The sequence below is a fragment of the Phascolarctos cinereus genome, unplaced genomic scaffold (genome assembly GCF_003287225.1).
Source record: "Phascolarctos cinereus isolate Bilbo 61053 unplaced genomic scaffold, phaCin_HiC Scaffold_4;HRSCAF=312, whole genome shotgun sequence".
NCBI lineage: Eukaryota > Metazoa > Chordata > Mammalia > Diprotodontia > Phascolarctidae > Phascolarctos > Phascolarctos cinereus.
Genome location: NW_027555847.1, coordinates 324330682 through 324402770, shown reverse-complemented (window position 1 = coordinate 324402770; position 72089 = coordinate 324330682). Strand labels below are relative to the sequence as shown.

At 38.8% G+C, this 72089-nt stretch overlaps 1 pseudogene; it reads right to left on the bottom strand.

Moving 5' to 3' along the window:
* Positions 1-25380: 25380 nt before the first annotated feature.
* On the bottom strand, positions 25381-50666 carry LOC110216560 (serine/threonine-protein kinase Sgk2 pseudogene; annotated as a pseudogene).
* Between the last annotated feature and the right edge of the window lie 21423 nt (positions 50667-72089).

Sequence of the window (72089 nt, the reverse complement as noted above, 5' to 3'; positions counted from 1 at the left end):
CGCCAAGAAAATCCCCAAATGGGGTCATGAAGGGTCAATCATGACTGAGCAGCAACAGCAACACCTACCACTTGAAATTGTTATGATGATCAAATGATAAAAAAAATACATAGTGCACTTTATATAAGTAACATGCTCTTTAACTGTTGGCTGCTACTATTTTTCTATATACTATGGATCTATTTCTCTTAATTAAACTTGTTCATTGGAAACAATATGTTGTTCATTGGAAACCCAGATATTACCATTCATTTAGTAGTAGCTTAAAATCATTATAGAATGAGTTCTTAAAAGGAAATATTATTCATTAATTATCATGAGTACAGCTAATATTTATGTAGCATTTACTATGTGGCAAGCACTGTGCTAAATGCTTTACAATTATCCCATGTGATCCTCACAACAATCCTGGGAGGTATGTACTATTATTTTCCTCATTTTACAGATGAAGAAACTGAGATAAATAGAGATTAAGTTACTTGCTCAGGGTCACAGAGCTAGTAGGTATCTGAGGCTGGATTTCAACTCAGGTTTCCTGACTGCAGGCTCAAAACTCAATTGTTCAACTCAATAGCAGCACGACTTTTAAAACGAGGAGTGATGCGACGGGAGGGAGAACATTCCAAATGAGGGGAAGGGAGGCAAGAAAGAGCACGCCATGTGCCGTGTGCCACGTTCTGTGAGTAGCGCTCAGTGAGGAGATCCACTTAACTTGGATAAAGATTTTACTTTTACATTTTTTCATTTGTAAATAGCAAGATATTAGGTAAGTAAATTGGGGTGTTTTTGGTAGTTCCTGAATGCCAGAATGAGAAATTTGCACTTTATCTTTATCTTCTGCTGCTGTTTTTGTTATTCAGTTATTTTAGTTATATCCATCTTTTTGTGACACCATTTGGGATTTTGTTGGCAAAGATAGTGGAGTGATTTGCCACTTCATCCTCCAGCTCCTTTTACAGATGATGAAACAGAATGAAGTGACTTGCCCAGGGTCACACAGCTAATAAGTGTCTAAGGCCATATTTAAACTCATGAAGATGAGTTTTCCTGACTTCAAGTCTGGAACTCTATCCACTGTGACACCTAGTTGCCACCCCCCCCCACTTTATCTTATAGGCAAGAGGAAAATAAAACTATATAATGTTGGAGAATCATGTCTCTCCCCACATTGGTAGAATGGGAGCTTGTTCACATTTTAGGTATTTTTTAAATGTCTTAGAGTTATTTCAGTTAGCAAATATTTATGAAGCATTTACTAAAGCCAGACACTGTGCTAAGGCAAAAAAAAAAAAAGAAAAGGCAAAAACACTATTTCTGCATTCTAATGGGAAAGAAAACAAAAAACTATGCAGGTACAAGATTAATACAGTGCAAGCAGAAGGTAAACTCAGAGCAAAAGTATTAACAATATGGTTGAGGCTGGACTGGGAAAAGTCTCTTGGAAAAGGAAGGATTTGACTTGAGTCTTGAAGAAAGCCAGGAAAATCAGATGAAGAAGAACATCCTAAGCATAGGGACCAGTCAATGGAAAGGCACAAAATCCTGAGAGAGAGTACTGTGTGTCAAAAACAACAAAGAGGCCAGTGTGACTGGACCTCAGAATGTGGGAAGGCAAGCAAAGTGTAAAAAGACAGAAAGATAGGAAGGATCCAGATTATAAAAGGCTTTAACTACAGGGAATTTATATGTGATCTTGGAAGTAATAAGTATTACTTGGAAGTAATATATGTGATCTTGGAGCTACTAAAGTTTACTGAGTTCTCAGGTGACATTGTCAGACCTCAAAGTCACTTTACAAAAGAGGAAACTGAGGCCCAAAGAGCTGTCCACAGCTAGTAAGTGGCAGACTGAGGATTTATGCTTTTTTCTCTTCCATGATATTCATTGAGATGTCTGGCAGAAATTATTAAAAGGACATCTATGTTAGGACAAAGGAAAATGTTTGAGGGAGTTTTCAGAGTAATTATGGTTAAACATATTTCAACTTATGAAGAATGAAAGTGTATTGCCATCTTCTCATTTGGGAGCCAGTAATTAGAGAAATTATTTTCTTTCCCTAAAACAAGAAACATCTCAGAAAGAGCCCTTTATAAAAGTAGATAAAATATTTATAAGGAAACCAAAAAAGTAAAAAAGAAAATATGTGTGCACAAATTGTATGCACTGACTTTGGGTTTAGGAACCAACCAATGAATGACAGTAACCAAGGAAGCATAAACTAGCCCTTTGTTTTCTGAGGTCTAAATAAAAGAATATATAGGAAGCTAGAGGCCTTGGAATTAACAATTTGGCCAAAGCGTTTTTTTTCCAAAAAAGCAGTAGAGCACTTAGTAGCTCTTAATTGACTGCACAAAGCTGGGTTATATATATTTTTTTCAAGTGATTTTATTGTAAAGGAATGCAAACCATGTGGCTCATTCTGTGGAGTACAGTGTTTGGAATGGAGAGAATCAATTTAAAGTCAATTAGAAGCACTTTATTGGAAGTTGGAAATCTAGAGTTTCCCAACACGTTTCAGCCAAAGAGGGCAACAAAAATGGTGGGCAATCAGGAAGGTTAACACTGTAGAGGTTCTTAACCTGTGAACTTTTTAAAGAAAAATATTTTGATAACTGTATTTTAATATAATTGGCTTCCTTTGTAATGCTGTGCATTTTATTTTATGCATTGAAAAATATTATTCCAAAAAAACTTAATCAGACTGCCAAGCAAAGGGAGCAGTCAATGGAAAGGCATTGAGAGAAAACTGTGGTATACAGGAAAGATTCAAAAGGCCTAGGTTCTAATCCCAGATCTGTCACTAACTCACTTCATGACCTTAAGCAAGTCTCTTCACTGGGCCTTGTGGGATCATAGCTCTAGAACTGGAAGATCATCTCAGTTTCATCATCCGTAAAATGAGCTGGGTGGATATGACTCACTCCTTGGTCTCTTTCAGCTCTAACATTCTATAAACACTGAGGACAGAATAGCAGGCTTTTGTTGTTGTTGTCCTTGATAAGGGCAAGGGGAAAATGAAAGCAGAGAAAAAAAAATATTCCCTGAGCTAGATGGCATGATGATAGTGGACCATAGAGAGAACTTAGAATGACATAGCTTCTATTTCCTCTACCAAGAAGAATGATTGAGAGGGGAAAACAAACAAACAAACAAACAAACAATGATGAGGCAGCTGGGTGACAAGTTGGATAGAGTGCCGAATCTGGAGTCAGGAAGACCTGAGTTCAAATCCTGCCTCATACATTTAATAACTGTGTGAACCTGCACAAGTTGCTTAGTTTCTCCTTGCCTCAATCTCTTCATCTGTAAAGTTGGGGTAATAGTAGCCCCTCTCTCACAGAGCTGTGAGGATCAAAGGAGATGATATATCTGAAGGTCTTTGAAAACTTTGAAGTGCTGTATTAATTATAGCTCTTTAAAAAAATAAAGCAACAATGACTAACAACGAATTAAAACCTAAGCTAAGGGAGGAAATACTGTGAGAGTTGCCACTGATGAGTTCCAGTCGGCAAACCCAAACAAATTCCAAGGCACTTCTGTAATTCATTGGATTATCATCCAATCGTACAGATCACTCATTGTCTATCCTCACTCTCATTCTGCTCAGCTCTTGCCCACAGATTACCATAAATCCTCTCCCAGGGTCTGTTCAGTCAGCTTCCTAGATTTCTTGCCATTGTGTGAGCACCAATGGATCATATATGTGTGACATCAATGGATCATCTGTTACTCCTCTGTCTTGCTGTATGACTGGCCCATTCTTCTCTTCAAATCATACATCTCTCTACTGACCTCCATTACACTCCTTTTCTTATGTAAGAATAGATGGGTATGATCATTGTCAGTGATCTTTGAAGATACCTGAAGAAGTATAGAGATACTACATAGCATCGGAGAAAGGCAAGTGTCCTAATATCCAAATTGCAGAATAAATCATTCTTTCAACTATAGACTAGGCTCATGGCTTTGATTCTTGAAAAAACTCTAGACCATGTTATAACAAGAATGGTTTATAAGGAATCAGTGAGCACTAAGATACAGCAAGGTCTGACCATGAATATGTCATCCTAGACCAATCTCACCATTTTTATCACAAGTTTTCTAAAGTGATAAATCAGGGAATGGCATAGACACTGTACACCTATATTTCAGCAAGGCATTTGGCAAAATCGTTCATGGATATCCTTGTGGACAAGATGGAGAGACGTGGAAAAGATGACAGTATAGTTAGGTGAATTCAAAATTAATTGAACTACCAGACCCAAAGAGTAAAGATGAACAGATTAAGGTAATATAATTCAACAAACATTTAATAAACACACACTAGGTTCAAGGCACTGTACTAGGTGCTAGGGAGACAAGGACAAAAATTATGTAGTCAGTTAACAAACATTTTTTTAACAGCTTACTATGTGCCAGGCACTATACTAAGCTAAGCACTGGAGATACAAAGAAATGCAAAAACAGTCCCTGCTCTCAAGGAGCTCACATTCTAGTAGAGTAGAGAATAAGTATATATAAAATATTCCAGAGTAGGGAAGAAAGAGAAGGAACTAAGCATTTATGAATACCTTCTATGTGCAAAATGTCAGGCTGGACAAAATAAAAGCCAGGAGAAATATCAACAGTCTCAGATATGCAGGTGATACCACTCTGATGACAGAAAGTGAAGAGGAATTAAGAAATCTCTGGATGGGGGAGAAAGAGGAAAGTGTAAAAGATTTTAGTAAGTGGTCCCATCACTTCCTGGCAAACAGAGAGAGAGGAAATGGAAGCAGTGTCAGATTTTATATTCTTGGGCTCAAAGACAGTCCAGACAGTGACTTCAGCCATAAAATTAAAAGATGCTTGCTCCTTGGAAGGAAAGCTATGGCAAATCTGGACAGTATACCAAAAAGCAGAGACATCACCTTGACGACAGGGGTCCATACAGTCAAAGCTGTTTTTCCTAGTTGTAATGTATGGCTGTGAGAGTTGGATCGTAAGGAAAACTGAGCACCACAGAATTGATGCTTTTGAATTGTGATGCTGGAGAAGACTTGAGGAGACCTTGGATATATATACATATTATATATATATATATATATATATATATATATATATATATATATATATATATATATATATATATATATATATATATATATATATATATATATACACATACACACACATATCTTTGGATGCCTCTTTCTCAATTTGTGAAGCCTTTAGTCTCCAGAGATCTTCAGAATTTTTCTCTTCAGAGTTCCACTATTCCCTTTCATGAAATGTGACAAAATCCAAAAGAAAAGCAAAGTTACAGACATGCTATTAGTTGACAATTTATCCATAGACTGAATATCAGTAATTGTCTTTTTTCAATAAAAAAAATGAGTCTATCTCTCTTTCTAGGGATCACTTATCTAGCAGCTAGATGCATATTGATTAATTTGAAAACAAAGATACAATTTACACATTAAACACTTATCCATTACTCCCTTAGCAATTGCTCTAACAGGCTTCTAATTCCCTTGCAAATGTGTTTTCACTTACAAACCCGGCTCACAAAATTAGAACAAGCCACAAAGTAGTTTTCTCATATCTTCTTTCTCCACCTAACCAAATCCTCCTACTAGACGTCAAGGCTCACATAAAAATCCTGTTTCTGTGTAAAACTTTCTGGTATAATTTGGGCCCACATTACTCTTTCAATTTTCTGAACTCCTAGAGTGTTTTTGGTTGGCTGTTTTGCTTCCATTTTGCTTTTTCGGTTTTGTACTGTTTGGAACAAACCTTTGACACTGATTGGTTTTGTCTTGAAATGTTCCCTAATGCACAGGATTTCCAAGGTGAAAGAGACCATCTGTTACACCCCTTCATTTTTACATATGAAAGAAATAAAGCCCACAGAGGATAGGGAAATCCCTCAACACAACATGGCATGGGCACAGAGTGAACACTTGATAAATAATTGAATTGCACTTGGAATTGAATATTGTGGTCATTAATGAGAATATGCTTTCTCATTCTGCCTCCTTTAACCCTCTGTCCCAGTCCCCAACTTAAGAAAAGAAATTTGAATTCATTTGATACTATGTGTGCAACTTTGGGCAAGTCACTTAATTTCCCCACTTTGAAAAATAAAGGGGGTAGGGGCAGAGAGTAGGTAGTGTTTGGCTATCTTCTAGTTCCACCTCTATGATCTTGTGTTCTAATTATTTCAATTTAGAAAATGATCCCAGAGGGTCCATTAGGGTCAGTATGTACAAGTGAAGTGAACCATTTTAAGGCAGTGTCAGTGGGCAAAAATTTGAAAAGTGATTTCTAACGGGTTTTTTTAATTATTATTTATGGAATAAAACAGGTGTTTCCATAACATAGTACAATTAAAAAATGATTACATGAGAAACTGCAAATCTACTATGCACAACTTACTTTTTTCCTTTTGAATAAGCAACAAAATTATCATGTAAATTTTTTTTCTTCCATCCCTCCTCCCACCCTGTCCTAAAGATGGTTACCATTAGACACAAATAGGCACATATATGTATGTGTTTACATATATACATACATAAATATAATTATTCTATACATATGTCTATTTAGTAGATAGAGTCTTTCTTCTTTATAGTTAATTGGGTATTTATAACAGTCAAAATCACTTATTTGTCATTCTTAAAACAATATTGCTGTTACTGTATATAGTGTTCTCTTGGTTCCACTCATTTCGCTCTTCATTATTTCATGCAAGTCTATCTATGTTTTTCCAAGATCATTGAGCTCATCATTTCTTATAGCAGAGTGGTATTCCATCACAATCATATACCACAACTTGTTCAGCCATTACCCAATTGATGTGGATCCCTGCAATTTCCAGTTCTTTACTGCCACAAACAGAGCTGTGTGAACTCTATTTTTTTGTGTGTGAAAACACTGATTCAGTGAAACCTTTTTAAATTTAAATGAACCAAATTTAGCTGTCTTCTGTGAATTTCACACACTTCCTTAAGATAATGAGAGATATCCTGGCACGGGACAAAACCATCAATAGGAATCACTGCACGGACTAAGAGACTACTTCCACACTGCTTTTCAGTATTCCCTGGGAAATCCATCTTCCTCTTTTCCCACAATGGCCCTGCTGTCCCCCTGAAAATCTGTTCTAGGCCAAGTGATGAATTGGCAACCTCACAAGTAGTTTTCTTTTTTAAATCTGGATTTACCAACTTCCCTGGTGCCGTGGCTCCCAACTCCCATACTCCTCATATCTGCTTCCCTTCATTCTCCAGACCCCCAGTAAAGTTGGAAAAAGGAACAAGATAAGAAAGCAAAGAAGCAAAAGGGACAAGATAGGAGGAGAGGAAAAGAGGACAGGAGACCTTAATCACCTGGCCAAAAAAAAAAATTTACAATCATTTGCACTGATGTGCAGAAAAATACATTATATGTGTATGTATGTTATATTTATAAGTATGTGTATATGCATGCATATGTATATATCATATGTATGTCTTTAAAAGTCAAAATTTCAAACAATGTAGGTCACATTATTATAACTCACATTGAAGTAAAAACTCAATTCAAACTTGCAAATCACAAATTTTCAAAAATCATGACAGTAACTAGGAAAAAATTTTTAAAAAATTAAAAATAAAATCATAACAGTACTATAATATGTTTTAAATGAACTCAGAATGTAAATATTTTTGGTTTTGACAAGAATGTAAAATTTTTGAATTTTTACAATTTTGATATAAGAATGTGTTTATCAGCAAACTAAAAAATAATGCATTTAGAAATATCTTAAAGTAAACTGTTTTTGGCGAAATGGCAGAAGTTGTCATCAGGCCAGAAAGTGTGAGCAATGCTTCAGCTCAGGGCCAAGAAAAATGAGACAAATGACCAGTGCCCAGAAGTCTGGAATGGTTATCGTGTTGCATGTTTTTTTGTCTTTCTTGGTGGTTTCATTACTTGCGGATTAATTTAAATAATAATTGTGCTTAATTTAAATAATAAAAATTAAATAATAACAATGATAATGATATATAATATATCCAATATAAACTCTAATCAATAAATCTAATTACTAATATTTAGAACAGGGTATAATTATATTTTAATGTAATTCTTAACTATATATGTCATGTCCAATTCACATATGATATTGAATAACAGCTTATTCAAAAATATGCAAATTATTTCTAAATATTTCCAACTCAAAATGAACATATGCTTCTGTACTTTGATAGTATGACAGTGAAATGACATTTTATTGTGTACTATCACAACTTTTCAGAATTTATTGTTCAAAATTCACTTTTTTAAATGAATAAGGTTATAATTTGGGGATTTGAGGCATAAATTTATTTCAATATGAAGTATAAATTTATATTTTTTATTTATTCTGTAATTACCAAAGGTTAAATGATGCACACATACATTTCGCCACCACCTCTAATTAACACAAAATATTTTTGTGTGGAACTTTTGTTTACATGAATAATACTTTTCATGTTTTTAAAGTCCTCGTACTCTTCTAGGGCAATCAAAATTTGCACTGGAAAATAGGGAGAGGGGTTGGATCTGTGAGTTGATTAATACAAAGGAACTTCTGAGCAGGAAACTCTGTCTCTCAACGCAGGTAGGCAGGCACCTTCTCTGCATCCTAGTGCTTAGAGAGTTGCCTATTAAACCCAAATCTTCCACATTCCAATGTCAGCTCTTGAGCTGCAACTTTATGGCTACCTCTCATGAGGGGAAATATACTTTTAAAAAGAACTGAAACAAGGTGCTGCTAGATGGTGCAGTAGATAGAGCACTGGGCCTGGAGTCAGGAGGACTTCAGGAGAACTCTAGAAGTTCAAATCCGACCTCAGACACATACTATCTGTGTGATTCTGGTCAAGTCCCTTAACCCCGATTGCCCCAAGAAGTAGAAAAAGAAAAAAAAAGGACTGAGACAAATCTAGAAGGCCCTCATATACTACCAGATGATCATGGATCAGAACTTAAGACTCAGAAAGCCAACAAACCATAGTCTACTACCTTTAGCAAATCAACTCGAGTTTTATCTTATACCCCAAATATGCTTGTTTTTGCTTTGTTTTGTTTTCCCGTGAAAAATAGACCCAAAAGGAATTGGCAGAGAGGCCGAGGGAATTACATTTATTTTGTGATGTTTCCTGATCTCTGTGAAGCTTGATTGGTAAATAGTCAAAGGTGATTCTAGTCAGAAATGATTCATTGTAAGGTAGACTGTTGCTTGTAGTAGGACACCTTTTCTCTTGCTCTTTATGATTTGGTATCGTTGGCAGAAGAAAAAAAAGGTAAGAGGGGAGGGATTAAGAAAATTTCCAAATAAAAGATTTTGGGGATAATTCAAAAGTGGTAGCAGTAAGGCAGGAGGACTGTGCTTCTTCTAAGGAGACAGGTGAAAGGAAGGAAAAGTGTTCCAAGTTGCGATTTCAGTTTCAGATAGGCAGGCAGCCTTTCTATAGTCTCGCATTCTACCCAAGGCAAATGATGTGCAAACCATAAGAGTTAACTAATGAAAAACAGAATTTCGGTGCTGCTGGAAGACTTTTTTTTTATTTTTATTTTTTAAAAGGTGGAGTCCAGAAAAAATATTTCTACTGCCAAGACAAAATTGAGGAAACTCATTATATCCCATCTGCTTTATATTTTTATGCCCAGTATGATGTTGAAGCATGGGGTTTTTCAACTTTTTGTTTCAGCAGTGAGGAGAATGCATTCAGAATGGACCAATCTGGAGAACTGGACAATTAAGGAAGAGCTGGCTGTGGGGATTGGGACCCAACCTCTATTTAAAGCACCCATTCCATGACTATGCATGAGGAGCCAAAGCAAGGGAATCGGGCTGTTCAGATCACACAGCATGCTCAGCCTCCTGACATTTTCATAAATAAAAAGAGTGACTGAGCGGCCATAGAACATCCTTTGTAGTTAAGAACACAAGGAACATTTATGTGGATGAAAGCGGATGTTAAATGGCTAGGCAAAGCAAGCCCAGAGCAGTGAGTGAGCTTTGAGGGAGATGGGACCTTGGGGAAACCCACAAAAATGGAAAGACCCTTACTGGAGATTTCAAAGGTTTGCTATTTCTTACAACCTCCCCAGGCTCAGAGTACAAAGACATCTGGACTCATTTGCAGGCAAACTGTAATGTGGGCACCAGCATCAAATACGCTGGCAACTTAAACAATGGAATTTTTAGAAAAAAAAAACCTCATCAAGTTAATTCATTTGGGTAAGGTAGCTTTTATTTAGAAAAGACATTGCATTGATTATTACATTACATTTACATGCAAATAGTCTGTTGACAAGATCTGAACGTTGGCTAAATTGAGAAAATATTTATTGGGTAACCACTTACTATCTGCCTGGGAGTGTACTCAGAGTTGTGGGGAATATAAAAAAATCAATGTTTGTGAAGGACAAGGTCAATCCTTCCACTCCAGGAGTGTCCAGTCATGTCAGAGGGCTATACCTTCTGCATCTGAATGGCAAAGATAGTAATAAAAGACAATTTCTAATTAAGAATGAAAATGAATATATTCAAGTGCTGAAAACATATCTGGTGCAGATCAATATAGTACAGAACAATGCCTGGCATACTATAGGTACTTAATAAGTGCTTATACAGTTAAGTACTATGTGTATGCAGGGTAGAGAGTAAATTCACATAGACTAAAGTTATCAGAGTTTGAGAAATTGGAGTAATTAGAAAAGCAGAGGGGAAGGTGGGAAGAGGATATTCCATAGTAGGAAAGGTCATAAAAAGTCCTAGTTTTAGAGAGGAAGATTCTTTAGAAGTCATGGAATCCAGCCTTCTAACTTCAGAGATGGAGAAAATGAAGTCTGGAGTGGTGAAGTAACCTACCCAGTGTAACCATACCACGATTTGGACCCAAATGTTCTGGTACCAAATCCAACATTTCTTTTCTGAGTCATTCTGCTTTTTTTATGTTTTGTTAGTTTGAAAGAACAGTGACTTCATCAGGGTGAATATTTCCTCCACCAAACTCTACCACAACATTTAAGCTTCTCAAAACTCAAAATATATCTCCTGGTACTCATTTGGGGTTTTCTTGGCAGAAATACTGGAGTGGTTTGCCATTTCCTTCTCCAGCTCATTTGACAGATGAGGAAACTGAGGCAAACAGAGTTAGGTGACTTGCCCAGGGTCACACAGCTAGTAAGTGTCTGAGGCCAGATTTGAACTCATGATGATGAGTTTTTCTTACTTCAGGCAAGTCACTCATTTGTGTTTATATATATATATATATGTATAATATATATATATATATGTATAATATATATATATATATATATATATATATATGTCTGTATATCTATATACACACACTGACATATGCATACACACACGTATATATATGTATTGGGTATGGCAGCTAGGTGACTAGGTGGATAGAGCACTGGGCCTGAGTTCAAGTCCAGCCTCAGGCACTTTTTAGCTGTGTGATCCTGGGCAAGTCACTTACTCCTATTTGTCTCAGTTTCCTCATCTATAAAATGATCTGGAGAAGGAAATGGTAAACCACTCCAATATCTTTGCCAAGAAAATCCCAAATGGAGTCATGAAGAGTCAGACATGACTAATATGATTGAATAACAATAATACTTACATGTATATGTGTGTCTATATATGTAAATATATGTGTGTATGTATATATGCATACGAGCCTTTTTATACTTAGTCTTGTCCTTAAACAATATACATGTAGTCCATTGTCGGGCCCGTCTTTTGAGCCTTTCTAGCTTGTTAGACCAGAGCTGGTTGCCTTCAGAAATAATCAAAGTTACCTCCATTCCATGGTGAACAATAGAGTAGGCCTTTAAAGGATGAGTAGGGACAAAGTATCAACAAATTATCAAGTTGTATTTTTGTTTTACTTTCTTTATCAAAATTGATTCATATATATATATATATATATAATGTGTGTGTGTATGTATGTATAGGTATGGGTATAGGTATGTATATGTGTGTATGTGTGTATATATATGTATGTATGTATATGTATGTATGTATGCATATATACACACATACATATATACATATATGCACACATATATACACATATACATATATACATATATACACACACATATGTATATATACATACACACACACACACACATATATATATATATACATATATATATACATACATACACACATATATATGCCCATATCATGTACCCTCCCTTAAATTCCTATTGTGGTACTTTAGTATTGCATGGATCTGAAAAGAAGGTAGCCTAGAAGTCTATAGCTGGGGGGTTGGGGAGGGAGGTGGAAGGGATAAAGACTGAATTGTGGCCAGATCATGATATACAATTGACTTACCCCGTCAATAAATATATAGGCACTGCAGCTGGACAGCAAGATAGGCCCAGAATTGAATAAGCAGATGATTGCAGGATTAATCATTACTGAATAATTATACAATGGCTTCAATGATATCAAGGCATTCCCTGATACCAAAGACCATCTTTTAAATACATCATTATTTTCCCAGTGATACTGTAATAAGTACAAATAGAAAAAATTTTCTGAGACAGTAGTATTATAGATATATATCTTTATGCTTATGTACGTATATTTATATGTATATGTTATATCATACATACATATATATATATGTGTGTGTATATGAAATATCACATTTGTACTGCACATCCAATTTCATTAGTGTAGAGAATTTCCAAGAAGGAAACTTCCTCTACCAATGTATCATCTACTCTGCAGCTCAATATTGGAGAGTTTCTTGGGGGTGACTTGCCTAAGATCACAGACCTAGTAAGTGTCTGAGGTAAAAATCAATTCTTTCTGACTCCATGTCCAGTGCTTTACCTGGAAAGGCTATGTATTGAGGTGGAAAAGGAAAATAGCTTAGAATCGAGTCCTGGCTTTGTTACTTACTACTTTCATATGTTGAGTAAGCCAGGTAACCATTGGATAAACACATATATACATATACATATATCTGCAAATGAATACACACATATACATCTGCAATGTCTTATTACATATACATGTATAACATATAATATATTGTAATATATGTAATGCCACCATTGCTGAGGAATCATAATTGTAGATGAGCGAAAGGGCAATAGAAAGCTATATAGGGAAAGGGGGAAGAGAAAGATGTAGAAGGAGTATAAGTAAACCATATTATCAATGATGCTATAAATGAGAATAAGAAGTGGCATCAATATATGACACATGTTCTAGAAAATGGACTAGTCATGACTGATTGAGCCAATCATGCAGCAAGAGGCAGGAATAACATGACAGTGTAATTGTTGCATTGGTCTCCATAAAATAAAATTAGATGACCCAGAGAAAGCTTCCAGTACATTGGATAGAAAGCCTATGGGAGATTCATGGGGGGCATAGATAAAAATTACACAGAAGGAAGAAAGATATGGATGGGTCATGATCTGTTCCAGCAGATGGACAATGAGATGGTGGACACACTGAAGCATCAGTGGGAGTTTTTATGTCCTAAGAACGCGTAATTATAACAACAATGATCCATTAAAGTAAGCAAACCACAATCTGTGGATAATTAATGAATAAATAGGTAGTTCATGGACTTCAGTCATTTTATACACACACACACACACACACATACAAATATGCAGAAAATATATATACTTGTGAGGGTTTCATATTGGAAAAGTTTAAATGTAAACTAATGTATGTTCCATTTAATTCAGTAATCTTCATCAGAGCAAGTTTTTCTTCAACTTTTCCAGTAGTTTTTGTACCTTAGAATGACAGAATTTAGAGCTGGAAGGGACTTCATCTAAGTGTCTATCCAATAATAATAACAATAATACCAATTGTATATTTGCGTACATATGTGTGTGCATGCATGTACATATATCACGTTGAGGTTCACAAAGCACTTTACACATATTATCTCTTTTGATCTTCACAACAACTCTGTAAGGTAGGTGCTATTATTATCTCCATTTTACAAACAAGGAAGCTGAGGCTGATAAGGGTTAATTGACATGGCATTCCAGAGACTCACAAATAATAAGTAGCCAATGTGGGATTTGAATTTAGGACTTCTTATCTCCAGTTCTTCTGCAGTATCTACTTTGCCACCTACTTTTTAAGGTATATACTAGAGTTTCCATGTTTTTGTTGCCTCTACCCAAAGACTTTTGGTGACACAGCCTCAGTAGAAAAGCCTATAGTGTGGCATCAGCTGAAACTGAATGGTCCTGGGTCTCTCTTTCCCTTGAGTCTCTGAGTCCCATATTTGATCCTCTCTTCTCTCTTCTGACTCATCCTATTGTTTCGTTGACTTTTCCTGCCTTTTGTCTCTTTCTTTTTCTCTTGGAACTCAATGATCTCCCCTGTTCTCCCCACCCCCAAACCATATCTTCATTTTAATAGGAGAGAGAAAGAGTCTGGACCCCTTCATTGTGGTCAGGAACTCCTGGTGAAGAAATTCCCTCCACTAAAGAGTGTTGAACCTTCCCTGATACTTACAGTCTTAGAGAGCTATCTAGATCCTGGAGAGACTTTGTGACTTATCTAGGGTCTCATGGTAGAATGTGCAGAAGGAGGAACTCAGGTATGCATAGCTTTAAGGCCAACTCTATCCATTTTACCACACTGAGTCTCATTTTATTAGCAAAGATAACAGTTACATCTCACGTTAATTCTTTAAAATGTGTACAGTGTTTTCCTCACAAACATGTTTCCTCACAACTGCCATTTGATGTTGGAATTGACAAGGGACAAGAAATAGTTTTGTAATGGAGTTTCAGACTGAGTTAGAGCAGAACAAGGTTCATAAAGTACAAGCTTTATTAGCCCCTCTTTAGAATAAGGAAACTGAGTCTCAGAAAATTAAATTATTTTTTCCAGTCACATAGCAGAACTAGGCCTCCCCACACCTTTGGTATTTTTGAATCTAGGCCAACATTCTTCCATCATAGCATGAGGCCCCGAAGAATGATATATAACTTTGATGTAAGAGTAAAGCTTTTTTTTTTTTCCTCCCAAGAGAATTTCAGTTAAATGCATTGGAATGCAAAACATCTCAAATGGTGTCTTTTAAGTAAGAGTGTGTTCCATTCAAAGCTGGTGAATTAGCAGATTTGAATAGCACAATGTACAATGTACTTCTTCCCTGGCTGGACTCTATTTGAGGTGTATGTATATAAGAAGGCTGACTGTTATGTGAGACTTGTAGACTCCACCTGGTTCAGGTATGGTCACATTGCTCCTTCAGGTAAACTACAACAATTATATACAGAAAGCATATCAAATTCCACAGGGACCACCTAAATACTCATTTTTCTTCGACTGACACTAAGTGTTGTTGTTGTTCAGTAGTTTCATTTGTATCCGACTCTTTGTAACTCCATTTGGGATTTTCTTGGCAAAAATACTGGAATGCTTTGCCATTTCCTTCCCCAGCTCATTTTACACATAAAGAAACTGAGGCAAACAGGGTGAAGTGACTTGCTCAGGGCTACCCAGCGAACAAATATCTGAGGCCAGATTTGAACTCAAGTCTTCCTGACTCTCGGCCTGGCACTCTAGTCACTGAGTCACCTAGTTGTCCTATACTAAGTGTACTGAAGTGCTAAGATTGATGATAAGAGTGTTGACAGTTGTTGGTAAAATAAAATGGTTCTCTGTATCGCTTAAAAATATGGTTGGACAGGAAATTTGAAGGCCAAAGCTAGTAGAGCTACAGGTAACTTAGTAGGTGAACATGCTCAAAATATCTCTAGGCCTTTTCCCGCCCTGAGCAAAATTATTCCACCCAGTGCTCCATTATTTGTTTGTTTTTCATTGCTGCTATTAGCTCTTGTATGAGGTAGGGCAGAGGGAGCAAAACCAAAGAGGAATCATGGAATCATCTGTTTGATACAACAATTCCGGCCACTCCTCTCCATTGCCACAACTACCTTCTCCATTTGCCCAGACGATTTTCTTGAATTCTGACTTATTTTGCTCAGTTTGGGATTTTGATTTTGTTTGCTTTTATTCTCATAACCTCTGGACTTTTTTGAGGACCAGAAGCATGAGTATCAAAGTACAAGAAGGACAACTATTCTTGTCAGTGTTTTGAACTGAAGGAAACCAGGAAGCCCTGGAAATGTACCGAGGACCTGCCCTTGAGAGAATTCCTGCCCAGAGAGATTGGTCGAGCTCACGATTCACCCAGGAGGACCACCCCTCTACCACAGTTTGCTGGGAAACAGAATATTTGTGCTGATGCTATAGTTAGGGGAGGAGTAATTGTCACTATCCAGGCAACACACAATTTCAATGCATATCAACAGCATCTGCCTGACAAGAAATCAGTTTTCCCTGTTCTCCACCCTGCCCAAGAATTTTCTAGTATGGTTTGGCCCTTCGCTGCCACATTCCATCTCTGAAGCTTGGCCTTGAAGTGAGAAGGATCACAAGAGCCAAGGAGAGAGCCCTCCTCCCTTCTTCAGGCTGGTACAGCTTGACCGCCAGTTGACATCAAGGTCGACAAGAGACCAAGAACAGTTATGTAATAGAGTTTCAAATTGAGTTAGAGCAGGACTAGGGCCTAGATCAAATAATTAGGACTATCCAGTCCCAGACAGTGACAGTGGTGCATCATCATAAGACTGAAGAAGAGACCCAGCTTACTGGTGGGATGGGAATGATGCATTATCAGGGGAAATTCCCATCTATTTCCAGGGTTCCCAGAGACCACTGAGCCTGTTGTTCTTTTTGCCATGTGGAAAAGAATAAGGAGGAGAAGCAGTTGTGCTCAGTGGGAGGCAGGATCAACTTGGCAAGAAGGCTTTGATGAAACAACAGTAATCCTAGCACACACAAACAGAATGGGTAGAAACATGAAAAAGGAAAAAAAAGTAATCAAAATATGTGCCACTAATAGAGAACTGAGAAGCCTTGCTTCTTAGTACATGGGGAGAAACCTAGATGGGAGACAGAAAAAAGGTGGTGGAGGTGGAGGGTGGGGGGTAGGGGAGATCCTGAGGTGGGGAGAGTAAAGATCAAAACACGTACCATTCTTGAAAAAGAGCAGGGAAGCCTCCCATGAAATGCATGGAGAAGGGACTAGGAAGGAAAAGAAAGAGATGAGAAGAGGTTTAACAAGTTCTACCTTTTTTTTCCCCCAGGATTCTCCTCTATAGAAAGGAGATAAAGCATGGCCACAGGCATAAGCATGCATAAGGCATTGGCTAGCAATCAATTTATTAATTGACACTTATTAAACTCCCACTATGTGTCAGGCACTGTGGTAAGTGCTGAGGATACAAAAAGAAGCAAAAGATAGTACCTATTGTCAAAGAGCTTACAATCCAATGGGAAGACAACATGCTAACAAATCTATACAAGTCTAAGTGGACACAGGTGTGCATTACTTGTCTCTTTTTTTTAGGGCACAGGTTCTTAGCCTTTCATGGACCCCTTTGGCAGTCTGGCACCAAAGTCAAAGGATCCCTTCTCAGAGTATCTTTTTTTTTAATGCATTAAAAATACATAAGATTATAGAGGGAAAAATTATAATGAAATGTATAATCTTTCTATTGAAGTTGTGGATCCATTGAAATTGATGGGTTCAATGGACCTCTGTCTAAGAACTCCTGTCTTAGAGAGATATACAATGGTAAAACTTTTCCTAGGGTGTGCCAGGATGTCTGATTCTCTGGTCACAGTTCTCAACAATAATAGAAATAAAGCCCATTAGTGTCTTCATTGATTCAAGGTACAGTTTCTAGGACATTGTCTACTATGTATATGTGGTTCTTGTGGTATTCTCCCATTTGGTAGTGAGATATCATACTAGTAGGAAAGAAGAATCATGAGTGGGAAGGCATACTGTGGCTTTGCCAGGCAAAGGCAGGCAGAATGCTCTCCTAGATTTGAAAGGGAAATGGAAGCTGTGGGAAACTCTCCTGATCCTGGCCCCAGCTAAGATGGCACTATTTGTACATAGAAGGGAGGCCAAAATTGATCAACACACTGACAGAGAAGGTGTTTCCTCCCATATCCAGGGAGGATGGAAGGTTGATGAAGGCAGACCCCCAAAGTGAGGCAATGTGTTATGCTCAGCCTTGTAGGAGGTCAGTAGGGTGCAAATGTTTCCAGTCTGGTTCTTTGGAGTACCTAAATTGAACATTTTGAGGGGGGAGACTTCTACTTGGTAGTCAGTGTACATTTGTGTGCATATGTTTGGAAGGAGGCAGGGACTTGTCTTCATTCTTACACTTTAAACTCAAAGCTTCTGTTCCTATGCCTCTCCAGACTTCCAGTTTTTCATATGTGCTTTACTAGTACGGCAAGTATGTTGAAGAACTGCATGACTCTCCTTTGCCAACATGGCAATGAATGTATATATACACAGACACTGGACTGGGGTCCCCACAGCTTCCTCCCTAGCAGTGGTCACAAATGTATAAGGGAAATTCAGATACTAGTGGGGCAGAGGGGAGCAGAGAGTGTCCTTGGAAACACAGAAAACAAGAGTCCAGTATCTGAAAAACTGGAAATGGGGAAACTTTATCAAACCTTGCAGCTTCCACCCCCCCCCCAAGAGAAACAATTATTTCCTAGGGTTTTGTTTGGTGAATTTCTTATTAGGTTGCCTGGGTTGTGAAAATGAGATGAGATAGGAAGCACCTAAAAAACAAAACAAAACAAAACAAACAAACAAAAATGGATAAAACAGAAGCCATCATCCCTGGTGTTACCTGGATTGGCCAGCAATGGTGAGAATAACAGTCAATTGTTTCTACTACAAACATAACAGTGTTCCACAAGTAGCCACCTCGCTCCAGCCAGCACTGGGTTTGTGTGCTCATACACTTGGCAGGCTGTTGTTACAGATGCCTCAGGCTCTTTAGAATGGATGTCAATAGATATCCTGTTCAACAGAATCCAATCATTATACCTACTTCAACAAGCCTTTATAAAATGCCTACTATGTAGCAGGCACTATGCTAAGTAGACGCTGGAGATACTAAGACAGGAATGAAATTCTTTTGAGGACAATGTGCACACATAAATTTTATCATGTGTGTATATATACACACATATGTATAATATATGCATACCTGTATGATGTGTGTATACATGCGTGATATATACATGTGTGATGGTATATAATACCTATATGCTTGTGTGAATTTAATGCATATGTCAGTAAATATTTGTGGCAGAATTTGAACTCAGGTCTTCCTGATTCCACAGCAGATATAGCACTCCATCCACTCTATTACCTCTCTCTCTCTCTCTCTCTCTCTCTCTCTCTCTCTCTCTCTCTCTCTCTCTCTCTCTCTCTCTCTCTCTCTCTCTTTCTCTCTCTCCTCTCTCATTCTCTCATATTACTTGTATATGTATAAATTTCTGAATAAAAGGATAAAGGATCAAATTTCAACTTATCTTCTATATATATGCATATATACACATTGTGTACATATACACATATATCTCAAGAAAGAGGGAGAGAGAGATGTATGTATGTAATAATATAGATCAAGTTAAGACTTGATTTCAAATCCTTCCTCAGACATTTACTAGTTGTATGACTCTTGGCAAGTCATTTAACCTTTGTCTGCCTCATAATATAATAATAACATCTACATCTGAAGATTGTTGTGAGGATAAAATGAGGATACTTGCAGTGTTTTGCAAACCTTAAAGGGCTATGCAAATGTTAACTATTATTACTAATTATTATGAAAGAGCAAGTTAAAAGAAATTCTGCCCAGGGAGAGTATTAACAAAAGGCCTTGTGAATGAGGTGTTGATTGAGTTGTGCTTAGATGGAAACTAGGGATTCTAGGAGGCAGAAGTGAGGAATCTTTGGATGTTACAACTGGAAGGGTCCTTAGAGATCATCTGGCCCAAGGAATTAGGAGTCAAGTCCCAGAAAAGATATGTGACTTGGCCATGGCCACATAGCTTGCAGATGTAGCCCTATAGAAGCAGAGAATTTGTTTCATACAACATATTTTCACCTGGAATCCAGACCCACAAAGCTAATGAACTCTATAATTCATCCCAGAATAGTATGGCCGTTTTCTCAGCAAAAACTACTTAAAACACATTTGGATCTCATTTTTTCCTCATCTCCCTTCTCTCTCTGACACACTCCTTCATGAAACAAGAATACTGTACAAATCAGATTCTCAGACTTGTACAAGACCTCAAAGATCATCTAATCCAACTGCATAGCTTCCTGAGAATTCCCTCTATAGTAACCTGAAGTTTTCTCTTTCAGCTCCTGTTTGAAAGCATCCAGTGAGGGAGAGCACAGTTCTTCAGGGGCATCCCACATGCTACTTTGGGATAGCTCTAATGGTTAGGAAGTTTTTCCTGACGTCTACTGAAATCTTTGCAATTTCCATCCATTGCTCCTAATTCAACCCTCTGTGTTCAAGCTACTTAATGATCAAAAGCAGTAATGCACCTTAAACAGGACCCCAGAACTGAATTAGTAATAAGGAGAAAATTCTTTCTCTGAGGGTTATTGTTGCTATTGTTTTGTTCTTTTCACCTTAGCTAGATGGAGTTCAGACAGAAATCATCCTGGGACGGATAAACATTGTTTTATGTGCACTGTTTTACAGATTATTGCTTAGGTAGATATAGTATCTACTTTTTTGTCATTGAATAAAAGTATCTGAATTTCAGCTCATCTTCTGTAGATTCACTGAAATTATCTTTGGAACAGCTCCAGTAGCAGATAGAATGACAGAGATAACAAGAACTCTATCCTGTTCTCATATGATTTTGATTTCTTCTACTATATAAATACTAGCTGCTGCTGCTGCTTCTCCTTCACTGCCTCCCCCTCCTCCTTCTTTTTCTCCTCCTTCTCCTTTCTCCTCCTTCTCCTTTCTCCTCCTTCTCCTTCTTCATCTTCATCTTCCTACTCCTACTCCTATTACTTACTATTCCTACTCCTGCTCTTACGACTATTGCCTAAATCTGACATTTATGAGTATTCAGTGTGGAAACATGTATTTAAAATATTGTCCTTAATTGTTTATGAATCAATTGACTGGACAGTTGGGAACAAAAATTTTGTCTGGGTTAATATTCCAGTTCTAATACTCTAAATACTCAGGAATGTTTTGAGACAGGTATTTGTAGCATGAGATTTGTTATCTGGTGGTTTGTGAAAAAGAGAAGCTAGGTGGCTCAGTGGATACTGGCCATGGAGTTAGGAGGCCCTGAATTCAAATCCGGTTTCAGACACTTACTAGCTGTGTGACCGTGGGCAAGTCACTTTACCCTGTTTGCCTCAGTTTCCTCATCTATGAAATGAGATGGAGAAGGAAATGGAAAGCCACTCTAGTACTAATCTTTGCTAAAACCAAACCCAAATGGGGTAACAAAGAGTTGGACACTGAAACAACTGAAAAACAAGAATCCTTTTTGTAGACAAACTGGATAATCAGGATAACAGAATTAATCTTATTAATGAAAAGTCTTACTCAATTTTTATACAAGTGAATGCTATGGACTTGAGATGAGTTCCTAGTATATATAACAGATTGTGATCTCTAATACCAAGACATACAGAAGGCTCACACAGAAGCACCACAAACAAAGAGACTGAGCTTCTCCACAAGCTAAAAAAAAAAAAAAGTTGTTTCTTCTTGTACTTCCCAGTTGCTGATATTTTGAAATTTCCATGGAATTTTGTTAAAAGAAAAAAAAAGGAAAACCAGGTTCCTCCCTTAAAATGTATAATTCATATTATTTTTGTTTAGCTCAGGAATAAAGCACCTACCTCTAGGGTTGTTGTGAGGATCAGATGAGATAATAATCGTAAAGCACTTGGCACATCGTAAGCACTATATACATGTTAGTTTATTGCTGTTTTTTTTTTGTTGTTGTTATCATGTAAAAGATATTGAGGCTCTTCTGAGCTCTCTATCCTAAAGCTATTTGTCAGACCTTGGAAATGGCAAGGCATTAACTCGGCTTCAGTAAGAGACACTACACTCTTTCTTCCTTGGTACTCAAGTCAATCTGCAGCTGTGAACTAGGTATTTGGAGAACTGTGATAGCCCTTCAAGCGTCTGTAAAGGACCATTTAGTGTGAAGGGTTGATTATAAGCCAGCACCAGAACCAGGACCTGGGCTGACTGTAGGACATAATGATGGTGTAAGAGGTCAGGACTGGGAAAACCAGAAGTGCAGGAGGATCAGGAGGGGAAAGGAGGGGTGGTCCGTAACCAGACTGATGGAGCATAAGCAAATCAAGGTCAGGGTGAACCAGGAGTCAGAAAACAAGCCTAGGAAGCAGAAATCATGGTCAACACAAAAACTGGAAATGTGAGCAAGTGATGGGTCAGAAACTAAACAGCAGAGAGGAACAGCAGGGCATAAGTCCTGGAGAAGGTAAGCCAGACAATCATGGGATCTTAGGACTTACAGCTGGAGAGGATCCCTAGAGATCATCTAATTCATAGATTCACAGCTAGAAGGGACCTGAGAAGCCTTCTAATTCAACTCCCTAATTTTACAAATGAGGAAACTGAGGTCCAGAGAGACATGATTTCCTAAATTAAGGTCACACAGATGGCAGAATCTGGATTTGAACTCAGGTCTTCTATCCTTAAATCTAGTGCTCTTTCTCAGACAGCATGAATCTGGCTGGGCCAACTGCTTTTTTTTTTAATAGTAGAAAAAACTGAAGTTCAGAAGAAGCAAAGTCACTTGCTTCCAGTCATAAAAAGTGGCAGAACCAAGTTCGAACCCCAGTCCTCTTAGTGTAAATCTAGTGATTTTTCTACAACATCACCCTAACTAAAAATGGAGACAAAGATGCTCCATTTTCCTTCCCTGTAGAGACAGCTAGATGACTGAGTAGGCAGAAGAGTTAGAGCTGAATTCAAATCCAGCTTCAGTTGTGCAGCCCTGGTAAGTCACTTACCCTCTGTTTGCCTCTGTAATGGGGATAATAATACCAATCTCATGATAAATTGTTAAAATATTAATATTAAATTAATTAGTCAAGAGAGGCAATGTGGTGGGTAGAAAGAGAGATGACACGAGTCAGGTTTGTTGTGAGGATCAAATGAGGTAATATTTATAAAATAGCACAATGCCTGGCACATAGTAGGTGCTTAATTAATGCTTATTCCCTTCCCTATAAACCACAAATGCACACACACATTCCTTGATTTCTCAAGTGCTAATATGCCCATCAATTGGGGAATGTCTGAACAAGTTGTGGTAGCTGAGTATAACAGAATACTATCATGCTATAAGAAATGACAAGCAGATTCACATAAACTGATGCAAAGTGGAGTGAGAAGAACCAGGAGAACATTGTACACAGTAACAACAACATTGTGCAGTGAGCAACTATGAATAACTTAACTCTTCTCAGCAATACAATGATCCAAGATGATTCCAAAGAACTCCTGATGGAAAATGTTATACACATGCAGAGAAAGAACTAATATAGCCTGAATGCAGATCTAAGGATACTGCTTTCATTTTTGTTTTTTTCATTTTTTTTCCCCTTTTAGTCTGTTTCTTCTTTTACAACATGACTAATGTAGAAATACATTTTACATGATTGCACATATATAACCTACACCAAATTGCAAGTTTTTAGGGAGGAGAAGGGGAGAGACGGAGGGATAAAATTTGGAACTCAAAAGCCTTTTTAAATGAATATTAAAATTTTTCTTTACATTCAAATTGAATTTATATATAAATTTATAGATAACATATGAATTCAATATGAATATTTTTATAATTAATAATATTTGATTACCTATCCTTAACTCCTTACCTAACTTTATTAACCTTCTAGACCTTTTGGTCTGTCATGCACTCTTTATATTTACCACATTATACCTCAGGATTTTGCATTTATAACATAATAATAACAGCTCACATTTACACATTATTTTACAGTTTTCTTTTTTAAATGTTTTATTAATGCTTTTCAAAAATTGCCATCATTTCCTAAATAAGACCCTCCCCTATAACAAAGTAGAGAGGAATAATGAGTCTTGTACTAGACTTGGTGTCAAGAAATCTGGATTTAAATACTGTCTCTGAAATTTTCTTAGCTGTGTGACTCCGAATAGTCTTTAAATCACACAATGCCTCAGTTTCTTCACTCATAAATTTAAGATAATGGATTGTGGTAAGGCTCAAATGAGATAATGTGTAGAAGCTTTTTGCAGGGGCAGCTAGGTGGCACAGTGGATACAGTACCGGGCCTAGAGTCAGGAGGACCTGAGTTAAAATCCAGCACTTTGTCAGACCAGACACTTGCTGTGTGACCCTGGGCAAGTCACTTAACCTCAATTGCCAAAAAAAAAAAAAAAACAGAAGAGCATTGCAAACCTTAAAGTACCGCATAAATGTTAACTATTGTTATGTTATCATAGTTAAGCAAAACTACTGGCATATTGACTTTGTAGACAATATAGGCCTCATTCTGCACTTGTTTGCACCACATCTCTGCTGAGAAGAGAGAGATGTTAGTCTTTTCATTGCTCTCAGTCCTGATGTCATTTAGGTTTATTTTCATTTACAGTGTTATGGTCATTGCATATAGTGTCTTCTTGGTTCTACTTATTTTGATCATATCAGTTCTTACAAGTCTTTTTGGGTTTCTCTGAATCCTTCATGCTCATTATTCCTTAAATGTAATATTCTGCTATCTTCATATATCACAATTTGTTCTGCTACAATAAATAGACACCCATTTCATTTCTAGTTTGCTACTACAAAGAATGCTGCTATACTTTCTATCATTGATTTCCTTGGGGTATATGCCTAATAATAGAATTATTGGGTTAAAAGGTAGTGACCGAGCTTGCATAATTCTAGACCATTTCAAGATTCTTTGAACTGACTCATTTAAAGGTACTCTGTGAAAATAACCATTACTGATTCTGAGGCCAAATATGCCTCCCATTATATATTAATAAATGGCTTTTCTGGTTTACAAATGAGTTCTTTATCCATCAGTCTTCCAGTATCTGACCACCATTAGGGGAAAAAACAGAGTTTCTCAAACAGACTATAGATCATGGTGGTACCCAATCACAACTGTGCTGTCACCACCACTAAGATAGGGCCAATCCTCAGTAGGCCATATATTCTACCTTATTCTTTGTTCCTTCCTTCCTTCTTTTCTTTCTTCCTCTCTTTCTTTCTCTGTTCTCTTCTTCCTTCAAGTTTTATCCCATTAAATGAATACCATTCTGATGCAGCACCTGAGCGCTATGTAGTCATCATGAGAAAATTGAGACATGTACAGTTATACTTATCACATCTTCCACTTTAGGATAGTACAACTTGTCTCAAAAGACAACATAAGCACCTCTTCAGAGCTGATGCGTGGGCTTATTAATAGTCCTAAAAAATTCTCTTTCCCAGGTACCAAACAAAAAGCTAAAAATGCACTTTGAAGCACCAGAGCTGCTAGCTGTTAAATTTGGTGCATATCCAACAGAACTGGAAATTGCTTCCTTAGTGAACTCTGGATCAGTGTCTTAAGTCAGTAGGCTTCACCACATGTGGGCCAAAAGGAGGAGTGAGTCACTTGTAGTATAAATCATCCCAGTTTATTGGGCTGAAGAAAACATGATTCTTTATCTCAAGCAAGTCTGCTTTGGCACCTGGGGAGAATGCCATGCAAGAGGTCCCAGGCTGCCACTGTCTTGCTCCCCTGGATCTGGAGAGTCTTCTGAAGGATGTTCTCATACATTTCAGAAACATCCCAGCTATTGAAAGGTGGCAAGTCACAGAGCATCTCATAAAGATCAGCCCCCAAACACCACCAGTTTATTGTTCAGTCATGAGGAGGTGTTCTCAGTACTTCAGGAGCCAAGTACTCCAAGGTGACACAGAAAGTGGATGTGGTTTCTTCTGGTTCCAACACGACATGGCCCTGGCAATCCAAGAGAATATTTTCTGGTTTCAAGTCCCTGTAAATGAGAGAATGCAGGTAGCTGATGGCATTGGCCACCTCAGGAGCATGGAACCAAGCTCAAGGTTCTAGGAAACAGTACTCCTGTTGCAAGTGGAAGAAAAATTCTCCTCTACTGATTTCAAAGTTTTCAAATGGCCTTTCTCACAACAACACTCTGAGTTATGGAACAGATTTATTATTTTCATTTCCATTTTATACATTAGGGTTTTTGTTGTTGTTGTTCACTTGTTTCAGTTGTATCCAACTCTTTCTGACTACTTTTGGGATTTTCTTGGCTAAGATACTTAAGTGGTTTGCCATTTCCTTCTCCAGTTCATTTTACAGATGAGGAAACTGAAGCTAATAGGGTTAAGTGACTTGCCCAGGGTCACACAGCTAGTAAATGTCTGAAGCCAGGTTTGAACTCAGGAAGATGAATCTTTCTGACTCCAGGCCCAGCATTCTATCTACTGTGCCACCTAGCTGCCTGTATGTGAAGCTACTCAGGCTCAAAGAGGCAGCTGTGTGATCTCCTCATGCTCACATAGCCACTAAGTGTCAAAGGTGAGATTTGAATCCAGGCCTTCTGGTTCTAAGTCTAGGGTCTAAAGTCAGGAAATCTACAGGAGATGACAGGACAGGAAGCAGGCAGAGAGAAGGTAAAGCTCTAGGCGCCTGCTCCAAGGGCCCCTTAATAACCTAGGCAACCATCTGCCTCAACCAAAGTGACTTTTTTCTCATAGGGTAGGAGTTTCTGGGCATGACTAGACCAAGACCTTCTGGTCAAAGCAGGTACATACTTGAACCCTTGGCTGGAGTTGACATAGGGAGGAAGTCAGATACTGTCATCTCAGAAAACCCTACCTGAAAAAAAATTTTTTTGATCTACACTTGTGATTTTATTCATATAAAGAATTCCCCATGAGGGAAGAACTTCTACCAGTATAGATTAGCAACTATTCTACAACCTAGTCTGAAGAAACAGCTTGGCACGATGCACAGAGCTTTGGCCTTCTATACAGGAAAACCTACATTTAAATTCTGCCATATGCTTTCCAGTGGGGTGCTTCTGAGCAAGTTACTTAGCCTTTCGTCTATAAAATGGGCATAATAATAGCTCTTATCTCAGAGTGTTGTTGTGATGATCAAATGAGATGATATATTGAAAGGACTGTCTAAACATTAGCTACCATTATTAACAACTTGCCAAGGGACCCTTAGAGGTTATCAGTCAACCAGCATTAATGTAGCATTTACTGTGTGCAAGCACTGGGCTAAACACTGAGGATATAAAGAAAGGCTAACAAACAAGCAACAATAGCAAACCAACAATAACCAAACCAAACCAAAAACAACCACAAAAATAACAACAAGCCAGTCCCTGTGCTCTGTCCAGGGCCTTACAGCCAGAACTCAGACTTGAACCAAAGCCTTCTGGATATCAAAGCCACCTTGGTACCCCCAACATCATAATGCCTCTTTGAAAAAAAAATTCTCCAATTACAGGCTAAAACGCTTCTTAAATATTTGGGTTTTTTTAAGTTTTGAATTCCAAATTCTATCCCTTCCCCCTCCCTGAGACAGTAAGTAATCAGATATAGGTTATACATGTGCAATCATGTAAAACATTTCTATATTAGTAATTTTGTACAAGAAGGCTTGAATAAAAGAAAAAGAATGAAAGAAAGCGAAAAATAGCACACTACAGTCTGTGTTCAGACAACATCAGTTCTTTCTCTGGAGGGGGATAGTATGCTTCATCATTAGTCCTTTGGGATTGTCTTGGATCATTGTATTGTTGAGAATAGCTAAGCCATTCACAATTCTTCATAGTACGGTATTGCTGTTACTGTGTACAGTTTTCTCCTGGTTCCATTCATTGAACTTTGCATCAGTTCATGCACGTTTTACGGGTTTTTCTGAAATCATCCTGCTTGTCATTTCTTAAAGCACAATAATATTCCATCACAATCATATACTACAGCTTGTTTAGCCATTCCCCAATTAATGAGCATCCCTTTGATTTCCAATTCTTGGCCACCAGAAAAAGAGCTGCAATAAATATTTTGGTACAAATAGGTCCCTTTTCCTTTAAAAAAAATGTCTTTGGGATACAGGCCTAGCAGTGATATTGCTAGATCAAAGGATATGCACAGTTTTATAGCCCTTTGAACATAATTCCAAATTGCTCTCCAGAATGGTTGAATCAGTCATGATGCCTCTTCTAATAAAAGATGATATGTACTAGATTACACTCAATTATTCTGTTATCAAGCTTCCCTAGCTACATGTTGTTGTTTGTTCTTCATTTTTGAAGAGGACCAATGACATCATGGGATGACATCTTGACTTGTATGTGAATTGGATTTAAGTGAGGCAGGATTGCACAAGTCATCAGCTTTCCTCTCTCTTCTAGGGTCATCAAAGTCCAGTGGCAAGACAACAGTCAAGGCAAAATATTTTCAATGTCTGACCAATCTCTAAGCACTCCATAGCTCCTGCTTCAGTTGCCTTAGTGGCCACTGGAACAAATTGTTTTCATCTGCCTAAAGGAAGTCTTCACATGCTTGGAGTAGACACTCCCCCCTCCACCTGGTTTAGCCCTTCTGCCAAGACAGTTTTACTGAGGTGTGGCTGCTGTGCATGCTACAGCTTCTTGGAGCTACAGATGAGAATTGAGTACCAGATAGACACCAAAAGTGGAAAAGGGCTCAGTAAGCCTTCACATGAGAGATGCTAGCCCTTCCTGAACACCCCATACACTCCTAGCCTCTTAAGTTAATGATGGTGAGGAGACCAAGCATTAAAAAAACTTAGCTCACAGTCTAATACAAAAAAGAGTAAGGTTTTAACAAAATTTGAATTTATTCCTCAGCCAAGAGTTCTACCCTAGAGGGGCCTAAAATGGTGAGAACAAGTCAGGCCCTCTTAGGGGAAAATGCCTGTTTACAGCCACATTCTATGAGCAAATTCAGAATTCATCTGAAGAGAAGAGGTCCAAGTCCTGCATGGACTCCATGGGGAAGGTTGTCTCAAACTGAGACTAATCCCTTTTTCCTTGGGATCTTCATTCTTAGTGGAGTCCTCACCTACCATGTTTGGGCTCTTGTCATCAGTGACCTAGAAAATTATTTGAAGACAGTTAAAGCAGGAAGCAGACCTTGAGGGCATCTCAGTGTTGGAAGAAAAATTTTGCCTCAGTCTTTTTTTTTTTATAATTAGACTGCTTTCTTCATTGATTTTCTCAGAGAAGTCTTCTATTCATAGTTTCCTGCTTGAAGCCTCTCCATGCTAGCATTCAATTTAATTAAGATTCCTGTTAGGATTAGTGCACCACCATACCAGGTTTTGAGGAGACAAAAAAACTATTCCTTGCCCTCAAGAAGCTTACATTCTGCTGAAAGAATAGGGGGATACATCATATAAATAATCATAAGAGACACAATATTTTGAGGAGGGAGAAAAATAGAGACAGAGAGTAGAGGTAGAGAGGAGATGGAAATGGAAAGAAAGAGGAGAGACAGAGAGAGGGAGAGAGGAGAGGGAGAGACACAGAGAAAGAGACAGAGGAGGAGGAGGAGAAGAAGGAGAAGGAGAAGAAGAAGAAGAAGAAGAAGAAGAAGAAGAAGAAGAAGAAGAAGAGAAGAAGAAGAGAAGAAGAAGAAGAAGAAGAAGAAGAAGGAAGAGGAGGAGGAGAGGTCAGAAAAGGAGAAAGGAGGACAGGAGAGGGGAGGAGACTAAAAACTGGGGTAGGAGTATCAGAAAGGGTTTCTCATAGGAGATGACACCTGACCTGAGCTATGAAAGAGAGTAAGGATTCTAAAGGATGGAGGTGAGGCAAGTGTGCATTCCAAGAGTAAGGAACAGGGTGTTCAAAGGTTCAAAGACAAAAGATGGAATGTTGATTTTAGGGGATAGCTAACAGACAAATTTGGCTGAGACACAGGGTGTGTGAATGTTAGGTACAAGCTCACTATGAGTCAACAGTGTGATGTGGCAGGCAAAAAAAAATTAATAGTAATATAAACTTAGCTGTATTGAGAGAGGCAGAGTGTCCAGGACTCACAGGTAATAGTATCATTTTACTCTTCCCTGGTCAAACCACATCTAAAGTATTTTGTTTGGTCCTGTATGTCACATTTTGGAAAACACATGGGAAAAGATGGAGAATATTTCATAGGAAGGCAACCACACTGATGAAAAAACATAAATTAATACCATATGAGGTTGGCTGAAGGCATTTGGAATGTTTAGCTTGGAGAATGGGAGACTTAGGAGCAGGAAGTTGGCATGATGGCTGTCTCTAAGCATTTGAAAGACTAAAACATGGAAGAGGGATTAGACTTGCCCTGCTTGGCTCCAGAAAGCAGGACTAGGAGCAAAGGAAGAAGTGACAAAGAGGAAAATTTACCCTTAATCTAAGGAAAACTTTCCTACCAATTAGAACTACCCCAAAATGTATTGGCCAGCCTCTAGAGGCAATGGGTTTCCTTTCACTGGATACCTTCAAGAGAAGATTAGAAAACCTTTTGTTGGCTACCTTGTAGAAGGAATTCTTGTTCACATATGGGTAGGACTGGATGCCTTCTGAGATTTTTTGCAAATTAGAAATTTGGTAATTTTGTGGTTTTGAGTGACAGGGCATAAATCTAGGAAGGGAAGACTTTATTGTGAAGGACTTTAAATGACAGTTTTATCTGTTGTCTTTCCATGTTAGAATGTAAGATCCTTGAGGGCAGGGACTGTCTTTCTTTTCCTTGCATTTGTATAGCCAGCACTTAGCACAGTGACTGACTTGCAGTAAATATTTAATAAATGCTTATTTCCTTGCCTTGCCTCCACGAGTACAGCTCACAATCCATCCTCTGTATCCTATGTAATTCTTTTCCATGCTTTTCTAAGAATTTTATGAACAGGATCTAACCAACTTGCTAGATGTCCTCCTGTGACTATATCTTGACAGAATAAAAGGCACATGAATAATTAAAACCTAAGATCACTAAAAGGGCATATCGAAGGAGCCATCAGCAAAGGCATCACAGAAGAAGTAGCAGCTAAGCTCTTAACTACTGATGGACTTTGAAAGATATAGTAGGGAGACACAAAATATTTTAGGCAGAGGAAATGGAATGTCTACAAAACTAGGGGGGAAAAAAGTCCACTATTTGTTTGGAGAATGTTAAGGAGTCTAGATCATAGGTTTTGAAGTTGTCCAGGCCACAACTAGCCCACTAAACTCCTTAGGGCTACCTGAACCAGATTAATATGTAACTGGGAAGTATTTAATAAAATTTAAAAATACAGTAGAATGTAGATAATGTTAATTTGTGGTTTTCTAAGACAACATGCAGTCTACAGTAATCCATTTTTATTTGTGTTTGACACTACTGGATTGGCTGTGGGATAATGTTGACTTGGCCATAAAATTAGAGAAGTAGGTTGAGGACAGATGATAGAGGGCCCTAAATATTGGGCAAAATAATTGTGCCTTTTTTTCTGTAGGCATTGGGGTACTAATGGAAATTTTTGAAGAGAGGAGAGATATAGTCATAGAGATGCTTTGAAGGTCAGTAGGGGAAAATGAAATGAACTGGAAGTCAGGAGGCCTGGAATTCAGGCTCTGGTTTGCCACTGACCGATGACCTTTTCCCACATGTTTCAACTCTGTGGGCCTCAGTTTCCTCATCTATAGTATAAAAGAATTGAATCTGATGTTGTCTTAGGTCCCTTCCAACTCTACAAATTCTGGGATTCCAAGAGTAATCTGGTAGCACAGTGCAGGAGGAATTGGAGGGGAGAGAATTGGAGGGACTTCCTTTAGGAGGCCTGAGGAAGGTTAGTGGCTGAAGGATGAAAGTTAATCCATGAATAACAACTTACACTGCGCTATCAGTACTTTTTAAAATAGATTTAGAGCTGGAAGGACCTTTAAAAGATAATCTAGTTCAACTCCCTAATTTTACTAATGTGAAAATGGAAGTTAAGGGACTTGTCCAAGGTCACACAGATATCCTGCAGGGTAGGATTCAAACTCAGGGCCTCAATCCAAATCTAGTGCTTTTTCTACTGTATTGTGCTGCCTAAAGGGCTTTTTGGCTTTTTGACTTTTTGTAGGTGCTTATCACAAATACAGACAAATTCACATTTACATATTAATAGTTCATTTTCAAAGTGTATTGGAATTTTAATTACTTTATTTTTTTTTCCTTCTTTGAGCTAAGTCAAGCAGTCCTATTTTGTATGGTAAAATAGTTGTTACTAGATCAAACTAGAACCAGAACCAAAAAAAAAACCCCAAAACCAAAAATTTAGGCACCAACAAGGGTTTACTGAGCTCACCAGCAAAAGAGCCCCAACTGCACAGGGCAGAGATTCCCTGAAGGAGCAAACAGACAAAGATTATATAGGTTTCAAGTTAAGTAGGAGGTGAATGAAGTATGGGGTAGCTCAGGATTGGACAGGGCTGTTGCTGGAGGATTATAGGGTAAGAACAGGTGGTGTGTTATTTTTGGATTGGACAGGACTTTTGCTGGCTTAGTAACAGGAAAGGCTCTTATTCAGGTTAGCTATCTCTTGTAACCCTGCCATAGTAGATAGGACTGTCCTGGCTACTTCAGCAGTAGGGAAGGTCATAGACAGGCTATAGGCTGCAATACAAATAGGGTCAGGAGCAACATAGAGGAATTATAGACAAAATGGAGTTGATTTAGATTTCTCTACTACCTACAACTCCCTCCTTTAAAACTAGAAATGCCTTCACAGGTTTTTGGTTTGCTTTTTTTTTTTTTTTAACAATTCCCAAATAAGCTTCAGCCCAGGCAGATATCATAAGCTGCTTTTGGAATGGGTAACAGGTCCACAACAAAACAACAATAAGGTGAATAATGAAATCCAATATAGCGATAGCTTAAGGAGTGTCATGTCCTTTGGCAGTGCTCATGATCTTCAGGAGATGTCCATGGATGTATCAGGGCACGTTTGTAGATGTATTTCTTTGACCATCTCTGGGTTCCAGGTCACTTGTGGAGATTCTCTAAATAATGCTGCTAAAATCTGCTAGTGATAAGACTTAGGATAATTTGGTAAAACTCAACAAAATCTAATCAGATTAGCCTTCCAGTAATTAGTTTATGTGAGAAGAACCACTTCAGACCTTATGTAGCTAACCTTATAAACAATAGTAGTATAGGGAAGAAGGCCAAAATAGGCTACACAGTCAGGTACCTTACACTTGCATCCTTTTATAGAAGTTCAAAAGTGCTGGAGTATTACAATAATATTCATTCTATTTTTAAAAATTACAGTTTTACCTGCCATGGTTGGAGAGATTTGATATGAAAAGGAGGGACATGGCTATAACAGCATCAAGACTGGTCCTTCATACCTAAGTCTAAGTCTAAAATGATTTAACATAGGTATAACAGAATAAGGCATCCTTAGTTGTATTTTATTTCAGTTAGGAGTAGTAGTTAAACTTTTTGGAAAAGCCAATCATACAGCTTCCATGTTATTTTCCACATTAATTTCCACATTTTTCACAGGGTATCATAACCAGGTTTAGGATTAACCAGGTAGAAAACATTCCTGTTCAAAACAGAAATAACATGGGGCAGCTAGGTGGTGCAGTGGATAGAGCACTGGCCCTGAAGTCAGGAGGACCTGAGTTCAAATCTGGCCTCAGACCAAACACTTGACACTTACTAGCTGTGTGACCCTGGGCAAGTCACTTAACCCCAATTGCCTTAAAAAATTTTTTTTTAAAAACCAGAAATAACACAATGAAAAAACTGAGTCAGGAGGCTCCTGCCTTCAACTCCACAAGGTCATCCACTCAACTTTTCAACACACAGACATCCACCTGTAGTAGTACTCAGATCATATTCCCTTTGAGCAGCTTGTAGCATTTCCTTCAAATGATGGATTACTGACTTAATGATAAGATATTATACTTGAATTCAAAACTCAGAACAATATAAAATCATAATCCCAAGATTTTACCTCAAATAGTTGTTTTACTAATCATAGCTTAGGGCTAGATACAGTTATTATTACTCTCATGTTGTTACAATAACAGTTAACAATAAAATGTTTACCAGTGCGTTAAAAAAAAAGACATTCAACATCCTTTTCTTCTTTTTTATTCTCAAGTTTAAACTCATCCTGGTATAAAAGTCAATCATTAGAAATTAAGAAAATAATCACAGTCTTGAACTCCATATAGAGAATGAATATATGATAATTCACTCAAAAACCAGAAAAACACTGGAAACTTACTTTAAGTCTCCAAACTAACAGATATCAACCTCTTAAGATATAGTGTATTCATCCCTAAGGCAAAAATAAATGACTGGAGTCTGTTGAAACTAAATTGCTCAAGATGTTACTTTAAGATATGCTATTTCAGGTATAATTACATAATTTTCATAATCACAAATCATAAAATTGCTTCTTTACCATAAGTAAACTTATAAATCCTCTTTCAACCCCCCCCTTTTTTTTAGCAAGAAGTGTTTGTGATGGAAGAAGGTATCCCAGTTTCTCAGTAAACCAACTCATTATTTTATAATTTTATAACATTTTGCAAGATCTTTCATAGGGTTGATAAGATTTTATGATCTTGCCCAAGCAGATGGTCCCAAGGAACCTGGCAAGTTTACAAATAAGTAGATTTTACAAGGTCATCTTTTTTTTCTCTTTTCCCATACATTAAGTAGTTATTATTCTTCCCTTCAAAAAATATATATCCAATTACATACTTCTTAGGTTTTAATATTATGACAACAGCCTCTAATAACAATTAATAATTTCACAATATCCAAATCAAAAGGAGATAGATTTTCCACTGATACAATTGCATCACACTCTTAATAGCATTTCTTACATAATGGTTTCACAAAATTCACAAACCAAGAAAATTTAGAAACACAATAATAACATACATAATGTCATGCATTTAAAACATGAAACAAAACTTATTGCCAAATGACATCAATTCAGTTGAATGTATTTCCAAATTATCTTACACAGAAAATCACTTTGTTCATTTTATCACTTTTGGCATTCTGTTCAAGTATGTATTCAAGACCAATATAGAGTAATTTTTATCCAATTACACTTTTAACAAAATTTATTTTTGCAGTTTCTAAACATATTGACCAAATTGCAAATATTGTGTGCTTTCCATTAAGGTCTGATTTACTTATAGAGGGTCAATCATCACAATTATCCTAAGAACACATCTCACTTAAGATGAGACTAGAATAAATTCAACCGTATCTACATCTTCTTTTTTACCAATGATGTGATCCAGAATCTCAATTTTCCCAAGGGCTATTTACTGCTACCTCTTCAAATTATAGGCTCTGTTACTTTCAATTAGTCTACTGCCAAAGATTTCTAGTGACAGTGTTGTTTTCTCCACTCCCTTTTTTAGGGTCCATAAGAATTTCGTATTCCTCATATGAAGACCAAAACATACCCTCCTAATGGTCTTTCAGTAATAGAATTTTAGTATATCATCCTCAATTCCATGCTGCAAATGTATTGCTATAGCTTCCATATCATAAAGAATAACCAAATGAAGTTTCTCATATTCTTCTTATCTCAACGAAATCAAAAAACCTCCCTCAAACTTCTCTTTCTTCCAACTCCAAACCCTTTGCTTTCAAATCTACCATTCACCTTCAGTGCAAATAGACTCCAATTTTCTTTAACTTTCTACCTATTCTCCTCTCATCCAAACTTGCTTAAATTTTTTCTCTTCCTTCCTTTTTATATCCTTCCTATGAACTTTGATTAAATACCTTCAAAACTGAACCTTTCTTTTTCTCTTTTCATATTCCAGTTCAATACTTCTCTTACTTTCTTCTACTTGCTTAATTCCTCTAGTCTTTATTTCCCAGTCATATCCCAGACTATCTATAGAAATTATCTTCACTCTGCTGAACTTTTCTTTTACATTTTAGCGCAAGTTTTTAATACACAATACCAATTAATTGCAATGATCTTACCTTTTTGGGTTTTTAAAAGCTTACAAATGTATAGTTTGTTCCAATTTCTTCTAGGTGACTTTGCATCTAGTTTACCTAAACAATTACATTCTGTTATGTCATTTACAGAAGAAAATACAGTGTTAATAAAAAAAAATTTTCCCAAATTAAATTTTACTTAATTTTCAAGTCATTCACTGATTTAAACAGGTTTCTCTCTTTTCATGGTCAAGAGATGAGTTGATAACAGACAGTTCTTAAGTACCAGATAAATTCAAACTGCAAAGTACAAACACATTTTTTTCCTTCACTTTGAAACTTCACTGATACTACTTTCAAACTAATTTCAGTTCCTCTTATTTTTTAGTCAGCGAAATGACTTTCCCCCTCTGCACTAAAACAATAAAAATGCTCTAAATTACTATCAATTAGAGAAATGCAAATCAAAACAACTCTGAGGTACCACATCACACCTATCAGATTGGCCAACATGACAAAACAGGAAAATGATAAATGTTGAAAATGTGGGAAAATTGGAACACTAATGCATTGTTGATGGAGTTATGAAATGATCCAACCATTCTGGAGAGCAATTTGAAACTATGCCCAAAGGGCTATAAAAATGTGACCCAGCAATACCACTTCTAGGGCTGTATCCCAAAGAGATCATACAAATGGGAAAAGGACCCACATGTACAAAAATATTTATAGCTGCTCTTTTCGTGGTGGCAAAGAATTTAAAATTGAGGGGATGCCTATCAATTGGGGAATGGCTGAAGAAGTTATGATATATGAGTGTGATGGAATACTTTGTGCTATAAGAAATAATGAACAAGCACACTTCAGAAAATCCTGGAAAGACTTGTATGGACTGATACTGAGTGAAGTGAGCAGAACCAGGAAAACGCTGTACACTGTACCAGCCACGTTGTGCAATGACTAATTCTGATAGACTTAGCTTTCTCAACAATGCAAGGATCTCCAAAAATCTCATGATGGAAAATGCTATCCACAAAGAAGAAAGAACTATGGAGTTTGAATACATATTGAAGCATACTATTTGCTCTTTTTTTTTCCTTCTGTTTTGTTTTGTTTTCTCTTTCTTGTGTTTCTTCCTATTGGATCTAATTCTTTTTTACAACATGACTAATGTGAAAATATGTTCAATAGGAATGTATATGTATAGCCTATATCAGATTGCGTGCCATTTTAGGAAGGGAGGTGAGGAGGGAGGGGGAAGAAAAATTTTAAACTCAAAAGCTTATGAAACTGATTGTTGATAACTCAAAATAAATTAATTAAAAATTTCAAAACTTTAAAAAATTTAAAAATTAAAAAAAACAAATTCGTCACCAGGGAAAGAATGATGCAAAGGTCTAAGTATTATTTCCATGTGACATTAACAAAATTTTATTCTTATTTTTACTTAAAATCTACAGAGTGGTACCTCAAAACTTACTAAGATATTTCAGCATTTATATTAATTTTCAAACCACAATTTGGCAATTCACAGTAGAGAAATTACATTAAAGTTACAAATTTAGTCTCTCATTCATAATTCCATAAATTTATGCAGAGTGAGAAAAAGATTCTCTTCCCTCTTATCTGCATCTCTTCTGCCTCCCCAACTTGATCAGAGTTAGAAAGGCAGAGAGATAAAGACTGTCTTTTTTGAAGGCTTTGAAAGCTCCACAGAAGTTTTCATTCTTTGTAACCTTTTTCCTTGGCTAATCAGACAACAGGGAAAAGTTAGTTGGATTTATCAAGATACAAAACACAGACAATGCTAATAATCTAATGGACTTTACATATATAAACTGAAACAAAGACAAGACAGGCATGCAGGTGAAATCTTTCTAATTTATCCAGAGAAACTGGTTTCTAACCCAGAATCAAACCAAATCAAGCCAGACCAAACCAAACCACCCAAATAATAAAATTAGGGGGATTGTCATCTGGGGATCAGGGTAGCATGACCAGTCTTCAGCCACCCAGGTACAAATACTCACAGGATTCTCAGCACTGACACTTAAGAACTGTCCTGAGTAGAGGAGCCCATGCCATTCCCAGGTCATGATCCCTGGAATTCCACAAGTTAGTTCATCTGGGAGTCCCACCACTACCACCATTTACTATGGATAAAATTGTTGGTGCTGGAACAAACCAGAACCAGAACCCCAAACCAAAAATTTTGGAATGAGTGAGGATTTATTGAATTTGCCAGCAAGGAAGCCCCTCCACAAAGGAACAAAAGAACAAAGCTTATGTAATTTTTTTTTTAATTTAGGCAGGATGTGAATTAATGTGTCCTCTTGATTGGACAGGGTTGTTGCTGGAGGCTTGTAGGGTGGGAATAATGATGTGGTGCCCTATGACTGGATAGGGTTGGTTGTTGGGGCTAGTAACAAGAAAGGCTCTTCCTTAGATTAGCTATCTCTTGTAACCCTGCCCTCGTAGATAGGACTGTCCTTGCTGCTTCAGCAGAAAGGAAGGTTGCAGATAGGGGTATGGGGTTGGGGGAGGCTGCAATTCAAACAGGGTCAGGGGCTAAGACAGAGTTGCTGCAGACAAAATGGAGTTGCTTTAGCTTTTGCTACTACCCGCAGTAGACCAGAATAGCTGTAAGGTCATTCCTGCTAGGTATATGTAGCACAAATGGACTTTGGATTCATTTTATCAATCCCTCACTTTCACAGAGAGAGGCTACTCCTCCGTCTCCTCTCATGGTTCTAGGGGTACCTCTGAAGGTCAGTAAGATTCTTCTAATGGTATCATTCTTGAGTCTCCACCATTGTATTCCTCCCAATAACCATCAAGCAGTTGTGTCTTCAAAAATTGTAACCAGTAAATAGTAAACGCCCTAATATCATTTTGAACAGTTGATATCTCCTTGAGAGCAACAAGAACTTGTGATCATCAAAGGGCTGTTTCAAAGAGATATTTACTGAGAAGATATAGTAAGAATTAGGTGATGAAAATAGCTTCCCCACCTCCCCACAGAATTGAGAGTACACTCTCCCCTCTATACCTCTATTCCTGGAAAGAGTGGGTCCTAGCTTAAAGTGATTCTTTGAAATATTCCTTCTACCAACTTCACTATGGGGCAAGGGAGGCATAACCAGTGGATAAGTTACACCCTTGGTTTTAGAATATAGTGTCTCATCTGCAGGGTCAATTCACTGCAAGGCTAGGTCAAGCAGGTCACGTTTCAGAACTACGCTTTTTCACTGGCTTAGCTACTATGGTTACAGAAGAGTCTGCTCCACACCACCATCTCTGGACCTGTGGTAGCTCTTCTACCTTTCAAAACTGACAAGGTCATTCTACGTTGATCACTCAGTCACCTAGGACCAGGAAAGAATAAATATATCAGAGACAGATGAAACCAATCGCCATGTGTTAGAGCCATGAGGCATTCCCTGGGGCAAGAATACAAGGGACTCAAAGTGGCTGCCTCTCCTGACCCAAGGACTTTCAATAGTTTATCCTCACTTTAATGCCCTATGTATCTTGCTATTTTATACAAAAGCCATAAGGAGTGACTGGACATAACATTAGTTTAATGTCTTTGAAAGACTGAATGGTTCAATAAAGATGTTCTCTCCTGATAAAATAGCAGTGTTATTCTGTTCGTTACTTTAAGTGGGATAGGGTGATTAATTGAATCAATTGGACATTTCTCAACCTCACAATATGCCCAATGTATATAGAATATATTAAAGAAGTAATATATTATAATAATTATATTATAATAACTTACTACATTATAATAATATATGTTGTATAATAACATTATTGTATTAATCATTATAATATAATATAATCATTATAACATTATTATTATAATTCATAAATGTTTGAGTATTTTTTTCCACTTACTTGACCCTTATTTGTCAGTGCTATGCTTTCCTGGGCAGGTTAGGTTAACAATTAATTGAATGTAACATTATTGGGCATGTATAATATCGATATACCATATGTACAGTCAGTCAGTGCATCAACAAGCATTTATTAAGAGCTTAATATGTGCCCAGGCACTGTGCTAAGCCCTCTGGATACAAAGAAAGGGGAAAAAATTGTCTTTGTCCTGAAGTCACTCACATCCTAATGGATAAGACAACGTGCAACTATCTATTTATATACAAGCTATATATATATATATATGTAGATATAGATATGTGTGTGTGTATATGTGTGTATATATATATATATATACATACACACACATATATATAGTATAAATGGAAGATAATTTCCAAAGGTCAGCACTAGAGGAGAGGAGAACACTGGGAAATGTTTCCTAAAGAAGGTGGGATTTCCACTATTGTTTGAAAGAAACCAAGAGATGGAGATGTGTAAGGAAGACATTTCAGACTTGCAAAACAACCCTTGAAAAGATATAGAGTCAAGAGATAGTGTCCAGTAAGAGGAATAGCAAGTGGGCCAGTGAAGCTGGAACCTAGAGTACGTGGGAGGTAGTAAAATGTAAGAAGGATGCAAGAAAGGGCCAGGTCATAAAGACTTTTAAATAAAAGAAGACTTTATATTTAATCCTAGAGGTAAAAGATAACTACTATTGTTTATTGAATGGTGTGTGTGTGTAGGGGGGTAAAATATGGTCAGTCCTGTGTCTTAGGAACATAACTTTATCCACTATGTGGAGAATGTATTGGAATGAAGAAAAACCTGACAAAGGGAGGCTGATCAGAAATTTAATGCAATACTCCAAGAGTGAGATGATGAGAAGCCACCAGTGGTAGCTGCGTGAAAGAATATAAATAAGAGAATTGAAGGTAGAAATGACAAGATTCAAAACAGATTGGTTACATGGGGAAAAAGAAGAGCTGATTATGACACTGAGGTTGCAAGTTGGGTGACTGGGAGAATGGTGATGATCTCAGAAGTAATAGCAAAGTTGAAAAGAGGAGTTCTGAGGAAAAGATAATGAATTTTAATTGAATTTGAGCCATCTATGGACATCCAGTTCAAGCTGTCTAAAAGGTAGTTGATGATGCAGAACTAGAGCTCAGGAGAGAGGTTAGGGCTAGATTTATAGACCAGAGAATCATCTGCTTAGAGATGACAATTGAACCCTTGGGAGCTTGAGATCACTAAGTGAGATAACATAAAGGGCAAAGTAAAGAAGATCCAGGACAGAGCCTTGGAGCATATCCACATATCCATGTGAATAGATGGAGGTGCAGCAAAGGAAACTGAGAAAAAGTGGCCAGAGTATAGCAGGAAAACCAAGAGAAACCAGCACATATCTGTGACTCTCTATCTATCTATCTATCTATCTATCTATCTATCTATCTATCTGTCTGTCTGTCTGTCTGTCTGTCTGTCTATCTATCTATCTATCTATCCATCTATCTATTTCCATCTATCTATCTTACAGACAGGCTTTTGTTTTGAAAAATGGTCTAACCATTTTTAACCTAGCAGAAAATAATAATCAGAATTCAAAATCACCTATTTATTTGTGTTTATTTTTAGAAACAGAAATTTTCTTTTAATGAAATGCCTGAAACATCAGCCTTTGACTGATGTAGTTCTAATAGGTTAGAAGACAGTAAACATAGTGTTCCTAGCTCAAGCAGTTGTTACCACAGCAGATCAGAAGGCTTCTTTGGTCCACAGTGACTCAATTTAGCTTTTTCAGAGGTAGTCTTTTATTACAGATTGAGCTGCTGTTATGGTCACCTTTAATACTGGAAGAATAATTTACCGTAAATCCATGGAAGAAAGTTTTTGTTATTCTTAAGAAATGGTCTGTAGGGATTGAAGTAGGCTATGACTATGATCCCAGGGGCCATGAGAATGGGCAACTCCATTGGCCAACAACCACTTATTAAGAACTTACTATGTGCTAGACACTATGCTAAGAGCTAGGGATACAAAGAAAGGCAAAAGTAGACCCTGCTCTCAAGGAGCTTAGATTCTGATGGAGGAGCCTACATTTTAACTCACACTGTCTTTGGAAAAGTTTGGGTCCTTGGGTGATGCCCACAACTTATTAAAGACTCTGTGTGAAGGGTGTATTGTTGTAACCTGTCAATAAGTTTTTGTCACTGTTCAGCTGTGACTCCCTGAAGAATTACTCTTAAAGGTTCATGCTCGGAGATTTGTAAAAGAAAAAGAAGGTGATTGTTGACACTAGAGAAGAAAGTACTATTTCTCAACTCAAAATACCTTTACCATGATTGATTCTTCAAAAATGAAGCATTATTATACTAAATATTACCCCAATGTCTTCTCCCAAATGGGAGAAGTAACTGGGGAGAATGACTTAAGGAGTAGCCTTATAAATAAGGAATGATTGCTGTACCATAGGAAACCATAACGAGGGGAAATACAGAGAAGCATGGAAAGACTCCCACAAACTGATGCAGAGGGATGTGAACAAAGGCAAGATATCTGCAATGACTGCAATGTAAATGGAAAAAGCAACCAGAAAACAATTTTTTTAAATGAATGTTGCGCAAAAAACAAGCACAGCCCCAAAGAAGAGATATGAGAAGACACCTCCCCAACTCCTTCACAGAAGTAGCGTTGGAGGAGGAAGAGTCTATGAATATGGAATATTACATAAATTGTCAGGTTAGTTTCCATTTATTTATCAGTTTTGCTGTTTTTTTTCTTCTCTTCCTCTTTTTCTTTTCTTAAAAACATCTGGAAGGGGAAAAAGGAGGATACAGGGGAAATCTAGGTGCTATATACTAAAATATATTAATTTAAATCTTTTTTTAATAAGAGGCAAGAAGAAACCCACTGATGGACTTTCAATAACACTTGCCTTAGTGGGATGTGTTCCTGAGGGATTTTAGCTTATTTGCCAAAAGTGTGAGTGCATACTTCATGTAATTCTTGGGAAACAAGACAAGGTAGGTGACATTGTAGCTTTTTTAGCCAGATGCAAAATGAACTTGATTCTTAACCCCTGCTTTTAGGAGGGTAACAGTCATGTAGACTTCGATATCCAAGTTGTTGGCTTACTCCATAGTATACTTTGCCAATGGCCCTCCTCATCCACTCAGGGGAAGGAAGCAGCATTGTAGTAGCACTATAGGGTGAATACCTTTGGCACATCCTCCACCTAAATCTGTGGTGGGGAGTATATCTTTCCATTCATGGACCCATGAGTGTATCTATCTATCTGTCTATCTGCATATACATATATGTATATATGTGTGTGTATCCACTCCATAGATACATTTGGCAAACTCTCTTGGGAATCCACACATTTGCACCTCGCCCTCTTTCCTCCACGTCTGAAATGCTCTCCCTCCTCCTCTTGCTTCCCTGGCTTCTTTTAAGACTCCATTCACATCCCATCTTCTGCAGGAGGTCTTTCCCATTCCTCCCACTGGTAGTATTTTCCACCTGGATTTACCCTGTATATATCTTGTTCATATGTAGTTGTTTGCCAGTTTATCTCCCTCTTAAAAAATGTGAGCTTCTCGAAAGAAGAGACCATGTTTTTGCTCTTTTTTTTTGTATCCCCAGGGCTTAACACCACACGTAGTAAGTACTTAATGACATCTGTAAAATTCCTGACTTTCCCATTGCAGGGTCATTGGTAAACTGGTCAACCCCAAGCAATCCTGAAGTTGAGGTTTGACTACCTAGTGCAGAGTATAGCCTCTCTAAGAGATATTCTATAAGAAGACCCAAAAGTCTACCCTGAAGCCACATGGTGAATCCTGCCTGTGAAAGAGAATAGAATAAATATTTATTAAGGGCCTACTATATGCCAGGCACCATGCAAAGTGTTTTACACATATTACTCATTTGATCTTCACAATAACCCTGTGAAGAGGGTGCTATTATTATCATCTCCATTTGAAGATGAGGAAATAGAGGCATAGAGAGGTTATGTGACCTACCCAGGGCTGCATAGCTAGTAAGTGTCTGAGGCTGTATTCAAATTCAGGACTCTGATTCCATACCCAGTGCTCTATCCACTGAACCACTTCTAAGTATTGGTTAGTGAGTGGGGAGATAGCTTTGCTAGGCAAGATAACACTTTTTCCAAGGAGCCAAGAATGAACTGGAATAAGGCATAAAGGTTGTTCCTTTGTTCTCTGACACATTCCTGTGCTAGGAAAGTTGGTGCCAAGTTTTCTCTCTCAGAAGGCATTTTGGAATCATTGAAGGGCTTCCTTTACTTGATTATTTAGTTTCTTTAAGAATGCTTTGGATAATTTTTCTTGGACTTAGTAGGTGCTTAATAAATGTTTGTTGAGTAGATGAATGAATGAATGAATGAATGAATGAATGAATGAATGAATGGCTCTTCTATTCCACCACCTCCCTTCCTGAAGGCTTAACTTAAATTATATGCTTTTGTTTCCTCTTGTCCTAAAAGACAAAAGAAGCAATTTTTCAAATGGCCAAGATAAGCTTCTACTATCAGGTCTGTCAGCATAAATTAAAGACTTTTTAAAAAGAAACAAATGCTTGTCCTTTTGTTTATTGCTACACAAAAGGGGCATGTCTATGTGCATCAGCTATGGAGCTCTGGTTCCCAATCTTTTGTAGACAAAAGACTAGGTACCATTTTGGATGAGGAGAAAGGACACCAAACAAAGTATTCTGCAAACATTCAGCCGATGAAGAGATACCAAACCCTTTTTCTTTTATGCTATGTGTGTGTGTATGGGGCAGCTAGGTGGCACAGTGGATACTAGGCCTGGAGTCAGGAAGACCAGAGTTCAAATTCAGCCTCAGGTACTTACTAGCTGTATGACCCTGGGCAAGGTGCTTAATCCTATTTGCCTCAGTTTCCTTATCTGTAAAATGAGCTGGAGAAGGAAATGGTAAACCACTGCAGTATCTTTGTCAAGAAAACCCTAAAAGAGATCATGAAGAGTTATATATGACTGAAAAATGACTGAACAACAAATGTGTAGCTGTTCACCTTGTCAGTGGAAATAAATCTTGAGTCTATTGTCTGTTTTTCCCCAGGCCCCAATAACCTCCTGACTTTGATACAGCCAGTGGTAGCATTAAAACATCACCACTGGCAGCATCAGCGATGGATTCAGGCATCCAGGTAGCACACTACTCCACCCGAAGTGACTGAGACCTGAATTCAAATCCACCTTTAGACATTAGCTGAGGGATCCTGTACAAGTCATTTAACTTCACCTTGCCTCTGTTTCCACTTCCTTCCCAGAGTTTCTGGGAGGATCAAATGATATGGTATTTGTAAAGCACTTTGTAAATCTTAAAAGTATGATATAAGTGCTAGCTATTATTAAATATTTAATTCTGTAGTACCATATATACAGTGAGAAGTCATGTGGTATAGTAGATACAGAGCAGGTCCAAGTTCAAGTCCTGCCCCTGATTAGGGTTAGGGTGACCCTGGGCAAGTCACTTAAACTCCACAGTGTTTTAGGCACCTCTTTATATATGTTTCAGAGAAGCTAACTAACTATGAGAAAAGGAGTTTCCTCATCTTTTAAGTGTTTTGCCCAGCATGGTTCACTTTTATTGGTCCCGTATACCAATAAAATTGCAAGTCCACTCCCTATCCCTTTTATATAGGCTGTAACACTGCATCATGCAAAAACAGCTTCTTTGAGCTGCCTCTAAGAGCCCTAACATGGATGTATATTCACATGAAAACCTCCAACTGAAATTTAGCATTTCCTTTCATTATGAACTTTAAAGAAAGTACTTCTCTGAGAAGGGCTTCACAGGCTTCCACAGACCAGCAAAGGGGTCCATGGCACACAAAGTTAAGAATCCCTGAAATAGATGGTCTCTAAATTCCTGTCCAGTTCTACCATTCTATGAGTATATGAATGACTCAGTTTTAGGATCTCAGGTTCATTTTTGCGTCTAGGTCATTCCTATAGCAATGGCCAAGTGCCTGTATCTAAAGGACATGTATCTTTTGGTCTTTCAAGCATCTTCCCAAGATAAGGCTTGCCAGAAGTGATATAACAATGCTTTGGGAATGCATTCTAAGTCTATGGTTACCAAACCTAGCCAATATCACTTGTTATGACTCAGCACTGGTGTCAAGAGAATTTGAATTGGCTACAAAACCCTCAGCAACTAATATATGGATTAAAGAATGAAGATCAAGTTCTCATATCAGATTTACTGGGAACTCATTGCATAACCATAAGTTAGTTCTCTCTTTGTCTCCCTGTCTCTCTGTCTCTGTCTCTCTCACTCTCTGTCTTTCTCTCTCTGCTTCTGTCTGTGTCTCTATCTCTGTTTCTCTGTCTCTGTCTTTCTCTCTCGTCTCTTTAAAATGTAAAAGGAAAGGATTAAGCGGGGGGAGGGGGGAATGATAGCAGTCCACTTCACTGTGAGGTTGTAAAAAAATAACTAAGAAAGGCAATTGTCCAGCACATGGAGATAATATACAAAGATGCTGTTGAAATACTTAATAGCAGTGATCATTATCACACTATTACATAAGAGACAGTTAGGGTCAGATTTTTTAAAATGAGAGACGAAGCAGTGGGAGGAAGAAGGGAAATATCCTAGATCTGCAGTTTCTTTGTTTGGAAGAAAACATTCCTCATGCCATTATATTTATCTCATTGTGGGGAGGCCCTTACACATATTTGCAGTGGAATTCCATGTCCAGATAAGTAGCTTAACGTGATGCACGCCCAGGCCAGGTGGACATAGCAATTCTAGGTGCCGGGCTGGCCATCAAAAGCCAGATGTTCTGTATTTTAGAGCTGCCTCACAAATTAGACAAGTTTTATTGCTAGAAATGAAGTTTGGAAAGTGACTAAGGAACCTGTCAGTCAATAATCACAAGACTTTCCTGCTGGTTCTGTGGTTCCCCAGAGCCCAGTGGGAGCTGTCTTTTTATTTCTTTGTACACGAAATTCCTTTCTCCGGTGCCATATCCTTGGCTAAATGCCCCTACCTCAAATCACTCTAGGTGTATGATGATTTAGATTCAAAATTTCCCCTTCCCTGCCTCTATTTCATTGTCCATCTCCTCCTGCTCTTAACCCATCTTCAATCATCTACCCTCAAAAGAAATGAAGCAGAAGAAAAAATAGATAATTTTTCCTCTTTCATATTTGTTCGCCTTCTATATGTGTATTCATCCATATTTTGTCTTTTTAGGCTCTTTTCTAACAAAAGCCCTTTTTGGAAGGGGTTAGTGTCACTCTTAGAAGGACCCCATCCAGTTGATGAATGGGACCAAGTGACACATTTATATATGGAAGTGCTGAGTCAAGAAGAAAAGAAAAATGAGTCCAGTGGAAATGTGTTCTCGGATGAATAGTCAGGCATGTCTCAATAGATAGCGAAAAAAAAAAAAGAATCAGTGAGGTCAAGAAGGTCTTAAAACTGGAAAAATAATGAGGCTAATGTGCTACCCTATCAACAGTGCTCTGCTGGTCCAGACTGTTTCAGTTCAGGACTCTGCTCTAATAAGCCATCCCAAGATCACCGAGAGAGTTACCTGCCTGCTCCAGGTCCTAACCTGTCTATCTTGGAACTGAGAAAGAAAAATGTCCATGATCCTGTTGTCTCCTTCTTCCCCACTGTCATAGAAGGTACTCATCAGGAGAGAATTTTTCTTGATAATTGGGGATTGAGCTCAGGTGTGATGGATTCAACACATAACTCTTCAGCCAAATCTGCAGATCATCTTGTTGTTCCTTCTTTGATGGAGGTAATGTCCTGGTTCCAGGGCTGGACAGGCTCATGGGACAGAATACAGGCTCACTATATGGACTACTAAATGCATTTCCCAGAGTTTTAGTAGCAAGGACCACACACGGTAATACAGAAGTTAACAGAAATGGAGCCCCACACTACTAGGGATGAACTGCAAACTCCCTGAAGCCTTACCAGACCTTTCACTATCACACCATTTTGAAGACTGCACAGAAAACAGACTAGCTTAGCAATGCACACCAACCTTGCCTGCGTCATGAGCCTAATTTAAATGCCTCCTCTTTTTCGAGCCAAGTAAGTGTGATTTTCTTAAGTCCAGGAACCTTTTTTTTAAGATTTTCACAAACATATTTTGTTGTTTTTTTTACATGAACTACATTTCCCCCTGTATTCCTCTCCCTCCCTAGTCCCAGAGAGCCATCCCTTATAATAAATAATGTTTTTTTTAAGAAGAAGAGAAAAAAAATCCATCAAAAAATCAACACATCAAAAAACACCAAGGTAAAAAATGATCCCCTATGATTTCCTTGATATAAGAAACTCCCTTATGAGGTTAAATGATTTGCTCAGCATCACGTAGCCAGGATGTATCCGAGTTGAGTATTTAAACTTAGGTCTTCCTGGGTGATGCTCTTGAACCATTATGCCACACTGCCTGAGTTTATTTAGACCATATCCAAGAATCAGAGTAAAAATTGGGATATGGGGGATAGTGAAGGAAGAGGGATTTAAGGGGGCTGAGGCAAGGTTATGATTTTTCAGGCTCCAGATCATATACACAATCAGACTTAAGGAAAGCCTGTGAAGTATCTGGAATATGCACCCCCTTCCCCCAAAAAGAAGAAAAGGGGGAAAAAATCATTTAGTGATTGGGGTTTGAAACAAAACAAATTTGCATTAAGGGCTCATGAAGAAAGTTCCTTCAATATTCGAATCACCTGAGTGCACACTAAATCAAAGGAGTTCTTGTTTTCTTGGGCCTACGGATGCAAAGTGACCAGTAGCAGGGTCCCTCAGGGTGCCGTGCCCTCTGCCTTTTGGAAGAGGGAACCCAAACCCTATTGATTGCCTTCACTGGGAATGCACTACCTTTTCAAAATCAATTTGTTTACTCCTGGGCAGAGTCTACCAAGATTCTGCTTCTTGCTGGTTTAGAAGCTCCCACTGCTTAATGTCTTCTCAGTCAGGATTAATAGAGGCCACATTCCTTGCTCCTCTCAGGAATGAAGTGGTCATTATGGAAATAGAACAGATGTGGTCAAAGACAGCAGTGGGCAGCAGCAGCAGCACACAATACCACAGGCTCCCAAAATAAACTCCCTTACATAATATGTGAAACCTCCCAATCTCTCCCTTAGGTTCTTTGGGCAGAACAGCTCATTTTCACTAAGAGGAAACATTCTGTTAGTTGAGATAAGGTGCCCCATTCACTCACATTTTTCTCACTTTTCTGGTGGCCATGTCTTTTTAAACACCCATCAGAACAGAGCCCACAACAAGGGAGGTAGCTGCCGAATGCAAACTTCCTGAGGGCATAAACTGTTCTATTTTGGTCTCTACATGTAACTAGAGCCTAGCATAGTGTCAGTGGGACTATAGGGGGAGTGGGTATAGGAAGCGCTTCAACAATGCTTCCTCAATTGAATTGTGTAGCAGTAAGGTAGCAGTGAGGGCTTTTATTTTACCTGTGATCCCCATGGCAACAGTGAATGTGACCTCCCATTGAATCTATCTGGTAGGATATCAAGGACATTGGGATCTGGAGCCATCATTGGGTTCTAGCACTTACTACCTGTGTGACTATGGGCAAAACACTGAGTTTTTCTTGGCTTCAGCTGTCTTCTCTCTAAAATGAAGAAATTACGTGAGATAATCTTGCAGCTGTCTTCCAGTGTTATGACTTAGGTAACATGCATCATGGGGCAGCTGGTGGTATAGTAAAGAGTACTGGGTCTGGAGCCAGGAGGACCTGAGTTCAAATCCAGTCTCAGACACTCACTAGCTGTGTGACCCTGGGCAAGTTGCTTAACTCAATTTGTCTCAGTTCCCTCATCTGTAAAACAAGCGGGAGAAGGAAACGGCAGTATCCTTGCCAAGAAAATCCCAAATGGGATCACAGAGTCAGAAGTGACTGAAAAACAACTGAATAACAACAACAAACATTGATCGTTGAATTGCATGCATGTCCTGTATTTATCTGATATTCCAGATAATGTCAGAATTGGAAGGGACTTTAGAGATCAACTGAGATGATGATGGTGATGATTAAGAGCTCATCTTTATAATGCAGAGTTTTTCATTCACTCCTTAATTCTTTGCAATCTGGCTTTGGCCCTTTTCCCCCAACTGAAACTGTTCTCTCCAAAGTGACTAATGATCTCTTAATTACAAAATCTACTGGTCTTTTTTTTTTTTTGTCTTAGACCTTTTTTTTTCTTTTTTGGTGAGGCAATTGGGGTTAAGTGACTTGCCTAGGGTCACAACAGCTAGTAAGCATCATGTGTCTGAGGCTAGATTTGAACTCAGGTCTTCCTGATTCCAGGGCCAGTGTTCTATCTACTGCGCCATCTAGCTGCCCTCTAGTCTTAATCCTTTTTAATCTATCTGTTATATTTGACACTGCTGGCCATCCTCTTCCTCTAGATATTCTTTCCTTTCTCAGTCTTCTTGACAATCTACTGTCCTAGTTCATGGGACTATTCCTCACTTGTCCCCTTTGCTAGCTTATCATGTCCCTAATTATTTGTGTTCCCTAAAGTTCTGGCCCTTCTTATTTTTTCCTTCTCTAACCTCTCTTGGTAATCTCATCAGCTCCCATGGATTTCACAATCATTTCAATGCAGATGACCCTAGGCCTCTATATGTAGTCCTAGTCTCTCCCCCAAGCTTCAGTCCCTCATCACCAATCACTCAGGAGAGCGGGTAAACGAGAATGCCTGATTCCAATGGCCACGAAGGTGGCTAAAGCAGGCATTGCGGAGCACTTGGAGCTTGGTCTGACGTGAAACATGCCAAGGTCATCTGCTGCATCCCGGGCCATTGTCAGTCATCCTGACTGGTCTTGGCACTGGACTTCAGTGACTCTGAGAGTGAGGCTGATGACTTTGTGCAATTCCGCCTCACTTCAGCCCAAGTCACAACCAAGTGAAGATATCACCCTGTGACGTCATTGATCCCCTTTGGAAGCTAAGCACCAACAGCAACAACCCCCCTGCCTATTGGATATTTCAAACTGAACGTCCCATAGATATCTAAGACTCAACTTCTTGTCTTCCCCCAACCCGCCCCTCTTCCAAACTTCCCTATTTCTCTCAAAGGCACCACCATTTTGTCTCCCGTATCATCTCAGTAGCATCCCAGGTTGCTCATCTTCCCTGACCCCACACATCCAAGAATTCCAAATCTTACCTTTTTTACCTTTTTGTGTCTCTTAATCCCTGCTTCTCACTTTGATTCAGGATGTGCTAAGCCTCCCAATGGGTCCCCTTGCCTCATGTTTTTCACCACTCCACTCCATCATACATACTGCTAACAAAGTTTCCTTAAGTACAGATCTTACCAGTGATTCGTCAACCAATTCCTGTGAATTATTATGCCTCTGGAATAAATATAAGCCGTTCAGTTTCTGTACAACCTGACCTCAACCTACCTTTCCAGACTCCCTGAGCATTATTCTCCTTCTTACACTCCGTAATTTAGCCACACTGTCCTTTTCTTTCTTCCTTACTCATGATAATCTATTTCCCATTTCCATGTCTTTGCATCATCAGCCGTCTTTTCTCTCTGTGATGCACTTACTCCTTATCTCTGCCTCAACTGGGAGGCACAGTGGATATAGTGCTGGACTTGGAGTCAGGATCTTGGAGTCAAATCTGACCGCAGATACATAATAGCTGTGTGACCTGGGCAAGTCACTTAACTTCTGTGGAAATAATAATAGCACCTATATCTAGGAGTTGTTGTGAGGATCAAATGAGATAATATTTATAGAGTATTCAGCGGGCTGCCTGGCACGTAGTGGGCACTTAATAAATTCTTCTTGCCTCCTCACTTCACAGAATCTCTATCTTTGACTATTTTCTTCATTGTCTGTCCTGATTCCCCCCACATGCTAGTGCTCTCCCTTCCAAATTAGTTGTGTATATTACTTTGGGTATATTTGTTAACTTTATATTTGTCCCATAGACAATTTTTCTTGTACTTACTGTATCCCTCATTAGAATGTAAGCTCAGTCAAAGCAGGGATTGTTTTACTCTTTGTACTGGTATACAAATTGCCTACCACAGCCCCTCATAAGTAGTAGATGATTGGTAATTGGGTAATTGATAATTGACATTACCCTTGTGTGTCCTAAACAGCTCTATAGTTAGTCAATCAATCCACAAGTGTGTATTAAATGCTTACTGTATACCAGGCACTGTATTTCATCCTAAAGATATATTACAAGTGGAAAAAGAAAAATGGCTCCTGCCCTCAGGAGGCTTACATTCTAATTGGAGAAGACAACACATGAAAGGGAGCTGAAAAAGGTTGATTTGGGGGGGAGGATATCTACACAGGGGCCATGGTGGGCAAAGTCTAGAGATCAGAAACAGAGTCAGGAAAGGAATGAAAGATGGATGGCATGGGGCTTTTATTCAAAATGGGGGTTCCAGGCAAAACTCACCAATGGGAAAAGTGAATAGAAGGATGTTTAAAGTGAGAAGAAAGCTGCGTTATGGTGGTAAAGTCTGGAGAATTAGAAATAGAACGAGGAGAGTACTGGAATTTATCTCTTATGCGGAAGGAAGCAGTTCCTATACTGAGAGTTTCCCATGCTGGGAAATCACAGCTCCTTCATGCACTCATGTTATTTAAAAGAAATAATGTAAAAAAATCAATTCTATTCAACAAATAATTATTGAATGCCTGTTAATGTGTCAGGACCTGTGCTAGATGCTAAGATATAAAGATAAAAACAAAACAGTCCCTAAATCTACTGAGGGAAAAACAACATATGTATGATTAAGTATACACAAAATATATACTAAGAAACTACAAAGTAATTTGGAAGTTGGGGATTTGGAGAACACTAAAAACTATGAAGATTTCAGAAAATGGCCATTGATAAGACAAAGACTAAAAATCATAAAGATAGGGAGGATGATTAAAGACCCATGGAGGATATGATGGAGCTACCTCATGGAGATTGTTGTAGGAAATGAAATCATGAAGAAGGATCGAATTTTCTAAGAAAGGAATAATGGAGGACAGAGTGGGGGAAGATGTTGAGGTTATCTGATGTTCAGAAGTTGGGAAAAGAGGGAACTTTTCATGGATAACCTCTATTTTCTTAATAAAAGATAAAGCAAAGTCCTCTCCTTAGAGGAGTAGGTATGGTTCAGCATAGGTACCTTGAGGAGAGAGTAAAGTTCAGAACAGATGTTATGAGCAGGGGAGTAAATCAGGGAAAAGTAAAAGAATTGTCATACAACAGCAAAGGCCCATGTGAGATTAACAAACCTGAATTAGTAATGTACAAATTACACCATTGGGTGGCTTTCTTTAAGGGTGTTCAGCAGCTCATAAGTTGGAGCAAAGAAGCCAAACAGTAGAGGTAACCCATGACTGGGGTTTGGAGAGGGCTGAGTGGCAACAGGTCAAGGGTGAAAGGGATTCAAAGGATGAAGACTGCATAAAGCTAAACCGATTAAGGTTGGTCAAAATTTCAAAGGAAGGAAAGTGAGATCAAAGAAGTGGGGATGGACTAGGGAAGCAGGAAAGGGCAGAGTGACCCGAGTAGGAGAGGTAAGGCATAGGGAAAGATGGAAAGACAGGAGGTTATAGTCTGAATCATTTCATTTTGGGATCATGGAGTGCATACATTTGGAGAGAGTGACCATGGAGGTGGATGGACACCAGTTTGAGAAGTTTGAGTTTGAGAAGAAGCCTCACTTAAAAGGCTGCTTATTAACAATCTAACAGGGGTTCCCTAGTACATGATGGAAGGGGAGAGAAGACCAGGATAGGGACACAGGAGAGGGAGGTCTGAAGTAGGTGGTATAGAGAGATTGGACGGGGTGGTAGAGGGAAAGGGAGATTTAGTCTAGGCATCCTTGGATTCTGAATCACAGGGATCTAGAGAAGAGGAGAAAAAAAAATTGTCACCTCTTGGAGAGTGATTGTTTGACTCTGCTCAATATACAATAGTAGGTCTGGCCCAGATCTTAGCTTGATATTGAATATAGAACAGAAAAAAAACCACATACCCATAGAGGAGCTGAATTTCTGGTCCAGAGAGGTGTGCGTGTGTGTGTGTGTGTGTGTGTGTGTATGTGTGTGTGTGTGTGTGTGTGTGTGTGGGTGTGTGTGTGTAAAGTGGGGCTGAGGGAGGGGGGAGGCAATCTTTAGTTCCAGTGGTCCAGGGGGCCAAGTGCTAAGAGGTCTAGCATATATTATAATATTTAATGATGAAAAATATGTGTAAATAGGAGCTAAGGAAAGAGTTGGATCTGAGATTTTATTGGTGTAAAGAACACTGGAATGGGGAGACTCCTATGGATAAAGGCCAGAAATTTCCATGCTTAGAAAGTTACCTTAGAGCACTGAGATGCTGTGACTCACCCAGAGTCACATGGACAGTGTGTATCACAGGCATTACAATCTCTACATCAAGGCCAGCTCTAACCGTTACTCCATTCTACCTCTCCGCATAACCCTCAACATAATGCTTAATGATATTTATATGTCCCTTACATTGCACTGTATAAAAGTATATTCTATACACACACATCCATGCCTATCCTTATAACGATACTTAGACATAGAAAGTTGGCACAGCAGAGTGGACAGTGTGTGGTCCTCAGAGTTGGGAAGACCTGGTCCTACTTTGGACACATACTGCTGCAAGTCACTTAGCTGTGTGACCCTTAGCAAGTCATTTCACCCTTCTCAATCTCAGCATCTGAAACATGAGAATAATCATGCCATCTACCTTTACGAGTTATTGTGAAGATTAGAGGTGACAATAATTGCAGGGATTCGTAAACCTTAAAGCACTGTTATAAATTCTAGCTATTATTATTGTTGTTGTTGTCGTTGTTGTGATTACTATAAGCTACTACTGTTTCCACTATTTAGTACTATGACATTGACTGCTGCTGTCACTGCTACGATTACTACCATTACTACTACCACTACCACCACTCCACTACTACTACTACTGCTACTACTATCACTACCAACATTACCTCTACTACTACTACTACTACCACTACTGCCACCACCACCATCACCACTACTACTACTACTACCACTACTACTACCACTACTGCCACCACCACCATCACCACTACTACTACTACTACTACTACTACTACTACTACTACCACTACTGCCACCACCACCATCACCACTACCACTACTACTACCACTACTGCCACCACCACCATCACCACTACTACTACTACTACTATACTACCTAAAGAAATACTACATTACTAGTAGTACTACTCCTCCTCTTCCTCCTCCTCCTCTTCTTCTTCCTCCTCCTACTACGCTACCACTACTATTCCTACACCTCTCAATGCCCTAGACAGAATAGATGCCAATCTGCAATGGAAGAGGGAGTTTCTTAATCTTTTAATCTCAGGTCTGGACTCCCCTCCCCTCCATTTTTTTTTAAAATTTAGTTGTTTTCAGTTGTATCTGACTCCTCGCGATCCCTTTTGGGGGTTTTCTTGGCAAAGACAATGGAGTGGTTTACTATTTGCTTCTCCAACTCATTTTATAGATGAGGAAATTGACGCAAACAGGGGTTAAGTGACTTGCCCAGGGTCACACAGCTAGCATCTGAGGACACATTTGAACTCAAGTCTTCTTGATTCTAGGCCTGGTGTTCGATCCACAGTGCCACCTCAACCCCCCAAAATACTTAGAGAGTGAAATACTTGCACTTGTTTCTCTATTGAAGTTCTGCATTTTACCTTGGGAGGAAAAATATCATGCATATGTGAGTGCTGGAACACACAGGCACACACACACACACACACACACACACACACACACACACAGTGGTATGTTTTGTTGTTGTGGCTGTTAGGTGGTTTCAGTAGTGTCTGATTCTCTTCACAAAGATACTAGAGTGGTTTGCCATTTCCTTCTCCAGCTCATTTGACAGATGAGGACAGTTAGGCAAACAGGGTTAAGTGGCTAGTCTAAGGTCACACAGCTAGTAAATGTCTGAGGCCGGATTTGAACTCAGGAAGATGAGTCTTCCCGACTCCAAGTCCAGTACTCTATTCACTGTGTCACCTAGCTGTCCTACTGAGCCCCAAACCATAAGAAGGAAATGATGAACCCAAGGTTTTTCCTTTATAGCAAAAGAAATGGTCTGAGAATCTCCCCATCACTGCTGCTGTGCAGATGTTCACAGTCATGGGCTCTCCAACCCACCTCTTGATCAAGCAGGAGCCCCATTCTGCTCAGCTTTATTAGTCTGCTGCCGGAATACAGATTCTTCACAGAGTCTACTTCCATCGATCTGTTGCTTGGAGAAAAATAACAGCCCATTTGGGCCCTTCCTTCCCAAAGCTCTTTGGGTACTATCTGTTCATTTCTCTGCTGCATTCTCATAGGCCCTATGTAGACAGGGGCAAGGAGAAGTTTGTTCTTCCATCCCAGATGCTCTCATCCCCAGAGGAGGGATCACCCAGCACACGCCCAGGCTAAAACTGCCCGACAGCAAATCTCCCTTCTCTGAGAAGCAGAAAGATGAGTTGTTCAGTGTAGACGCATCTAGACGGTTTATGTTGCTTTGTCTCCAAGGGTGTCAATAGTGAAGAGCAAGGGAGTTAGAGAAAGTCGGTCTTGGAGACAGGAGACCAGAGCTCACAAGCCAGATCTGGCATTAGTAGCAATGGGCTCTTGAACCAATTGCTCAAAGGAGTAAGGGGGGTACTTGTATTACACAGGCTTCAGGATTTAGTGAGGAAAGTGCATTGTTTTTGCCACTCCTGCTGTTGTCACTGCTGCCGTTGTTTTAGTTGTTGTTGTTAGGCAGCTAGATGGGACAGTGGATAGAGCGCTGGGCCTGGAGTCATCTTTCTGAGTTCAAATCTGACTTCAGACACTTAGTAGCTGTGTGACCCTGGGCAAGTCACTTCACCCTGTTTGCCTTGGTTTCCTCATCTGTAAAATGAGCTGGAGAAGGAAATGGCAAACCACTCCAGTATCTTTGCCAAGAAATCCCCCAAAGGGGTCATGATGAGTTGAATGTGACTGAAACAACTGAACAACAACACAAATAGCATTAGTATGCCTTAATTAGTAAACCCTAAAGTGTTATAAATGAGGAATAGTGACAGTGATGATAGGGAAATGGACTGGACCTGTGATATCACAATTATAGATAACTTCCAGGGGAGGAAACTCCCTTCACCAAGCCAATCAGCAGCACCTTCTCTGCCAACTTCTAGCCATAGAGAATTGCCTGCACTAGAGCCCTGAGAATGACCGACACTCTCCTGGAGTCTATCACACTTGTCAGTGTATCAGAGGTGAGTTACAATTATTTAAGATCTCTTTTTGGCAGAGTAGCAGAAAAGCAGAATAGAGCTCTTGGGAATCTCATTAACTGGATGGCCACCTTTGTGTGCACAGGTTCTATCACCCTGGGTTGGACCCGGGATAAATCTCACCTGCATTCTCCTGTAAGCCAGAAGTATCCAACACATGGCCGGCTGAGTGCAGCCTGAACCAGATTAATATGTAACTAGGAAATATTTAACAAAATTAATAAAAATACAATAAAACATAGATAATATTATGTTTGAAAACTAAATCAATATCCAGCCTGCAGGGATCTTTATGGATGGGTTAGTGGCCCCCCATTTCTAATTGAGGACACCACCTCTGTAAGCTGTTTGGCACAGAGGACACCGGAGGGTTTGGCAATAATGAATCTCAGCAACAGCTGCATCCTTGACAGTGCCCTCTGAGCCCTTCCCTATTATCACAAGTGCACCTGTATCAGAGGTCAAAGGACCCTGGCAAGCAGCGGTCACTGGATCTTGACAAATGGCTCCCTGGAGCATACTTCAGACTCTGACATTGCCTCACAGAAAACATCCCACCTTCAGTAAACACAGGCTGTTCCTGGCTTAGGTCAGCTGCCGTGGTGGTGATTTTTTTTAACGTAGTTTTTATTGTGGTGGTGGGATGTTAGGGAAGGAAGTTGAGAGGCTGGCATGCTGTGAGTGTCAACTAACAGTGTTACTGTATGTAATACTTAGAGAAACCACTTCCTCCCCGTGCTGAAAGCCCAGCTCCCCAGGTGTTGCCTGGGGGAGATCTTTTCAACCAGCAGTAGCCAAATCCTCAAGTCTTCTATGTGTGAGACAACAAATTTCAATCGTTCCTGGCCTATTTCTTTCTTTAAGCAATTGCATAGGGTAGACACTCAGTAAATGATTGTTGAGTGAATGTGATTTGGAACTGTGGCAGAGATCTCACAGGACAAATGAAACATTTCTGGTGGTCTGTGGGACAACCCCACTTTTTGAATTTTTCTACAGAAAATCAGGGAACGGAGGGAACCGTTGACCCTAGAAACTTTTCCAAAGTAGCCTGGAATTATTGGGATTTGCCCAGTGTGTTTGGCTAGAGCTGTCCTAGCCTGCCTGTGAGGGATCATTTTTTTTCTGGGGCATTACCTCTGTTCTTTTTCTCCTAACCACAAGAGCTAGCCCAGGGCGGGGTGGCAGGGGTGTGTGGTGAGGGCTGCATATCTGGGTGGGGTATGATTAACAGTCAGGGTCACAGTGTTCAGCAAGGTCAGTTTGGAAACTCCCAGGCTCCTTCACGGGCCCCAACTGAACCTGAGAACTGGGGAAAGAACTCTCACCCAACCAGGGAACCTGAAAGCGACAAATTAAGCCCCTGTATCTCCTAGCCATCTTGGGCAGTTCTCCAGCCAGTTGTTGGTTGGTGAAATTCTTATCAGTGGTTAAAACGTGACACCCTTGATATACGTGTTGAGGGGTTGGTATGCTTTTTAAAATTCTCTGGTCATGTGGATTTTTACTTCTTAGCACATTATAAAACCCAGCAGGACGCGCTGTTAAAATAGCATTGGCAAATCCATTAACCTCCAGGAGGCAGGGAACAGGGGCTGCTTCTAGCTAGTTATGATGATGCAGTTTATATTTGCAAAGAGCTTTTCCCTCTGTCTTAATGAGATGGACCTCCGAACAGCGTTGCCAGACCGACGTTGGTATTACTGTGGCCGTGATCCTCATTTTATCAGAGGCACAGGGAGGATTGAGCGATTTGCTAAAGGTCACTGGGAGTCAGTGGGGAGCTGGGCTGCCAGCCCTAAGCCTGTACTGATAGAGGCCCTGCTTACATGACAGCACCACCCCCTCCCCTCCTAATTATATCTGCTGATAGGAGTAAACTTTTCTTTGTTCCCCTGCTTATTAAATCCTCCCTTCATAGTGTTGCTGAGAGCAAATGTGAGAATGATAACATATTCATATCTCTGTGTCATCACTAGATAGAAGGAAAACAACGGGAAAAAAAAATTAGAAGTCTCTTCTTTCAGGTAGGATGAAAGGATGCCAGCAAGCGGCTCAAATGTTGAAAGCAGGCACATATTCCTTTCTCCCCTGGTACTTCCTCTCCTTGCAGGTGGCAAGGAAGGCTGCAAGAACAGGTTGTACAGAACATTACTTCAAAGGCCTCTGGTCCATGGTGTTTTGGACGCTATTACTACGATTTGTATCCAAAAATGATTTAACTTCCCCAGTCAGTGATGTGTACAAATGGCACACACCAGTAAACCACACATGCACGCAATGTATGAATTCCCACATTCTTGACTTCTCATTCCAGCCGGGACATTTTTTCCAGAACTGAAAAGAAATGAATTAAGTTTGCAAAAGGATATGAGTGAAAAGGCCAAGGGAAAAATTGAAATCAGCTGCTTTTAAAAGCTAGTGCCTGGGGTGCTTTGCTGATGAGAACTCCTTTTTCAATCCTTTCTCCCATTTAGGATAATCAGGAAAAGAGGGGGCTCAGCTCCCTATAGCAGTTGGAGGAATGAGAAGGAAAGTGGATCAGAGAGGGGTCTGATAAGAGGGAGAAGCTAGGCCTTCAGGCCTCAGGTTCCCTACCCCGATTGTTCTACAGTACTTTGCTCCAACACGACCTGACAATGGGATTACCAGGCCAGTAAAATGCAAGCACCTTGAAGACAGGCATAGTTATGTTCATGTCTTTTGCACTAAGTGCCTAGTGAGAGCACTAGGGCTTAACAGCAAAGACTTAATAAATGCTTGTTGAATAAAATTGAAAGTGTGCTTGAGGGAGAGACCTTTTTCAGTGCTAGTAACTTCTCCCTGGCAACACATACAGGGTGGAATTTTCAACAGATAAATAGATAATGAACTGGGCTCAAAATTGAATAGGGAGAAGACAGCAAGATGGGTTGCTCTGTCAAAGATTCTTTTTTTTTTTAATGTGAGCAAGTATGGATTTTTTTTGAATTTAATTTAATTTTTTAATTAACAAAAATCTATTTTTTTCTTTCTCACTCCCAATGGGAAAAAAGCAAAACCCTCACAAAATATGCATAATCAAGCAAAATTAATTCCCACATTGCTCATATCAAAAAATATATGTCTCCATCTACAGCCTTAGTCCATCACTTACATCTGTGTCAGGATGTGGGTACCACATTTCATCTTAGGTCCTCTGAACATTGGTCATTGCACTGACCAAAGTTCTCATGTCTCTCAAAGTTGTTTATCTTTACCGTACTGTTGTTACTATATAAATTGTTCTCCTAGCTCTGCTTACTTCCCAGGTTTTTCTGAAACTATTCCCTTCATCATTGCTTATAGCACAATAGTATTTCATTGCATTTCGATACCATAACTTAGTTATTCCCCAATTAATGGATACTCCTCTAGTTTCCAGTCCTTTGCTACCACCAAAAGAAGTCCTATAAATATTTTTGTACATATGGATCCTTTTTCTTTCTTTCTTTAATCTCTTTAGGGGTATCAGCCTAGTAGTGGTATTGCTGAGTCAAAAGGTTTGCACAATTAAGTAACTTTGGGGGCAGAGCTCCAAACTGCTTTCCAAAATGGCTCAACCAATTCACAATTCTGCCAACAGGTTTAGCAGGTGTTCGGAGTTCTTTTTGTATCATGGGTCTCTTCGGCAATGTGGGGAAGCCTATGAATCCCTTCTCAGAATGATGTGTTCTTTTTTTTAATGCATAAAATAAAACATAGAATTTCAAAGGAAATCAATTATGCTAAAATGGTCACAAATATATATATATACACATTTTAAACCAAGTTCACGGACCCCAGATTAAGAAGCCTTGCACTGGAGAAACTGAACAGTGTTTCTCCCTAAAATGTCAGTTTTATTGTGATGTTGTATGACTGTTGGTCATGGAATATAACGGCCTCTGTGGAATTAATGTTATAAGTGACCCAAAGGGAAATGAAGAGACACTTTGTGGGTATAAATGGCCTATAGCATGTTACGAATGGCAGTATGAAAAATATGATCAAAGTAATATATGAATAGAAAAGAAGGCAGTCTGGTCATTGAGTGAGAGCAAAGGATGTCTTGGGGCAGCCTAGGATTTCAGCTGGGACTCACATCATGTACAAGAGTCTCATTGGGTGAAAAGGAATGTGTGGATTAGAACCTAAATCGTTAAAAAAAAAAAAAAGAACCCACACGGATTCAAAACAGGGATCTGCACAAGAGTTGAAAAAGAATGCTCTTGGCAGCTTAACTTTAATGAAAGAAATGAAGAAAACCATGATGAGTCAATAGGATGTCCATTTTCAGGAGTTATGGCATGCAACCTCTTCCCCACTATATACGAAAATCTCACTGTTGTTGTAGAGTCATTTCAATCATGTCCAACTCTCTGTGACCCCATTTGTTTTTTGTTTTGTTTTTGGCAAAGATACTGGATTGGTTTGCCATTTCCTTCTCCAGCTCATTTTCTAGATAAGGAAACTGAGGCAAACAGGGTTAAGCGACTTGGCCAGAGTTGTACAGTTAGTGAGTGTCTGAGGCCAGATTTAAACTCAGGTCTTCCTGATTCCTTGGATGGAGTGTCAAAGAGTAGGGTTTCCAACTTAATAGCCCACAATGGTTGGGATGAAGCAATTAGAGCATGGGAGTAAATGTTCACCTGGCTATATACCATGTGTCATAAGTATTGCATTCAGCCTGAGTCACTTTTGTCTTCCACACTGAGCTTGACATTTCAAACAAACAAACAAACAAAGGAAAGGCCTTTGGAGTTGAAGTACCTGGGTTCAAATTCCAGCTTTGTTACTTAATTAAATGTGACCCTTGAACAAGTCTTTTTTTTTTTTTGCAATTGGGGTTAAATGACTTGACCAGGGTCACACAGCTAGTTGAGTATCTGAGGCTGGGTTTGAATTCAGGTCCTCTTGACTCCAGGGCTTGGTGCTCTATTCACTTCACCACTTCGCTGCCCCTTAAACAAATTATTTAACCTCTATAGACTTCCATTTCCTCATCTGTAAAATGAAAAGGTTAGATTCAATGAGGCACAAGTTTCCTTTTCAGCTCTAGTTATATTATGTTGTGATCTTTTGATGAGAATGCTGAATGATGCTAATGAGCAGGAGAGACTGGAATAGCTGGAAAAACATCCTGGTCACATCAGTCATCAAGGGCTCCCCATTAATGTCAATGTTAGATATGTCCGATGACACTTTTCTTTCCTTCTAGAAAAGGCAAATGGCCCAGATTGGCCTAAACAGAAGTCTTGAGCAAAGCAACACAGGAATGAAAAGAGCTAATAGCATACAAAAGACCTTTGCCTTAATTTACCAAGTCAAATATGCCTTACCATAGAAAATGAAAATGCCCTTGTACTGTAGCTTTCGAAGGAAATAATTAAGTTCTTCTTTGAGTGGTCTCAAATTGTTTCTGGAGCTGCTTCCACGCCACCCACATTCTTAGGGTTCATGATGCAGCCTCAAGGGAATGGCAATCTGACTTCTTTTCTAGATGACTCTTTTATGAAGATATCCTTGCCTGACATTTTAGGCATAACTACACAGTACATTCTGGGGAAGGATATTGAAAGAGGAAATTAGTACATGAGTTAAGAAGGAACATTACCTTCACAAACAAGATATGAAAGTCTCACAATAAGACAAAATGAAAAAGAAATATGGAAACCTAAAGTTTTCCAAGTCTTAAGTCACAGTCTCAACTTTGAGAGTTAGGTGAAACCCCAAGAGATAAGCTGGTCAAGCTCCCTGACTTTAGAAATCAATCAATAAGCACTTATTAAACCCTTACTATGTGCCAGGGATTGCACTCCAGGGGTGGGGAATAGAAAAAAAGGCAAAAACACAGTTCTTGTGCCCTTGAGGAGCTGACATCTAATAGGAGAGACAAGATATGAATAGCTATATATTGAGTAAGATAGATACAGTGCAGTTGTGAAGGTAATCTCAAAGGAAAGACACTTGGGGGGTCAGGGAGGTACTAGGAAAGTCCTGCAGAAGGTGGGATTTTAGTTGAATCTTGAAGAAAGCCATGGAACCAGGGAAGGTGCTGTTTTTATTTACCTCAAGGACTAATATCCAGAATGAAGTGTCTTGTGTAACATGTTATAACACACAGCTGGTAGAATGTTGAGTGAATAGAAATTGAAAGAGAAATTGGGTCTCTTGCCTCCTAGGGCAAAGCTTTCTTGTTTGAGGAAAAAGTTGTAAAGATGTGCGCTTTTTTCCCACTGTAGTAGGGAAATGTTGCTGTTTTTTGTCCTTTGTTCTTGAAGAAGACCGTGGCAGCAGGAAGACAATGCCATGACTTGCAAGTGCATTGGATTTAACTGAGGTAGTGTTGTGCAAGGTCACTAGCCTTACTTTCTCCTCTGGAGCCGGCTGGGTCCTGTGGCAAGATATAGGTCAGGATGACTGGAGATGGCTCCCAGTAGGGAGATGAGTGGAGAGGTGAAAGGCAGAGTGAATCTTGCACTGAGATGTTCCTGCCTCATCAGCACCAGTGTTCCCAGGTCAGTGATGATTCAGTAGAATGGTATTTCTGGTATCATTAAAGGAACCATATAACGCAGGCCTGCACAAACTGTGGCCCACAGGTTGCTTACGGCCCATGGGCGCGCCAAAGGATTTTGGGCAGCCTGAAATCCTTTGGTAGGTCGCTGGTTGTGCAGGTCTGATATAATGGGAAAGGGGCTAGAGTATGCCTTGTCTCACACTTACTGTTAAAGGAGCCTTTAGTGTCAATTGAATCAGTCATTCAATCAACTACCATTTATTAAATACCTACTATACATCAGTCACTGTATTAATATGGGGGGGAGTGGGCATCACCAATCATCTTGACCTGTTTTGCTACTGGATTCCAATGACTCTGGAGGAGAGAGTGAGGCTGATGACTTTGCACAGCCCTGCCTCACTTAAATCCAATTCACTTGCAAGTCAAGACATCACCCTTCTGATGTCTTTGGTCCTCTTCAAGAACAAAGGATGAACAACAACAATAAGTGGTGAGGACACAAAGGAAGGGAAGACACACCTTGCTCTCAAGGAACTGGTGGTATAATAGAGGAGATAACATGCAAAGAAATATGTACAAGCAAGATATGTGCTGGGTAAATAGGAGCTAATCAACAGAAGAAAAGCAGTAGCATTAAGGGAGATCCAGAAAGGCTTCTTAAAGAAGGTAGGACTTTAGCTAAGACTTGAAGGAAGCCAAGATGTAAAGATGAGAAGGGAAAAGGCTCCAAGCAAGGTGGATAACTAGTTTAAATACACAGAATCTGTAAATGGGCTATCTAGTCTAAGGAAGAGCAAGGTCAATGCCACTGGATCACAGAATAAATGGTAAGGGGTATAGAAAGGACTCAGGGCTGGGAAGCTACTGACAGAAGCTAAGAACCTCAACAGCAATGAATTATGGATCTTCTCCCCTTGTACCCTCATTGTGGTAATCAGAGGGATTTGTGGGTGCCTGCATCATTCTGAGGTTATATAGCTGCTGCTGCTCCAGAGACCTCTCACTGAAGATTGGAAAGTAAATGATACTAAGCAAGTGGGTTCTCGAACCAGCTTTTCATTGCTTCTCTGAATGGTATCAGTGAAGCTACTGATTTGTGGAAAAAAGGGGCCTGAACTGTGGGCATCAATGGGCTTTGTTCATAACTCTAGAACCAGAAGGGCCTCAGAGATTATCTAGTCTACCCTCCTCATTATAGATGAGGAACCCAAGCTTCAGAGTAAGGAAGTGTCTTGTCCCAGGTCACATAGGCAGTAAGGAACACAATTGGTATTTAAAGTCAGGATTCTAAGATCAATGCTCTTTCTGCTGAACCGCATTGTCTTCCCAATCATAGCAGCTTCACTTTCTAATTTTTTTTTTCAGAAGTTTGTAGGGGTTTGACTTCATTGGGTTTATTAAACAATTGACATCCCCGAAATCATTAGTTAAGGTGATCTTTGGACTCACTGCCCAATACTCAATCTGCTTTAGAGAGCCAATGCATGTATGCGTACCAATAACACATGCATGTTTAAGGTGATCTGTTGCAAGAACTTAAAAAGACTCTGTGGGAGAATTAAAATGTCTGGTGATTCAAAGTAATAAACCCTTAATTTGCCAGTTTTAACTCAAGAACAAATGCTACAGAGCTTAATGGAGCTACCCAAGGACATGGGGGTGTAGTAGAAGGAGGAGAAGAGTGACAGTTACACCTCAGAGAGGCCAAGATATAAGTGGTCTAGTCATGGTCACCAGTGTGCAACCAGAATCTAGAGGGGGCCTTGTGTACAAAGTCAAAAAGAGAGAGTCCATAGTTCTCACAATATTACTTCCCTACCTAATAAACACCAAATATCTCCCCAATAGCTCCTTTCTTTGGTATTTAACTAAAAGCCCTTTACAACCTTAGACCCAGTCTACTTTTCCAAACTTACTATACATTACTTCTTTTCACAAATTCTTTGTTTCAGTCAAAATGGCCCTTCTTACAATTCCTTTGATATGACACTCCCTTCCCCATCTCTGTAACTTAACATGACTGTCCACCATGCCTGGAACATACTCACTCATCACTTCTGACTCTTTGCTTCCCAAGGCTTTCCTTAAAAGATCAGCTTAAGAACCACTTTTTTCTATAGAAGGCCTTTCCTGATGCTGCCAGCTGCTAGTGCTTTCACGTGAAATTACCATGTATCTATTTTTTTCTGTGTGTGTATATATGCACACATACATATGCACACACACATATATACATACATGTATATATACACACACATATACCCACACATGCACACATATGTTTGTGTATCTGTGTATATATGTATCTAAATATTATGTGTACATGTATATATGAATGTATATATACATATATACATATACCCATATATGCACATATTTGTATATCTACATGTGTATGTAAATATGGGTGTACCTAGATATTATGTGTATATGTATATATGAATGTGTACGTGTGGATATACACACACACACACACACATACACACACACACATTTATTTATTTATTTATTTATTTATGTTGTGTCTCTCAACAGAATGTAGGTTCCTTGAGAGCAAGAACTGCCATTTTTTTCTTTGTATCATCAGCACCTAACAGAGGTCTTAAAAATACTTATTGATTGATTGATTGATTGATTGATTAATAATCCTGTGAGAGACTGCCAAGCTTATTATTATGCCAACCCCTCTACTCTGCTAGTCACTCTATTGATCTGGGCAGCTCAGTGACACTGAAGAGGACCAGGTTTTCTATAGAAAGGGGTGTGTGTGTTCACAATCAGACATGTCTGATTAGTTGCCCACTTTTGATGTGATGTCTTAGTCAAGAAAGTACCAGTCAGTGAAGTTTCATGGGACATGGAAGTTTTCAGCTTAAGGAAGAGCAGCTAAGTCACAGGAAGTAGAGATGTCAAGTGTAGACAGCCCATCACAAGGAAGATCAGGTCAGAAAAACCAGAGACTTTATTTTAGTTTGTTTCTAGCCTAGCACAATCTCTGTCTAGAAGAGAACTGAAGTTCACATATTTATTCCTAAAATATTTGTCACAGCCTGCAGCTGACTGCCCTTCTTGAACTTTCTATTGTTCTCCTAGCATTAAATTCCATGAGTAAGTGATCCATAATTATCATCTGTAACTAATATGATTTGCATTGTTGAAAAGGCTTCCAACTAACCTTGGAATAAGGTCCATGTGCTCCAGTCTCTCCATCCACCAAATGGCTTTTATCCCATCTAATGAAAGAAAAAATGCAACTCATCCTGCCTACTCCATTTATCATAGATCAAATGCTCACTCTTTGGGGTTGAGACCAGTATTAATCATCATCAGGCTCTCTCCTGGCCCATAATTTCCAGGTAATTATTTCACATAAGTAAAACCAGATTTACATTTATTCTAGGGCCAGGCAAGCTGGTTTACCTGATAACTATTCCCAGAGTTCTAAGGGTGTGCCCAAAGGAAGTTATAATCAGCTGCTGCTAATCTATTGCAGTCAATTAATTGTAACCTGGATTGAAGGGTAATCATATTACTAATAGAAAATCTTCAGACCTTGTGAAAACTCCTCCCAAATCTAAATGCTGGAGGCAATTCTAGAGCGAAAATAACCTGTTGAAATACTAGCCCAAACTAGAGATGAACTCAGTGGAAGAATTTCCTATTTGAGCCACCTGAAAGCCTTTTTGCAATGGTAATGAGGCAAGCAGGCTCGCTGGCAAGCACCGGATCCAAAATCCAGATGTACTCACCTCCTCCCTTTGGGCCCTTGTTGCCAGTTTAAACGACATGGCCTCCACCCTTTGAAATGACACCTTGGGACATTAACTGTGCCGGCATAATACTTTATGAAACCCCAGTCTCTCTCCTAGTATTGGCAACCCTTACTGGAAAGAAAAAATGGAGGCCACAATTTGCTCCCTATTTCCACTGCCCTAGTGATTCTTGCACAATTTGTACTTCTTTGCTTCTGTTCCTTCCTTCCCACTCTTACTGCCAATATCCTAGTTCAGACTCTCGTAACTCATATAGGCTTTCTAGTCTCTCTGCTCCATCCTTCACACAAGTGCCAAATTTATCTTCATAACAAACACTTTGATCCCATTATTTTCATGCTCAAAACCTTCCTTTTTACCTACAAAATAAATCCAAAGCCCTTGACTTGTCATTCAATGTCCTCAGTTAACAGACTCAACAACCCTGTCTAGCATTATTTCCCACTTTTTCTCTGACCACACTCTATATTTTAGCCAAATTTGATCCTTTGATTTTTTCCACATTTATCTCATTCTCTTCTAATCTTATTCCTGAATATATACCAGTCTCCAGGTATGGAGAGGAATAGCATTTGAATTGGGCTTGAGGATAGATAAGAATTCAATAGAAGACAGAGTAAGGGATAAAAAAAATGTACTAACTAAGGTAGAAATGTGGAAATGTATAGTTGTCCAAGGGTAATGTCAGTGTCTCAATCATATACCTCCTTCAGAGCCTAGCACTGTGTCTTTTTAAAAAAATAATTTACGACCTTAATGCTTGTTGAATTTAATTTAATTCAGTCAAATATCCTGTTGAAAACATTCAGATTGTGTTCCACATAGAATTAACGGAAGTTTGGGAGAGACTTTCTAGACTAAGGGTTTTTAATTTGGAGCTTGTAGACTATGGATAGATGTTAGATCAGTGAACTTAAATAGGAAAAAAATGTATATTTTCACTAATCTTTAACTTGTTTTAACTTTTTCTTCTATTATGAATCTTTTGGGAAAAAACATTCTGGGACGTTGTCTATAGGCTACACCAGATTATTAAAGGGGTCCATGAGACAAAAAATGGTTAAGAACCCCTACTCTAAACCATAGGTTCTCTAGAGAGAAGGAAGGAGGGAAGGAAGGAAGGAAGGAAGGAAGGAAGGAAGGAAGGAAGGAAGGAAGGAAGGAAGGAAGGAAGGAAGGAAGGAAGGAAATAATTAGCAACAGAAGGGAGGGAGGGAAGAAGAGAGGAAGGAAAGAAGGAAAAGGAGAGGAATAAGGAAAAGAAAGAAAAAGAAAAAGAAAGAAAGAAAGAAAGAAAGAAAGAAAGAAAGAAAGAAAGAAAGAAAGAAAGAAAGAAAGAAAGAAAGAAAGAAAGAAAGAAGGAGAAAGAGGAAGGAAGGAGGAAGGAAGGAAGGAAGGAAGGAAGGAAGGAAGGAAGGAAGGAAGGAAAAAGAGAGAGAGTGCTTTGTGTTCTCCAGATGCATATCTATGAGGTTAAGCTGTAACTTAATTCCAAAGTACCTCAAGCAGAGTGATGAAAAGATGTCCTCATTACCAAACACTGAAGGCCATGCCATTGTCCTCTGGCTCTTTATCTTTAGCTCCCAGGTGCAAACCAGGTAGCTGTCTTGTAGCAGAGTGTTCATGGAACACCAGGAGGTACTAAGGAAATGAAGGTAATGAGCAGCATCCTCTCAAATTGCAAGGAACAGAAACAAAAGTAAAATCATTGAGTGTGATTGTTTGCTTGCCACCTCTGAGTGCAATAAAGCATATGGAATGTGTGTATGTGAGAGATAGAGAAAGGGGCAGGGTAGAGGAAAATTTGAGTTGAGAAAAATAAACCTAATCTCATAGTTGAAAACACCTATTTTTATACGTGTTAACAATGACTTTCCAATATATGAAGACCTTGGGAGGTGGACTAGGGCAGCTTAAGCTTAAACTGCCTGCTAGCTGGATATGATCTTTGGTATGCCTTTGTTTCTGATAACTGCCACATTTGTGTGTAGGTAATATATTGAATATATACTTTAAAAAATCTGCAAAAACAAAACATCATCAGAGTAAGAGAACAGCAGTCTAAGTTAACCATCTGGAGCCTGACAGGCCAGCATGGGAGTTTGTCTAACCTCTTCATCTTTTATCCAGAGGGAACTTGGGCAGAATTTATTGATCTTCTTGTAAGTTGTTCCTATGAGCTGGACTTCTATGGAATAGATGGTCTCTACAATTCCTTCCAAAACTGAGAGTCTATGGTTCCATGAAGGCAGAGAAGCAAAGGACTGAGAGTCAGAAGAACTGGCTTCTAGAGCTGGCTCTGCTCCCAATTAGCTCTGTCATCTTAGACAATTAATTTCATCTGTTTGAGCCTTTTCTCGTCTCTAAAATGAAGGAAGTGTCTGGTTACTAGACAGAACAAATCCCCTTAATAAAAGGATTTGTTCTGTAAAACTTGGACTCAATCAAAAGGCTGCACCCAAGGACCTAGACGGCCACATGTGGCCTCGAGGCTGCAAGTTCCCCACTCTTCTACTAGACAGTTTCTAAGATCCTTTCTAACTGTAACATTCTATTGCTTTATGATTGATTAAACAAGGTGAGCTGTTTTTAACTTTAATCCTAATCAGCCCCAACACCACCAGCAGCATTACTGCCAATACTTCCATCTTTCTTCTTAGAGACTGCTGTTATTATCTTTCTCTGCCTTCTTTCCTCTAGGGTAAATAAATCCAGTTTTTTCTGTCTTTTCAGAGCCAACCTCCTTAGGCTTTCATTATTTCTATTACTCTCTTCTCATCTTTTTCTAAATTACCCTTGAGACACTTTAGTTGTATATTAAACAGAATATACCAATGAAGACCTGACCAGTGATGACCACAGGAAAATTATTCCATTTCCTACATACTCTGCATAAAATATCATGTTTGGTTGGCTCCACAATTCTAATAGGCCAGGCTTCAATATGGCAATGAGATGCAGTAAAAAGGACATTGGATAGGGCTAAAGAGACCTGGGTTCTAATTCTTGCTTGGCCATTAACTTGCTTAGTGACTTTAAGTCCTCCTTGTCTTGGCCTCAGTTTCCTTTTCTCTTAAAAAAGAAAATCAGAGTAGATGAACTCTTAGGACTTTTCCATTTCTGAAACCAATTATACCGTAAGCTGTACATCTTCTATTGCAATCTTCCAGTTCTGTCTCACTTTGCACTTCTGCAGTCTGCTTTTCTTTAAACATCCTACACTGTTCCTGAATCTATACTATTTATACCCTCTTAAATTCCATCTTATTTAAATTCTCTTTCATCTCCAAATGGTAGACTTCGTAATGAAGTCTCATCTTCCTGAATGTCAGCCATTCCCACCCAGTTTTAGCATAGTGGTCATCCTTTCAATTCTATTAGCTAATTCATTAATGAACATGTCAATGAGTAGCACTGGGCTGAGGACTGACCTCTGTGACCTTTGCTAGATGTGATTAGGCTCTGGACTTTGTCCATCAATAACTGTAACGTCTTTTGTTTTGAGTGAAATTACTACAGAAAAAAAGGGAAAGAACTAACGGGGCAGGCAAGGGAAACAGGGAAAGACAACCTGAAGTAGTGAAAAGGCTGAATTATAGAAGATGTTCAAATGAATTAACTTTTATTCATTTCCCACAATAAATAATGGTTTTTATTCACGACCAATAATGATAAGAACTTTTCATTACAGCCTATCTGCCTATAGCTTTAATTGGCAATAACTTTTCAGCCATCATTTCCGCATTATTGTGTATGATTAAATGTAAATGTCTTTTACTATACTTTATAGTTATCGTTGCCCTGATATGATGTGAGGCATCCCTCCTTCTATGTTATAGAGTCTTCCCCTACCAAATTATCTAATAATTCTTTACATATTTACATATATTTATGTCATTTCTCCTGATAAAATATAAACTTCTGGAAGACAAGCACTACCTCACTTTTGTCCTTAAGCAAGACACTCTTATTTCCTGGATCTGTCTTCTTAACTATAAAATGAGAGGTTCTCCTAGATGGTCTTCTAGGTCCCTTAAAGATCTAGATCTATGCTAATATGAATGTCTGCACTGGGCAATATGCATTCTTTGTCCATTTGTTTTTTCCAGTGTGAATTACCTAGCTGTCAAATGATCTTAGACAGCAGCCACGAAGTATTCTTGAGCATGAACCAAGGTGCTGGTAATGTTTAACAACCCAACTCTTCGGGGTAAAAAAGGTATACATTTAATTTGCATTATTTAAATCGTATTACTAATTATATATTATATATTAGTTATAATTATACATATTAATTATACATAATTTGCATTATGTATACGTTTAATTTGCCTTATAAACATTTTTTCTATCACTTGCTTAAGTCTAGATAAATCAATGAAATAATAAATCAGTTCTGAATTGTGGCATTTGCCTATATCCGCTACACACCTCTCAGTCACTTATGTGATTGTGAAAGTGTGTTCTGCTGATTTTAGCTGTGATGTTTGTTAAATGGAAGGTTCTGTTTGGGGTAAAGTGGAGATAGTGTATATTAGGAATCAATTGTTTTGTCCAAATATCTATCTGTCTGTCTGTCTATGTCTGTCTATCTGTTATCTATTTATCTCTA